This window comes from Trichomycterus rosablanca, chromosome 16 (genome assembly GCF_030014385.1).
Source record: "Trichomycterus rosablanca isolate fTriRos1 chromosome 16, fTriRos1.hap1, whole genome shotgun sequence".
Lineage (NCBI taxonomy): Eukaryota > Metazoa > Chordata > Actinopteri > Siluriformes > Trichomycteridae > Trichomycterus > Trichomycterus rosablanca.
In genome coordinates, this window is record NC_086003.1 from 7,735,558 (window position 1) to 7,807,646 (window position 72,089).

Here is a 72,089-nt window from a genome sequence, read left to right on the forward strand (position 1 = left end):
AAACCTCAGGATCTAGAGTGGATTTTTTGAGAAGTGGTCTGATAATGGCAGTCTTAAGAGCAAAAGGAACATGTCCAGCCTGGAGAGAGTGGTTTATTACGGTGGTGATCAGAGGACTTATGGCAGAAATATTTGCTTTGACTAATTGTGTAGGAAAGGGATCTGAGGCACAGGTAGACGGTTTCATCCTCCTAATGATGTCTTCGACTTCTTGCTGTGAGGCTTCTGGAAAACAGTTAAGGGGCTGAGAGACCTCAAACTGTAAATGATTAGTCTGCATGGACAGAGGGGAGGAGCCAGGAAGGACAGAATGAATTGACTCTGTTTTCGTTCTGAAAAAGGTCATAAATTTATTACAGTGCTCTTCTATCATTTTACATATATATATACATATATATATACATATATATACTTAAAAAAAATTGTTACACATGACTAATGTTGCTGACTTTTGTTGCCCACAAGTCAATTTTCGCGAGTCACGAGTCGAGTCCGAGTCATTTGAAACGACTCCGAGTCGAGTCTGAAGTCTCTGTGTGCGAGTTGCGGACTCGAGTCGAGTCCCCGTCTCTGCTGTATTTATTGCGCCCAGTTACTCCAGGGAAGCCGGACCCACTGGGACCCTGACTAGGATACAGTAGTAGTAAACCATTAAAATGAATGAATTAATGATTAAAAATGTAGGGAGTAAACAAGCAGGCTGTTTAATACGGTGTATGAGCAAGGCTGTACAGAAGTAACTGACCAAACTAACAACAAATAAAATCACAAAAAAACTATATATAATTAGTATAGTTTGACAGAATGCATAAATATAACTTGAAATATTTTAGTGTATTATACAAAACTCGCTAGATCAGGTTGTGCTCGAAATTTAGCACACTTGTAGGCTGTTATTTGGAACAAGACAGATCTCTATCTATGCTTATATATTAAGTGAACGTGATGCGCCTTATCCATTTTATGACTATTGTTATCCGAGAGTCTAATTATTCTTATTTTTAATATTATAATTTTATACTCCAGCCGTTTGGTCAGGCTTCAAGCGGATCCAATGGTTTGTATAGCTTGTGTGTGTCTGGTCTACCTGTGTTAACAGCACCACCTGGTGGTGAAAGTTGATGCAACACTATGTATTTGGACACCTGACCATGAGCTTATTTGACATCCCATTTCAAACACGTGTGACCTCTATTAAGTAGCGTGTGAGATCTATTAAGCTATAACAGCCACCTCTCGAAGAAGGCTTCTCACAAGATTTGAAGTGTGTCTATAAGCATTTGATGAGTTTGATCCAAGAGAAGGGTCAAAACACATACACAATGTATGACAACTGTATCAGGTAGGTAGATAGACAGATCTCAGTAGCAAGTTACATAGATCAAAAGTAATAGTACACACTATAAAGATTCACAGCATACAGACAAGTACCTACATCATCACAACACACTACAACAACAGGGCCTATATGAGGGAACATATGAAGGTGTTATTTCAGTATACATCGTAAGGCTGGTCGATTGTACAGTATCAACAGTAAAGTATAAATGATAAAGTGGATGTAGGGTGTCCATACGTCTGGTTTTAGGGCGGATGGACCGGTTTCTCATTTGTCTGTCCATAGTCCGGCTCAATGCCCGAACAGACACGTTTGTCCTCCTTTGGAAGCTAACCGGATGCTTGTAACACTCATGATTAATTTGCCTGTCATCTGGTTACGAACACATCAAAAGAAATGACTTGTATTCTGTGAGGACATCCACCACTTTCACTAGCATTTCAGGACTGGATGTTCCTTGATAATTACAAAGCCCTTACCAACATCAACCACTAGGCTACAATTCTGCAATCTGTTCAAGTTCATCCAAAAGGTGGTTAAGGTACTGGACTAGTAATCAAAAGGTTGCTGGTTCAAGCCCCACCACTGCCAGGTTGCCACTATTGGGCCATTAACCCTCAATTGCTTAGACAATATACTGCCACAGTACTGTAAGTTTGGATAAAAGCATCTGCTAAATGCAGAAAATGAATGAAAATGAAAGTGGAAGCTGTTACAGATGCAGGAGAGGGGCACTTAATGCACGTACATAACAATTTAACAATCAGGTGTAGTGTAGCACCCTGAAACATTAGAAAAGCAAACGTTCGTTGTTATAAACTAACCAAATTTTAACAAAACCATGTGAGTGCAGTTAAAACAAAACCCAAATACAGGAATCAGTTCACTTGTTTATTAGAAACAGTTTACGAGGAGCTGGATGCAGCCACTGCTGCCCGTCTGGGTTTGGGGACAGTTCCCTCACGGAATCCATTCCTGAAAGAGACGCACACTGTGGTCAGCACATCATGTACACAATAATTCAAGTCCCCTGTCCAGACATTAAACATAATTGCTAGGCAGCAAAGATTACAAGTTCATTTTACCACATTTAGCTCTCAGTCCTCAGTTTAAACAGCAAAGCAACAGCTCAGATGAGGTTTATTTATTAGGTTTGTCATGTCACTGGTTACACAAGATTCATCAGTTTAAATCTTAGTCAAAAACAGTCATGGACAATCTCGCATCTCTAATTCACCTCACTTGCATGTCTTTAGACTGTGGGAGGAAACCCACTCAGACACGTGGAGAACGTGCAAACCACACAGAAAGGACCCAGACTGCTCCACCTGGCAATCGAACCCAGAACATTATTGCCACGAGGCAACAGTGCTAACCACCGAGCCGCCGGCAATTGAGATATTGAGAGCAAATTTCAAATCTGAGTCAGAAGTATTCAGCAGTAGGGATGTAACGATAGACTTCCCACGATGCATTGCAATTCACGATACTGGGTTCATGGTACGACTTTTTCTAAACTGAAATTGAAGACAAATTAAGTTTTCTTTATTATTTCTCTTAAAAAAAGAAAAGTAAATACTGTATGTGTGATCTTTTATTTATCTAAATAATGAATGCCCTTTTATTAATGAGGTAGGTACAAACTACGCAAAATAATTTTTAATCAAGCCTAATTTGGCTGAAAAACCCCGAATTTGGCAACCAGGCGTATAGCGCCAGTGACGTCAGCAGGGCGAGGTGAATAGCGCCAGTGCCCTCTGCTGTTTAAAGTGAATATCGGTTCATTTTTTATGTCAAATCGATTTGAATCGGTTATTAACTGTATTGTTAAGAATCGTTACATCCCCAGTCAGCAGACACAGACCTGCCAACCTTGAAAGAATTTTATGAGTACTATGCCTTGTCAGAAATAAAAGTAAACTGAAGACATTCTTTGTAAGTAAATAAATAAATAAGTTTTCTATGTACAAACAACAAAAGAACATTCAAATTTATCATGCATAATGTTTAGACAGTTGCATTTGTTAACTTGTTAAAGGTTGCAGATTTGGCTTTTTTAAGTAGAGGGTCACTGAAAGTCTCTGTGTAACAAACTCATATTGAATAGATGAACCTTGTAACCTTGACGAGTGGTTAACAACACCGTCGGGTTAATATTGGGCTAACTCGACGTCTTAATTTTACCGTTTCAATGTTATCGGCTCAACGGGCGAAAGGGGATTACCATATGAACAACATATTTTACATCGTTGATAAAATCTGATAAAAACCTCATGAACGGTTTGTAGCGTCTTTCACAATAATGCACAAAAAACGTGATTTTTCAGCTTGTTATGGCTACCGCACCTGCGCACAACTCCACAGCGAGAGGGGGTTCGCCACTAGCGCGCTGAACCCCCTCCGCTCTCGGCACAAGCAGCAAGCCGATTGGCTCTTTTTGTTGAAGGGCGGGACTTCATCCCTGAACGGACGCCATGATTCGCGTTGCGAGAAATCCCATTCGTACTGCAGTCAGTGGCGGGGCTTATCATTAATACGGTCTCGGACAGAAGCGCGAAGCTAGGCGAGGCGGGGCGGTCGGGTGAAAATGAAGCGCTCCGATTGGCCGAAAGCACACAGATCTCTGTGGCTCAGCGGCAACTTTAGTGACAACTTGACAAACTGGTGAAACAAGCGTACTAGGAGGTCAAAATACGTGCCCGTTACGCAAAATGCGTACATGTTGGCAGGTCTGCAGACATGAACCATCTGATCATGGGACACTTAAGTCACATTCTGCACTTGTGCTGGCAAATTCACCTGCCTTTGTTAGAGCACACTTCAAATCCAGGTCAAACTAGTTTTAACCATAAACTGAGAATCTATTAATCACCATAATTACCTGGTATACTTGATAGCTGTGACCCTGTGCATTCTAAAAGCAAAACTAGCTTCAATGATTTTCATGGCCCTGGTCTACATTACTGCAATGATTACACCGTTTTTCCTCTAATTAAGTCTGACAATAAAAAGAAATACTATTTAGTTGGGTCACATTATGGCCAACAGTCTACAAGTTACTAAATAAAAATTGGGGAATATATGCATCCCTGTTTTAATTAAGAGAATGAAAATGCTCAATGTAAACAAAGCTATTATATTTAAGTGTTAGGAACAAAATTGTCATTAACCAAGAGTGCTACAGCAGAAAAACAATACTGTACCAATCTGCACCTGAACTACAACGAGCAAGCCTAAACACGTTAAGCTTTATAATTATACCAGGCCTTTAAAGTGCACAATTCAGGCCAATTAAAAATTATCCAAAAAGAATTTAACAACGTCAATATTGATTGATTAATCAGTTTTAGCGCCGTACCGACATGGTGGGGTCATTTATACAGCGGTACTCAAGTTGCTTCTTCACTTTGTGTCATTTAAAACGAATTATAAAAGATGTTTTAGATTGAAATATGTTAAATTAATTATTTTCCCTGGTGCTGTAGATTTAAGCACATTTCGTGTCTCGTTTTCATTAAAAATAAACCTCAGAGTTTAGTGTTTTGCAGTCTATCAGTATGTGTTTAATTGTTAGTTGGAGCATCTTCCCTAGTGAGGAGATGCTTGCGTGTAAGCTTAGTGTGTCCGATTCTGCATCTTCTGAGGATGGTTTGATTTAGTCACAATGTCAGTATAATCCACTATTGCTAAAATAGGGGAAGCAGGGAAACTGCATATACAGCACTGACTCGATAAAAGAAATAATGCACGGGTGCAGGCAACTCACCTGAATCTGCGGAACACGACCTTCATGTGCCTCATACGGCCGGTTCCAGTGGTGTTGCGCCTCTTGGCCTTAGCGCTCCAGTTGTCTAAAGACACAAAACAGAAAGTCAGTAAGGACACTCCCATTATCTGCACATTCAAACTTATTATAAACACAGTAAGAAACAGACCAACCTTAAATCAACAACCATATCAAGCCATGGATTAAGTAGTGGAGTTGAAAGGTTAGTCAAGATGAAAAGGAATGCACTCGGAAGCATTCCTTTAAGTGCACTTTGACAATTGTTTGTTCCTAGGCCCAGTTTGTTACACAGGCATGTATAAAAGCAAACCTGTCTACATTCAACCAAGTCCACCCTGAACTGGTTGGATATTACACACAATGGTGGTGTCATTTACTGATTAAAAAGTACAACAAACGACAAATATTACAGGGCAATGCCATTTCACAGGTGCAGGTATTAGTGGCAAATAAACTAATGTTGATGGCATCATGAAATACATCAGTAACTGCATTTCTATGCATCATGAACAAATGGCATAATATCAAAATACCTAATTGATACGTTTCCATATTCCAGACAGTCAGGTAATTAGCTGATGACTTAAAATACAAAATAAATTATACAAGGTTCACTATGATGCTACAGAAATTAGCATGTCATTTCGAAAATTGCCTCTCTCGCATCCTGTAGTCATAAAAAATGTTCCAGAGCTGTTACGTTTTGTTTTATGGAGATTCTTCTGTCTATTATTACTGGATCCTCTGAATTATGAAGTCGTTAAGAGTCAAAATATGAATATTGCTACATGTAAGCTAATGCTACTGCGCACTGAATTGACATCACTAGACTGGAAGCCTCTTAAATAACCGCACGAAGCAGCGCGATTCACCAGTGTAACAGTGGAGTGATATTCACAAGTTTTAGTTTAGATTTTTAGTAGCTAGCTAAGTAGAAAGCAATACTCACCGCTTGCTTTAACAAGCCCTACAAGATGACCTGCACTGAGGCTACACTGCTCAACATGACCTGACAAAGTGGTTTGCACCTCTTTTAATACTTTTGTAATCATCCTTGGAAAAAGGAGGACAAACCACAAAGCGATACGACCACCATAGTACGCCTTGCTTTGGTGTAGTTCAGTGACGTCTAATTAATGCGCAGTAGCGTTAGCTTTCATGTAGCAATATTAGTATTACGACCCTTTAACCTCATAATTCAGAGGATCCAGTGATGTACAGGAGAAAAATTTACACAGGACAAAACGTAGAGCGTTCTGAACATGTTTATTTAGCACAGGATGCGTTAAGAGTCGATTTTTTGAAAACCCCGTTTATTTATGCATAAATGTTGGATTTTCCCAAACACTAATATTACAATAAACTAAATTTATAACGATGTTTAAACTAACAAAAAAACTTGCAGTAGTGTTAGTTATTTCACTCAATGGTTCTTGTTTAAATGCTTCATGTGGAACTACCATGGACATTTAACATTCATTAAAGCATTTCCCTCTTCCAAGAAGAAACATTTAATAACTCGAAAATCACGATAAGGCAGTGAGCATTGTTTAAAACGTCTAAACACAATATATGCTTTTAAAGACATAAATAAAGCTCCATGTCTAACACTTTTAGGGGTGGGAAAACATCAGTCTTTAACACTGTCGTTTAATTTGGATCACAAAATACCTTTACAGAAACTAACTTTATAGGATTTTAACGTCATGTTTTACACTTTAGTTACATTCGTGACGGAACAGGTAGTTACAGGTTACATGTGATTCATCCGTTCAATGTCAATCATCACGGGCAATCTTCTAACTCCAATTCACCTAACTTGTAGGTCTTACAGGTAGGAGTGTAGTGAGAAAACCCACGCAGACAAGGTAAGAGCATGCAAACTACACACAAAAAGGACTTGCACCACTCCACCTGGGAATTAAACCCAAGATTGTCTTGCTGTGAGGTGACAGTGCTACCAAGCGAGCCACCCCAACCTCTATGTCCAATGTAGCTCCAGTGCTTTAGAGTACAGAGAGGAAAAAGTCCCACACATTTGTCACTGAATATTGTACATACATACAGGGGTTGGACAATGAAACTGAAACACCTGGTTTTAGACCACAATAATTTATTAGTATGGTGTAGGGCCTCCTTTTGCGGCCAATACAGCGTCAATTCGTCTTGGAAATGACATATACAAGTCCTGCACAGTGGTCAGAGGGATTTTAAGCCATTCTTCTTGCAGGATAGTGGCCAGGTCACTACGTGATGCTGGTGGAGGAAAACGTTTCCTGACTCACTTCTCCAAAACACCCCAAAGTGGCTCAATAATATTTAGATCTGGTGACTGTGCAGGCCATGGGAGATGTTCAACTTCACTTTCATGTTCATCAAACCAATCTTGCTGTGTGTATTGGTGCATTGTCATCCTGATACACGGCACCGCCATTGGATGCACATGGTCCTCCAGAATGGTTCGGTAGTCCTTGGCAGTGACGTGCCCATCTAGCACAAGTATTGGGCCAAGGGAATGCCATGATATGGCAGCCCAAACCATCACTGATCCACCCCCATGCTTCACTCTGTGCATGCAACAGTCTGGGTGGTACGCTTCTTTGGGGCTTCTCCACACCGTAACTCTCCCGGATGTGGGGAAAACAGTAAAGGTGGACTCATCAGAGAACAATACATGTTTCACATTGTCCACAGCCCAAGATTTGCGCTCCTTGCATTATTGAAACCGACGTTTGGCATTGGCACGAGTGACCAAAGGTTTGGCTATAGCAGCCCGGCCGTGTATATCGACCCTGTGGAGCTCCCGACGGACAGTTCTGGTGGAAACAGGAGAGTTGAGGTGCACATTTAATTCTGCCGTGATTTGGGCAGCCGTGGTTTTATGTTTTTTGGATACAATCCGGGTTAGCACCCGAACATCCCTTTCAGACAGCTTCCTCTTGCGTCCACAGTTAATCCTGTTGGATGTGGTTTGTCCTTCTTGGTGGTATGCTGACATTACCCTGGATACCGTGGCTCTTGATACATCACAAAGACTTGCTGTCTTGGTCACAGATGCGCCAGCAAGACGTGCACCAACAATTTGTCCTCTTTTGAACTCTGGTATGTCACCCATAATGTTGTGGGCATTGCAATATTTTGAGCAAAACTGTGCTCTTACCCTGCTAATTGAACCTTCACACTCTGCTCTTACTGGTGCAATGTGCAATTAATGAAGATTGGCCACCAGACTGGTCCAATTTAGCCATGAAACCTCCCACACTAAAATGACAGGTGTTTCAGTTTCATTGTCCAACCCCTGTACATAGAATGCACATGTCCATACATTTTCTATATATTGCCTGTATACAGTTTTATAGTTTGTATATTTGTGTTTAACGTTCTCTTGCATTGCTTGTATACTGGATTTATACTAGAGATACCATCAGCCAGAGCCAAATTCCTTGTGTATCCACATACTTGTGCCAATAAATCAGATTCTGAAAATAGCTGTTTTCTCAAGATTACCCGTTGAAGTGCAATTGATTTAACACATCCACAACCACCTGACATGTACCATGCTATACATTAAAGAATGGACATGAGACTCACACTTTCTCTTGCGCTTGGCAGGGTATCCACACTTGCCGCATGTAGATTTCTGCAGGTGGTAGGCTTTTGAGCCACAGCGGCGGCACAGAGTGTGCGTCTTGTTGCGACGCTTTCCAAAAGATGACGTACCCTTCGTCTAAGAAAAACACAAACAAACAGGTGATGATTAAAAAAACATGCAGCAAAATCCTAAAGTTAAATAAGGTCATCTGGACACCAAGCTTCATGTGATGTGTACCTGGATTTTTGAGTGTGCATTAAGATACAGGGGTTGGACAATGAAACTGAAACACCTGTCATTTTAGTGTGGGAAGTTTCATGGCTAAATTGGACCAGTCTGGTGGCCAATCTTCATTAATTGCACATTGCACCAGTAAGAGCAGAGTCTGAAGGTTCAATTAGCAGGGTAAGAGCACAGTTTTGCTCAAAATATTGCAATGCACACAACATTATGGGTGACATTCCAGAGCTCAAGAGGACAAATTGTTGGTGCACGTCTTGCTGGCGCATCTGTGACCAAGACAGCAAGTCTTTGTGATGTATCAAGAGCCACGGTATCCAGGGTAATGTCAGCATACCACCAAGAAGGACAAACCACATCCAACAGGATTAACTGTGGACGCAAGAGGAAGCTGTCTGAAAGGGATGTTCGGGTGCTAACCCGGATTGTATCCAAAAAACATAAAACCACGGCTGCCCAAATCACGGCAGAATTAAATGTGCACCTCAACTCTCCTGTTTCCACCAGAACTGTCCGTCGGGAGCTCCACAGGGTCGATATACACGGCCGGGCTGCTATAGCCAAACCTTTGGTCACTCGTGCCAATGACAAACGTCGGTTTCAATGGTGCAAGGAGCGCAAATCTTGGGCTGTGGACAATGTGAAACATGTATTGTTCTCTGATGAGTCCACCTTTACTGTTTTCCCCACATCCGGGAGAGTTACGGTGTGGAGAAGCCCCAAAGAAGCGTACCACCCAGACTGTTGCATGCCCAGAGTGAAGCATGGGGGTGGATCAGTGATGGTTTGGGCTGCCATATCATGGCATTCCCTTGGCCCAATACTTGTGCTAGATGGGCGCGTCACTGCCAAGGACTACCGAACCATTCTGGAGGACCATGTGCATCCAATGGCGGTGCCGTGTATCAGGATGACAATGCACCAACACACACAGCAAGCTGGTGAAAGATTGGTTTGATGAACATGAAAGTGAAGTTGAACATCTCCCATGGCCTGCACAGTCACCAGATCTAAATATTATTGAGCCACTTTGGGGTGTTTTGGAGAAGCGAGTCAGGAAACGTTTTCCTCCACCAGCATCACGTAGTGACCTGGCCACTATCCTGCAAGAAGAATGGCTTAAAATCCCTCTGACCACTGTGCAGGACTTGTATATGTCATTTCCAAGACGAATTGACGCTGTATTGGCCGCAAAAGGAGGCCCTACACCATACTAATAAATTATTGTGGTCTAAAACCAGGTGTTTCAGTTTCATTGTCCAACCCCTGTATATTACCCAATAGAGCTGATGGGGCTGAACAAGTAGGCGACTTCATGGTATAGTAATCGTGTCCAGGCACTATAAAGCAGCGCTTCCCAACCTTTTTAGCACCACGGACCGGTTTCATATAAGATATAATTTCACAGACCAGCAGGGGCAGGAGGATTTAAAATAGAATAACTATACTGCTCACAAATTAGCTTTTTTCGCTGCAACAAGACGCAGCTTCCAACTGGGGGTGATATGAGACGATAAACACCCATGTGTTGGAAATGAAGTAGTATTTTCACTGCTGATGTAGCGATCTTTAATAATTTATTCTTTCTGTGCGGCCTGGTAATAAATGAGCCATGGACCGGTACAGGTCCTCTGCCCGGTGGTTGGGGACCACTGCTTTAAGGTACAGTCAACCCTTGAGTTACGAACAGTTTACCATATGAACATTTCGGGTTACGAACGATCTGTTTCAACTTAAGGTAGGAACAAAATTCGGATTACAAACAAGAATAAAACATGCAACGTCACGAACAAGTGGACTCTCTCTCTCTCTCTCTGTATATATATATTTAAACAGTGAGCGAACGTATGAATAGCGGACAGTGTTTTCTTCATACGGTATTTTGTTAAATTCACTATCAAAGGAAATGACAGTCAACATCGGAAAAAAAAAAAAAAAATGAAACCTAGTGAGCCTGAAGCAGGTCCTAGTGGTTTGCACACTCAACCATGGAAAGAAACAACACCAGACTTGACTCCTGATGTTCTTTTGGAAGGGGGCAATAATCCCCTTCAATTCTTCCTCCCCCTCTTCCCTCCCTGCAAGCCAAAGATGTCAACCTAAATGTTGAGTACAGTATGAAAGTTAGTTGTTTCTGGTAGATACATTTTATTAAAAAAAAGAAGGAAATGTATTATGGTGTATGGTACAGCACACGTACTGTACTGAAATGTGATGTTTTTTTATGTACAGTACTACTGTGTATTGTTGTTTAGTACAGGAATGTCTTCTATAATTTAAGATTTATGGGAAAATATACTTGTATTTATAACAAAAAAGACCATTTAAGATATTAGAAAGGTTAGGTAAGGAGGTGGTTTGGGAGGTCTGGCACGGATTAATTATATTTACATTATTTCTTATGGGGAAAATAGGTTTAACTTAAGAGCATTTTGACTTAGGAACAGCCCTTCGGAATCAATTAAGTTCGTAAGTCAAGGGTCTACTGTATGTTATTTGCTCACCACTTGAGAAATCAAGCTAATTTACAGCAAATAATGTAAAGACAAACATTGGGGCAATTGTTTGTTCAGCCATCAATAAGAAAAACATCATATAAGACATTGAAGATTACAAGATATTGTGTGGCTTCTATTACAGCCTACCAGTCTTCCCCATACAACAAGTCATGCATTTGACTTATTAATAAAACAAATAAGAACTTGAATCGCAATAAGTCGATTAATCGAGATGCTGCGTCGTCTATCATTAATAATTAAAAATAAACTGTACGGAACGCCGTGACACGTACGAAAACTTAAAGCAAGACAATAAGCGCAACTCATTTGGGTTAAATAACATTTGCTTTTTGTCAAATGCCTTAAACAAGCATAAATCCGAGAAAACAATTTAAAACCTTAGTAATTGAATTAGAATAAAAACCCACGTCTATATAACAGTTTAAATCTTTGCGCCATGCTGCTAAATGCTAACTCAACCAGCGCTACAGTTAGCATTATTCGGCTAATCGCTAGCTTACACCAAAACATTTAAAAAACTGATTATTAACGCTCACGTCCTCACAATATAAACATTAATAGAGTGGAAATAAGATTCTCATGTTGAATCCTGAGTAAACACGATGATATAAAGTTAAATAACGCAGATGGTAAACGATTTTAGGAATGAGACGAGTTCAAACTCACCATCTTTCCTCCGATTAGAGTCCAAAGAGGCCGGAAAAGAAGTTGGTGCGGCACTAAAAGGGATCCGGGTTCGTCTCGGTGTAACACTAAAATTGACCCCCGTCGAAGTACAAATAAACTCGACGATCATGGAATAATTGACTAAACTATTAAATGTTTTTAAAGAACACATATATTATCTATTTATTACATATTACATATACAATTATTTGTGAAATGCGTTTTACATTTGACCAATACATTGCTTTAAGGTAAGGAAAGAAAAGGCTCACTAAACATTATATATATATATTAACACACACTATAACGACAGCCCTAGTATGTACAGGGGTTGGACAAAATAACTGAAACACCTGTCATTTTAGTGTGGGAGGTTTCATGGCTAAATTGGACCAGTCTGGTGGCCAATCTTCATTAATTGCACATTGCACCAGTAAGAGCAGAGTGTGAAGGTTCAATTAGCAGGGTAAGAGCACAGTTTTGCTCAAAATATTGCAATGCACACAACATTATGGGTGACATACCAGAGTTCAAAAGAGGACAAATTGTTGGTGCACGTCTTGCTGGCGCATCTGTGACCAAGACAGCAAGTCTTTGTGATGTATCAAGAGCCACGGTATCCAGGGTAATGTCAGCATACCACCAAGAAGGACAAACCACATCCAACAGGATTAACTGTGGACGCAAGAGGAGGCTGTCTGAAAGGGATGTTCGGGTGCTAACCCGGATTGTATCCAAAAAACATAAAACCACGGCTGCCCAAATCACGGCAGAATTAAATGTGCACCTCAACTCTCCTGTTTCCACCAGAACTGTCCGTCGGGAGCTCCACAGGGTCAATATACACGGCCGGGCTGCTATAGCCAAACCTTTGGTCACTCGTGCCAATGCCAAACGTCGGTTTCAATGGTGCAAGGAGCGCAAATCTTGGGCTGTGGACAATGTGAAACATGTATTGTTCTCTGATGAGTCCACCTTTACTGTTTTCCCCACATCCGGGAGAGTTACGGTGTGGAGAAGCCCCAAAGAAGCGTACCACCCAGACTGTTGCATGCCCAGAGTGAAGCATGGGGGTGGATCAGTGATGGTTTGGGCTGCCATATCATGGCATTCCCATGGCCCAATACTTGTGCTAGATGGGCGCATCACTGCCAAGGACTACCGAACCATTCTGGAGGACCATGTGCATCCAATGGCGGTGCCGTGTATCAGGATGACAATGCACCAATACACACAGCAAGACTGGTGAAAGATTGGTTTGATGAACATGAAAGTGAAGTTGAACATCTCCCATGGCCTGCACAGTCACCAGATCGAAATATTATTGAGCCACTTTGGGGTGTTTTGGAGAAGCGAGTCAGGAAACGTTTTCCTCCACCAGCATCACGTAGTGACCTGGCCACTATCCTGCAAGAAGAATGGCATAAAATCCCTCTGACCACTGTGCAGGACTTGTATATGTCATTTCCAAGACGAATTGACGCTGTATTGGCCGCAAAAGGAGGCCCTACACCATACTAATAAATTATTGTGGTCTAAAAGCAGGTGTTTCAGTTATTTTGTCCAACCCCTGTATATATACAGTATATACAGTGTATCACAAAAGTGAGTACACCCCTCACATTTCTGCAGATATTTAAGTATATCTTTTCATGGGACAACACTGACAAAATGACACTTTGACACAATGAAAAGTAGTCTGTGTGCAGCTTATATAACAGTGTAAATTTATTCCTCCCTCAAAATAACTCAATATACAGCCATTAATGTCTAAACCACCGGCAACAAAAGTGAGTACACCCCTTAGTGAAAGTTCCTGAAGTGTCAATATTTTGTGTGGCCACCATTATTTCCCAGAACTGCCTTAACTCTCCTGGGCATGGAGTGTACCAGAGCTTCACAGGTTGCCACTGGAATGCTTTTCCACTCCTCCATAACGACATCACGGAGCTGGCGGATATTCAAGACTTTGCGCTCCTCCACCTTCCGCTTGAGGATGCCCCAAAGATGTTCTATTGTGTTTAGGTCTGGAGACATGCTTGGCCAGTCCATCACCTTTACCCTCAGCCTCTTCAATAAAGCAGTGGTCGTCTTAGAGGTGTGTTTGGGGTCATTATCATGCTGGAACACTGCCCTGCGACCCAGTTTCCGGAGGGAGGGGATCATGCTCTGCTTCAGTATTTCACAGTACATATTGGAGTTCATGTGTCCCTCAATGAAATGTAACTCCCCAACACCTGCTGCACTCATGCAGCCCCAGACCATGGCATTCCCACCACCATGCTTGACTGTAGGCATGACACACTTATCTTTGTACTCCTCACCTGATTGCTGCCACACATGCTTGAGACCATCTGAACCAAACAAATTAATCTTGGTCTCATCAGACCATAGGACATGGTTCCAGTAATCCATGTCCTTTGTTGACATGTCTTCAGCAAACTGTTTGTGGGCTTTCTTGTGTAGAGACTTCAGAAGAGGCTTCCTTCTGGGGTGACAGCCATGCAGACCGATTTGATGTAGTGTGCGGCGTATGGTCTGAGCACTGACAGGCTGACCCCCCACCTTTTCAATCTCTGCAGCAATGCTGACAGCACTCCTGCGCCTATCTTTCAAAGACAGCAGTTGGCTGTGACGCTGAGCACGTGCACTCAGCTTCTTTGGACGACCAACGCGAGGTCTGTTCTGAGTGGACCCTGCTCTTTTAAAACGCTGGATGATCTTGGCCACTGTGCTGCAGCTCAGTTTCAGGGTGTTGGCAATCTTCTTGTAGCCTTGGCCATCTTCATGTAGCGCAACAATTCGTCTTTTAAGATCCTCAGAGAGTTCTTTGCCATGAGGTGCCATGTTGGAACTTTCAGTGACCAGTATGAGAGAGTGTGAGAGCTGTACTACTAATTTGAACACACCTGCTCCCTATGCACACCTGAGACCTAGTAACACTAACAAATCACATGACATTTTGGAGGGAAAATGACAAGCAGTGCTCAATTTGGACATTTAGGGGTGTAGTCTCTTAGGGGTGTACTCACTTTTGTTGCCGGTGGTTTAGACATTAATGGCTGTATATCGAGTTATTTTGAGGGAAGAATAAATTTACACTGTTATATAAGCTGCACACAGACTACTTTTCATTGTGTCAAAGTGTCATTTTGTCAGTGTTGTCCCATGAAAAGATATACTTAAATATCTGCAGAAATGTGAGGGGTGTACTCACTTTTGTGATACACTGTATATATATATATATATATATATATATATATATATATTATATATATATACAGTATATATATATATATATATAGTATAGTGCGAGAGAGAGAGGGATAAATATATAATAATATAATAATATAATATATATATACTGTATATATATATATATATATATATATAGAGAGAGAGAGAGAGAGAGAGAGAGATGAATATATAATAATATAATAATAATATAATATATATATATATATATATATATATAGAGAGAGAGAGAGAGATGAATATATAATAATAATATAATAATAATATATATATATATATATATATATATATATATATATAGAGAGAGAGAGAGAGAGAGAGAGAGAGATAAATATATAATAATAATATAATACATATATATATATATATATATATAGAGAGAGAGAGAGAGAGAGAGAGAGAGAGAGAGAGCGAGACAGAGAGCTAGATAAATATATAATATAATAATATATATATATATATATATATTTATATATATATATATATATATATATAGAGAGAGAGAGAGAGAGAGAGAGAGAGAGAGAGAGCTAGATAAATATATAATATAATAATATATATATATATATAGAGAGAGAGAGAGAGTGAGAGAGAGAGAGAGAGAGAGAGAGAGAGAGAGAGAGAAATATATAATAATATATATATATATATATATATATATATATATATATAGAGAGAGAGAGAGAGAGAGAGAGAGAGAGAGAGAGAGAGAAATATATAATAATATAATATATTATTATATGCCCCCCATGTAGTTACACCCCTGGTGAAACCCTCAGAATCGTACAAAAAATACCGTGATACAAATTTTTGGTCATATCGCCCAGCCCTGTTGGCACTGTTTTAAACATTATGTTTCTCAAATATTTTCACCACATGGGCAAAAATACGATACATTTGAACCATTTCACCTTTAAGAATACCTTAAGACCTTTATTTTCTCCCGATATCATATTGCACTCAGACTGTTTTGGTTTATCAGTCCAGATAAACATGATATGAAGGGAACCATCTCCATGTTTATTGAGATACTCGGATACATTTCCCTCAGGTGCGAGGAGCGATCACAGTCACGCGCGTGCACGAGCCTGCAGCGCTTCCACGGCGCGCGCGCGCGCTCCACTCGTCCGACAAACGCCCGTGCACGCCGCTCGCCTTCAAAGCGCAAAGCGCAGATTCCAAACACAGGTCCGGTTTACTACTATTCCGAATTTAAAAAATCGACAGATGGAAGATGGGGCAGATGGGAAAACAAAAAGAAGCGCTTAAATAATTCACAAGGGGGGTGAAAATGACGCGGTTTATCGGGCGCAGCAAGAAAGCTGCATCGTGCGCGCGTTAGGATTGACTGACTGACTGACACAATTACCGTTATACCGTGATATTGATATAACACCGCGTAAAAAAGATGGGATACGCGGACCCTACGGCTAGTCGAGATCTGCTGGGGAACAGATCCTTGTGCTTTATTTTCATCTGCGCTTTCGGTGTGGTCACACTGCTGCAGCAGATCCTCTATGGCAAGAATTACATCAAGAGGTAAACACCGGTTTATTCAAGCGTCATACCAGATATGATGTCACTCCTTGTTTAATACCAATGCTATAATGCAGAATCATCAATGGTTGATGGTCAGACTTGTTTTGTTGTGATGGAGGAGAAATAAAAGCATGCAGATGACCGTTGTGTTCCAACGGATGCCAGTATCATAGTTGGAGAATATTGATTTGGAGGCGCAAGCTCCATGACACCACTCCCCAAATAAATGCCATACACAGTCCCACTGGCTGACTGTCTATGCTGCTCGATTCTTTGGGTCCTTCTTTGGGTTTGTATCGTTCTCGTTCTCTTTGATTTCAACGTATTGCTTTATTTTATCTCTAGATCATACATCTTTACATAAAAAACCCAACATAAATGCCACTGCATTGTGAAAAAAACCCCTAATCTAATCTAATCACCCACCCATGATGTCTTCGAACGGATGGGAGAGGACTGTGGTGTAGCCTGAATTCTGCTCCAGCAATGAATTCATGCATTTCAAATCACACCTGAGCTTTGAGTATTTTTTTCCCCACAAAGGTTTGATTCCAAAGCGTCCATCTTAAAGATCTCTGGAGTTCATAGATGAAGCCAGTGTCTCGTTGGTGTGCCAATGCGAAATGGCGTCTCCATGGTGCGATGGAGGGCCCTGATGCATCATGGCTTCTGCCCACTAGCATATGTTCATATGCTGCGTTTAAAGTCGTGTCCGCTCACACCTTCCCTTCTAACTGTCGGAATCTTAACAGTGCACTGCAGAGAAACAATGTATGTCTATGTGCATTAAGGTTCAACCTAAAAATCATAAGGAATTCTAAAAAGAAACAAGTTAAAAAGGTTAAAAAGGAGGATTGTGGGCATTATTGTAAATAGGCTTTGGGTGGCTGTCAGCCAAACCAGTCCAAATACAGCTGGTCTGGTTATTTTATAATAATTATTATTGCCTTTTATTAGGGAAATATTACATAAAAGCAATTATGTGTACTTGACTGATGCCAGTAACATTCATTTAGACTTGAATATGTAAATACAGATGACACACTAGTGTAAAATCCACATCACGATTGAACATTGTCATCCAAGATTGATTTTAGTACTTAAAATATGTTAGATCTGCATAGTACTTAGTACCTACACTGATCAGCCATAACATTAAAACCACCTCCTTGTTTCTACACTCACATTTTATCAGCCCCACTTACCATATAAAGATGTAAATGTGAAAATGTAAAATGTACCATATAGAAACACTTTGTAGTTCTACAATTACTGACTGTAGTCCACCTGTTTCTCTACATACTTTTTTTTAGCCTGCTTTCACCCTGTTCTTTAATGGTCAGGACCTCCACAGAGCAGGTATTATTTAAATGGTGGATCATTCTCAGCACTGCAGTGACACTGACATGGTGGTGGTGTGTTAGTGTGTGTTGTGCTGGTATGACTGGATCAGACACAGCAGCGCTGCTGGAGTTTTTAAATACCGTGTCCACTCACTGTCCACTCTGTTAGACACTCCTACCTAGTTGGTCCCCCTTGTAGATGTAAAGTCAGAGACGATCGCTCATCTATTGCTGCTGTTTGAGTTGGTCATCTTCTAGACCTTCATCAGTGGATATATTTTTGGTTGGTGGACTATTCTCAGTCCAGCAGTGACAGTGAGGTGTTTAAAAACTCCAGCAGCATTGCTGTGTCTTATCCACTCATACCAGCAGTATCAGTGTCACTGCAGTGCTGAGAATGATCCACCACCCAAATAATTCCTGCTCTGTAGTGGTCCTGTGGAGGTCCTGACCATTGAAGAACAGCATGAAAGGGGGCTAACAAAGCATGCAGAGAAACAGATGGACTACAGTCAGTAATTGTAGAACTTCAAAGTGCTTCTATATGGTAAGTGGAGCTGATAAAATGGACAGTAAGTGTAGAAACAAGGAGGTGGTTTTAATGTTATTGCTGATCAGTTTATTTTGCTTCCATTTACTTTAAAAAAATAGGCAACCAAAGGTGGACAGAGCTTTACTATAGTAGTGTACTTCTTAATTATTAAGTGCTGCAGAATTTTATTCTTTTGTACTAAATAACTCTTTTATTACAGTTTTATATTATCCTAAAACCAGGGGTAGGAATAATTCCTATATTGTAGATTGTACATTGCGAATTTACATTGGCAAGTGTCCTCACCCAGTGCCCAGCTTAAAATCTGATTTACAAGACAAGATCCTTATCAAAATTAATACAGCTTTTAATTTACCTGTACAGTGTGGCTTTTCGATCCATTACAGAGAAATACAGTATGTCCTGTAATCAAATCAAATCAAATAAAGATAAAGCGGATTAGAGCACTTTGGTGGCGATGTGGTAAATTGCACTTGCTCACTACCACAAGGATCCAAATCCCCAATGGTGCTATCGACCGGCTGTGCGTCTATTTACAGACATGAATGTGTCTCTCTTGGTGGGGGGAAAGGGGGGGTATTTTTCTGTGGTGTCCGGGGTGTGAAAAGCCGGACCCACCGCACCCCGACCAGGATAAAGTGGTGGTAAAACATGAACATTAATTAACTGGTCAAAGAAGAATGGTGAGAATGGTGTACAATTAACATATAATGAGCAAAAGCAAGTATTTAACCACTTTTGTTGAATGTCCTTCCAGTCTTTTGACTTCGTACTTATAAATCGAAACAAAGTATGTACTTATTGGCCGCTCAGGTGGCGCAGCGGTAAAAACACACGCTGAACACCAGAGCTGGGGTCTCGAATACATCGTATCGAACAGCCACATGAACAACGATTGGCCTGTTGTTCAGATAGAGGTGGGATATTAAAGCCGGATAGGGTCTCTCTCTCATAACTAATGCAATTACGACCTCTGCTGGCTGATTGATGGCGAAATAAGTGCTGTCAGGGTGTGTCTCTCCGTACACAGTGCTGATCCGCATTGCACTCGTCAAAGTGTAGGCGACAAAATGCATACGGCTGCTGCCCACGTGTCGGAGGGGGCGTGGGATAGCTTCGTTCTCCTCAATCAGAGCGGGGATCGGCATTGGTGGAGAGGAAGCATGATGCAATCGGGCAATTGGACGTGCTAAAAGGAAGAAAAAGGGAGAATGCATGAACAAAATATAAAAAAGTATGTACTCATTAGCAAATAAATATGTTTAAAATGGAAAATAGATGGAAGTATTCAAATATAACAAAAAAAATACACCAGTACTTTGCTGGAAAGCTTACAATTATCAATTGTAATTAGCTATTATCCATCGAAAATGCAAGTTCCTTTACCTTCCTTTTTAGAAACCACTCGAGTTGTTTTGGCTGCATGTTTGGGGTTGTTGTTCTTCTTGAAAAGTTGAGCATCTTTACGAAATATTTACTTGGCCGACGATCAAATTCCTCTCTAATATGTCCTGGTTCATTGCTTCATTCATTTTTCATTTAATGAATACATGTAATGCTCTAGTATTGTTTGCAGTAGCGCACCAAAATATGATGCTCACACCTCTCTACTTCACTGGGGGTATGGTGTTCAACCCTAGTGTGTTTCAAGTGCTTTGCAAGTGATTACTGGCTTCCTCTTACCTTCCTTATCATTAATATGAGAGCATGTTGTTTCTCCCAATGTTAAAAGTTCAGTTTTATGTGGACACCCATCCTAATAATTGGGTTCAGGTGTTTCAGCCACGCCTACTGCTAACAGATGTACACTGATCAGCCATAACATTAAAACCACCTCCTTGTTTCTACACTTACTGTCCATTTTATCAGCTCCACTTTCCATATAGGAGCACTTTGTAGTTCTACAATTACTGACTGTAGTCCATCTGTTTCTCTACATACGTTTTTAACCTGCTTTTACTCTGTTCTTCAATGATCAGGACCCCCACAGATCCAATACAGAGCAGGTATTATTTAGGTGGTGGGTCATTCTCAGCACTGCAGTGACACTGACATGGTGGTGGTGTGTTAGTGTGTGTTGTGCTGGGATGAGTGGATCAGACACAAAGCGCTGGAGTTTTAAAATACTGTGTCCATGCACAACACACACTAACACACCACCACCATGTCAGTGTCACTGCAGTGCTGAGAATGATCCACCACCCAAATAATAATCGGGGCAAGCCATAGCCTAGTGGTTAGGGTACTGGACTAGTAATCAAAAGGTCGCTGGTTCAAGCCTCACCACTGCCAGGTTGCTGCTGTTGGACCCTTGAGCAAGGCCCTTAACCCTTAAATTGCTCAGATTGTACACTGTAACTGTACTGTAAGTCACTTTGGATAAAGGCATCTGCTAAATGTTGAAACTGTAAATGTAATACTTGTAATACTAATGTAATGCTCTGTGGTGGTCCTGGAAGAGTCCTGACCATTGAAGAACAGCATGAAAGGGGGCTAACAAAGCATGCAGAGAAACAGATGGACTACAGTCAGTAATTGTAGAACTACAAAGTGCTTCTATATGGTAAGTGGAGCTGATAAAATGGACAGTAAGTGTAAAAACAAGGAGGTGGTTTTAATGTTGTGGTTGGCATATTGATTGTCAAAGGGAGGGTGCAATTCCACATTAACGTCCTTGGTTTTGCAATGGTATGTCCAACAAACGTTTGGTCAAGTGTCCACATAGTTTTGGTTCATGTAATCACCTTTTGACAAAACAGGTGCACAGCCCTGCGTTATCTTTAATCCATTGCAAAGGTCTGTATTAGAGACTAGGACACCTAGGATAGGATATCTTGACCACATTTGTATCGATCCAGTCTTCTGCTGGCTTTCAGCTCCTGAGGTCAAGTTTCACATCCTGTCCAATATCAGTGATTAAGGTCACATGCATTATGTTTGAGTTCTCTGCTGACTTACTGGAAAATGCCCAAAAAACTCACAAAAACACCTTGAGTGGCTATTTTATACCATAAAATTCACTGATCAGCCATAACATTAAAACCACCTCCTTGTTTCTACACTGTCAATTTTATCAGCACCACTTACCATATAGAAGCACTTTGTAGTTCTACAATTACTGACTGCAGTCCATCTATTTCTCTGCATGCTTTGTCAGCCCCCTTTCATGCTGTTCTTCAATGGTCAGGACTCTCCCAGGATCATTCTCAGCACTGCAGTGACACTACGTGGCTAGAAACCAGCAAATATATTATTGGGTGGTGGTGTGTTAGTGTGTGTTGTGCTGGTATGAGTGGATAAGACACATCAATGCTGATGGAGTTTTTAAACACCTCACTGTCACTGCTTGACTCAGAATAGTCCACCAACCTAAAATATCCAGCCAACAGCGCCCCATGGGCAGCGTCCTGTGACCACTGATGAAGGTCTAGAACAGAGGACCCAGAAGCTGTCCCATACGGACCCGGACCTACAGCCAAAACAGAAAGTTATTATTTGAAACCTGACGGAGCGCTTCTATTTTAACCGGCGCAGCTTTTGTAGTCTTTACGGTAGCGGTTTAGCGGATGAGAAAACGCACAGACCAATCACGTGACACCACTTAGCCAATCAAGTCTGTGCATTCCAGCCGGTAAACACTGCGACTCTACAGTGCAGACAGATGAGAGAGTTAGAGGCGAGTTACATGTGGAAAGATGGTGAAAAGAAAAAGAAAGATAGCGAACGTAGAAAAAACGAAGGGAGAGATACAGACGACTGTGCAGGAGAAAGTTGAGAAAAAGACGAGTGAGACAGGAGACAAATGGCGCTCTCCAAAAAAGAAACGTGTACAGCAAAAATACAGCATTTAATTCGTGATGGAGAGACTCATTTCTGTTCTTACTTCCCACTGGAGCACAATTTATTTTTATTTTCTCTTAATTTGATAAGAGAAAGGTTTGATAAGGTGGGGCGGTCCGGGTCCTCTCTGTGTGGAGTTTGCATGTTCTCCCCGTGTCCGCGTGGGTTTCCTCCAGGTGCTCCGGTTTCCTCCCACAGTACAACGACGTGCAAGTGAGGTGAATTGGAGACACTAAATTGTCCATGACTGTGTTCAATATAACCTTGTGACCTGATGAGTCTTGTGTAATGAGTAACCACCGTTTCTGTCATGATGTAACCAAAGTGTAAAACATGATGTTAAAATCCTAATAAATAAACAGACATCTGATTTGACAGTCAGTTATTGATTACATGCAGATGTTGATACAACTACTAGGCTACTTATATATAATATATATCAATATATATGTTATATATATATATGTTATATATATGTTATAATATATATATATAGCAGTGATAGCTCAGTGGTTAATGTACTGGACTATTAAACAGAATAGTTCAAGCCCCGCCACCACCAAGTTGCCACTGTTGGGTCCCTGAGCAAGGTCCTTAACCCTCAGTTGCTCATCGTGTTCAGCTCATTGTGTAAGTCGCTTCGGATAAAAGCGTCTGCTGAAAATGTAAATATATATGTAAATATATATATATATATATATATATATATATATATATATATATGTATATACAGTATATACTGTATATACTGTATATATAACATTCCGGACCTTTGCTTCAAGAAATTTTCTCTAACTGGACCTCTTTAAATTTTAGTTGAATACCCCTGGTCTAGAAGATGACCAACTCAAACAGCAGCAATAGACGAGCGATCGTCTCTGACTTTACATCTACAAGGTGAACCAACTAGGTAGGAGTGTCTAATAGAGTGGACAGTGAGTGTACACGGTATTTAAAAACTCCAGCAGCGCTGCTGTGTCTGATCCACTCATACCAGCACAACACACACTAACACACCACCACCATGTCAGTGTCACTGCAGTGCTGAGAATGATCCACCACCTAAATAATACCTGCTTTGTGGAGGTCCTGACCATTGAAGAATAGCATGAAAGGGGGCTAACAAAGCATGTAGATAAATAAATGGACTACAGTTAGTATTTGTAGAACTACAAAGTGCGTTTTAATGTTATGGCTGAGAAGTGTATATGTTAGACTTGCTGAGGTCATGTCACATCTTGGTGAGCAAGTAGACGTACAATTCTGAGATTCTGGACAAGAGTCCCAAAAATACATTTATACTGTCAGCATATATGTTATTTTTGGTTTGTAAGGTCATATACTCCATTGTCCTGTGTCCTGTGTATATCCCAATTTGGTTGCATAACTGGGTTTCAGGAGTTCCACTTTTAATCACACATCCCAGTAACCTACTTTTTGATATGAAGGGTAATTTAGGGCAGGTTATTCTGGATAAAAGTGGCAATTCCAAGGCTAATCACCAGGACATCTGTATAAAATTAAAGTCAGCCATTTGTACTCGTTTCCCCCCAATAATATATTTGCTGGTTTCTAGCCACGTAGTTGGAAAGTTAGGATTAGCACGTGGTTTCTCCTAGAGATGTTATGCCCAACAAGATTTATAGCTGTTAATTTCCCTACCAATTTACCCTTCATACAGAGAGTTTAAGGAGCAGAACATAAGATACTAACTATTGTGATAACCATACACTATTTGGCTGTGTAAATATCATTAATACATCAAGATGCTAAAATGTGTCATGAATCTGTAAGGTTCACCAGGATTATTTATTACCACATTTAATGTACCTGTCACATACACTGTTGAGTCACATTATTATGACCACCAGCTTACTGTACATCCAGAGTAACCGCCGTGTGCAGCATAGACCTTAACTAGACGGGCTGGGAGGGACTCAATATGGTCCTGGTAGGTTGTCACAGGTATCTGGAGCCATGCTGACCGCAGTGCATCCCACAGCTGCTGCAGGGGGCGTGGGGGAGGATCCATAGAGCGAACACAATGATCAAGGTGGTCCCACAGATGCTCGATTGGGTTGAAGTCTGGGGAATTAGGATTAGGGGGCCAGGGTAGTACTAGGGAGTCTTGGTCATGCTCTTCCAACCAATGTCGGACATTTCTTGTCGTGACATGTCGCATTGTCTTGCTAGAAGGTTCCATCCACCCCAAGGAAGACAATCAGCATGTATGGGTGTATTTGATCTGCAAGGATGGATTTATACCAAAATCTGTTAAAAGTGCCTTTCACATGGATGCACGGACCTAGAGAATGCCATGCACCTTCATAGCTGATGTTCACCTCTCACATCAATGGCACGTGGTGCTCGGCAGTGTCAGAGTTTCAGAAGTACTAACACCCTTAAATTAAGTTAATTTTCATCCTTTTTTGCAACTCGCCCATTTTACCCATGACAGCAACGAGGGATATGTGCACTGACAGCCTATAGCACACCTTACTTAAATACCCAAAAAGCCAGCTCACAAAACATGGCTTCCTTCATGAGCTACGCGCTGCCACCGTCGAAAGTGGGAAGTGGTCATAATAATGTGACCCAACTGTGTATATTCTCATAAAATTAGCTTTGTAATTATAACCCTAAATAAGGCTAAAGAAAATATATTAAAAAACATGAATTATTAGGGTTAAAGGGTAATTACAGTTTGAAGGTGGTTACAAATTTGGTTGCGAGGATCCTTCTGATGGAACTTCAAAATACTGCCCATGCAAGCAGCTTCACATTTTTAATTTAAAAGCCAGTCTTTTTTGTTTATATACTGTATATATATAATATATTTTTGCCCCCCAATTTTTATCCCCAGTCTAGTCGTGTCCAATTACCCTGATTGCGTCCTCTATACTGATTCGACCCTTCACCGCTGACTGAGGACACCTCTCAACTGACATACGCCCCCTCCGGTACACACAGTCAGTACAGACTGCATTTTTCACCTGCACGAGTCGAGTTCATACATTGACGGGCACTGTGTACGGAGGGCCACACCCCCATCAGCATTATTGCTCAGCCCCGTGCAGGCGCCATCAGTCAGCCAGCAGGGGCAGCAGTCGCACCAGTTATGAGGTGCGACCTATGATCCGACTTTCTAACCCTCTAACCCTGAACAACAGCCAATCGTTGTTCATGCAGCCGCCCAGCCCGGTCGGAAAGGCAGAGCTGAGATTCGATACGATGTATTCGAAACCCCAACTCTGGTGAGCTAGCGTACTTTACCGCTGCGCCACCTGAGCGGCTTTTAAAAGCCAGTCTTGAGTTATTCTGGCTTCCTCTTTGGGGTTGTTGTCACGTTTATTGGTTTCTACGAACAACACTGTAATCATATGCACATCTTTTCTTTTTCCAAATTTGAGCTTTCCAGAGTTCTTTTGGTTCATCTGGCTGTAAATCATTACTGATTACTGGGTAACTGCTGCTTTCAGGTCATCCTGCAATTTGTTTTTGTTTTGTTAATAACTGTGTTTCTGAGAAATGAAGGTAGCTCCTTTTCTTTTACCATAATTGGTACTTTTCAACCAATTGCAACATCTTTAATTCATAATAAAACCAAGTGCAGTTTGCACTGAAGGGGTTTTTATTTGCAGCATTAATATGTGCAACTTGATTAGTTTTTTTCATATTCATAAAGACAAAGTCAAAAGACATTATTTGTGAAAATATATTTAAGATGAAAACAAAGGTGGTTAAATACTTGTTTCCATTTAAATGCAGGCAGAATTTCAAATAAGTTCCTCTTTACGACATAAGTGCCCTATGTATAGTGTAATATATTGGTTCCTGCACCCTACATAGCCTTCATGTCTATTGTAGTATGACATACACTGATCAGACATAACATTATGACCACTGATAGGTGAAGTGAATAACACTGATTATCTCTTCATCACGGCACCTGTTAGTGGGTGGGATATATTAGGCAGCAAGTGACGAAGCAGGGAAAATGGGCATAATGGGCAAGCGTAAGGATTTGAGCGAGTTTGACAAGAACCGAATTGTGATGGCTAGACGACCGGGTCAGAGCATCTCCAAAACTGCAGCTCTTGTGGGGTGTTCCCGGTCTGCAGTGGTCCAAGAAAGGAACAGTGGTAAACCGGCGACAGGGTCATGGGCGGCCAAGGCTCATTGATGGCCAGTGCGGTCCGATCCAACAGACGAGCTACTGTAGCTCAGATTGCAGAAGAAGTTAATGCTGGTTCTGATAGAAAGGTGTCAGAATGCACAGTGCATCACAGTGTATGACCAGTCAGGATGCCCAATATTATGAAGGTGGTTATGATGTTTTGCCTGATTGCTGTAAGTTTCTGCCCTTGGTTAAGCTTCTTGCTTTGTTAAAAGTATCACTAACATTTTATTGCATGGCTAACTGCGTTTTTAGCTTGGGAACACTTTGGGGGAAATACAGTGACACATTTTACACAGATTACAATCATGCTGTAAAATAGTCACAGGTCTGTGTTTCACTTTTCAGAACTGCTTATAAATAAAAGTATTAAGTTCAGACTCCAAATGTTAGCCCATGTGATATTTAGGTAATATATAGACTAAAAGACATAAAGTGTTTAGTAAATATGCTGAGCAATAACTAGTACCAGAATAACTACAGCCATGTTTCATTAAAACAAAATACTCTCCAGTCAGTATATTGTGTTTTAAGATTGAATCAGAAAGCATTATCTTTAAACTGTATATGACCAAAAGTATGTGGACACCTGCCCATGAGCTTGTTGGGCTTTAGAACTACACCACCCATCCCCTTTCCTGTTTCCTGAACTTGTTCCAATTCAGTCAAGTGAGCATTGCTGACTATTGGGCAAGAAGGTTTGACTCAAGATTGATTTTCCAATTCATCTCAACATTGTCACTGGAGTTCCTCCAGATTAAATGTTGCCTTCAAGTTGGATGTATCGTTTGTAACTGATATTTTAGACCGCTTCGAAATGGATGTGGTGCAAACACTCAATGATTAGGGAATCGTCTACATACTTTTGGCCCTATAGTATATTTAGGGGCAATTTAAAAATGCCACTAATCTATTGCATCCTCTTAAAATTCCCTTATGGCCGCTCAGGTGGCGCAGCGGTAAAACATGCTAGCAAACCAGAGCTGGGATTTCGAATGCATCGTATCGAATCTCAGCTCTGCCATCCGGCTGGGCGGCTACATGAACAACGATCGGCTTGTTGTTCATACAGGGAGGGAATGGCCGGATAGGGACCTCATAACTGATGCAATTACGACCCCTGCTGGCTGACTGATGGAGTCGAGGAATAATGCGTTGATCAGGGTGTGGCTCTCCGTACACAAAGCTGATCCGCATGTGAACTCGCCTTGTGCAGGTGAAAAGATGCAGTCGGGGACTGCTCGCGTGTCGGAGGTGGCGTGTGTCAGTTCGCTCTCCTCAATCGGGGTGGGGGTCAGCACCAGTAGAGAGGAAGCACCCACCGGAAATCGAACATCTACATAAAAAAACAGATCACGTGTTTAAAAATAATGCCTAAAAATCCATTGCAGATCTTCTACAGCTTCATCTATGCACCTTAATTTAAAATACACTTGTCAGACATCTTCTGAATGTGAGTCATACTGAGACAGTATGGTGCAGAGTCCCCGTCCCACACCCCCCGAATCAGTCTCACATGAGCGACACTGTTTATGTCATATTAATCAGCTCAGCTGTGATCGTCTCACATAAATAGTTGTTATTTCAATGTGTTTTCACTTTTAAATTTTAAATGCACTGCCTCGTTCTCTCACTAGCGCGCAACAGTTAACCCGCCTCAAAGGAGAGGAGGTGGGCAACTGGAGTGGCCTGGTTAGGTATCTTGATGATGGAGGGATGAAGCAGCCTGCCAGAATTGTGAGGAAAAGGTACAATGCAGCACCGCAACCATCCAACCCAAATGTAGAGAGACAGAGTGTGAAAGGGAACAGACACGAATGCCCCTCATTGCATGTTATGGACATAAAAGCTACAAAAGGCAGTTAACTAGTTTGCTAATTCCAGGTCGGGGGGGGGGGGTTATTTGGAATTATTATTTGGTATTAGGTATTATTTGGAATACGTTTGCAGAAAGGGGGTCCAGGAAAACATAGAGGATACAGGATGAAAGAGAGAGAGAGGGAGGGAGAGAAAAGGAAAGGCATGAGGTGATATTTAACCCTGCTGTTCTGTTGACGTAAAATTTTATGCATTTAGGCTAATTTGGCTTTTTGTGCACATAAATAATATGTAAATGTATGTAAAATAAACTTTTAGGTGTAAGATTTAGAAGCCAGGGGTGGAAACTGCTGCTGAATGTGATGGGATTACTTCAGAAAATCATTGTCACTTAACACCGTTTGCCGCTGCATCAAGAAATGTAACCTGTGCACAGAAACTCTGAGTTTTTTGGGCCTACAGTCATCTCAAATGGACCGAAAGTGGTCACACGAGTCTACGCTTCAGCCTGTTTTTGTTATCGAATTCTATGTGCTAAAGATGAAAAAGACAGAGATGGAGATACACTATATTGCCAAAAGTATTCGCTCGTCTGCCTTCACACGCATATGAACTGGAGTGACGCCCCATTCTTAATCCATAGGGTTTAATATGATGTCGGCCCACCCTCCCTTTGCTGCTATAACAGCTTTAACTCTTCTGGGAAGGCTTTCCACAAGGTTTAGGAGTGTGTTAATGGGAATTTTTGACCATTCTTCCGGAAGCGCATTTGTGAGGTCAGACACTGATGTTGGACGAGAAGGCCTGGCTCGCAGTCTCCGCTCTAATTCATCCCAAAGGTGATGGACTCTGTGCAGGCCAGTCAAGTTTTTCCACACCAAATTCGCTCATCCACGTCTTTATGGACCTTGCTTTGTGCACTGGTGCGCAGTCATGTTGGAACAGGAAGGGGCCATCCCCAAACTGTTCCCACAAATTCTCTTGGTATGCTGAAGCATTAAGAGTTCCTTTCACTGGAACTAAGGGGCCGAACCCGACTCCTGAAAAACAACCCCACACCATAATCCCCCCTCCACCAAACTTTACACTTGGCACAGTGCAGTCAGACAAGTACCGTTCTCCTGGCAACCGCCAAACCCAGACTCGTCCATTGGATTGCCAGACGGAGAAGCGTGATTCGTCACTCCAGAGAACACGTCTCCACCGCTCTAGAGTCCAGAGGCGGCGTGCTTTACACCACTGCATCCGAGGCTTTGCATTGCGCTTGGTGATGTAAGGCTCGGATGCAGCTGCTCGGCCATGGAAATCCATTCCATGAAGCTCTCTACACACTGTTCTTGAGCTAATCTGAAGGCTACATGAAGTTTGGAGGTCTGTAGCGATTGACTCTGCAGAAAGTTGGCAACCTCTGCGCAATATGCGCCTCAGCATCCGCTGACCCCCGCTCTGTCATTTTACGTGGCTACCACTTCGTGGCGGAGTTGCTGTCGTTCCCAATCGCTTCCACTTTGTTATAATAGCACTGACAGTTGACTGTGGAATATTTAGTAGCGAGGAAATTTCACGACTGGACTTGTTGCACAGGTGGCATCCTATCACGGTACCACGCTGGAATTCACTGAGCTTCTGAGAGCGACCCATTCTTGGAACACCCGAATTCAATGATTTGGATGGGTGAGTGAATATTTTTGTCAATATAGTGTATTTACAGAAGTCAAGACGGCATCTGTTTCAGCAGGACAATGCCAGGCCTTGTTCTGCATGAGTTACAACAGTGAAAAAAAATACTGTATTTGTGCTTATCTTTTATTTATCTAAATAATGAATGCCCTTCTATTTCTGAGGTAGGTACAAACTATGCCAAATAATGCTTACTGTGTAAAAAAATAATAAGAAACAAATAAAGTACAAATAAAGAAAGTATCCTCATATAAGTACATTTGGCCGGAAAATTCCGAACCTGGCAACTCTGTAGTGACGTCAACCAGGCGAGGTGATTAGCGCCAGCGCCCTCTGCTGTTCAAAGTGAATATTGATTCATCTTAAATGAATAACCGATTCGAATCGTGGCACATGTGCACCGATTTTTAACTGTCTTGTGGTGCATCGTTACATCCCTAGACAAGTGTGACCACAGACTGTTGGGGAAATCAGAAAATAATCAATAAATAATTCTGTATGTATTCTACACTGGGTTTAATGCAGTCTTATCTTTTGGTAGGAGTGTAAATACTTTATTTGACCTCATACTGACATTATTATTGGCAGAACACGAGGGTTAAATTCGCTTGCTACATAATGCAGTAAGATCTTGCTGCAGCTCTGCAGATTCATAATGTAAAGCCAATTGCACCACTATTGGCACAAATCCTCAGCTAGTAATATATTAATATTACTATATGGTAAAACACCTGATGTAATAAATGTTTATTGAAGTATACACTGATCAGCCATAACAATAAAACCACCTCCTTGTTTCTACACTCACTTTCCATTTTATCAGCTCCACCATATAGAAGCACTTTAGTCCATCTATTTCTCTACATACCTTTTTAACCTGCTTTCAGAGAACCTGTGGTACTCTCCCAGGACCACCACAGAGTAGGTATTATTTAGGTGGTGGGTCATTCTCAGCACTGCAGTGACACTGACATGGTGGTGGTGTGTTAGTGTGTGTTGTGCTGGTATGAGTGGATCAGACACAGCAGCGCTGCTGGAGTTTTTAAAATACCATGTCCACTCACTGTTCATTGTATTAGACACTCCTACCTAGTTGGTCCACCTTGTAGATGTGAAGTCAGAGACGATCGCTCATCTATTGCTTGCTGTTTGGTTGCTGGACTATTCTCAGTCCAGCAGTGACATTGAGGTGTTTAAAAGCTCCATCAGCACTGCTGTGTCTGATCCACTTATACCAGTACAACACACACTAACCCACCACCACCATGTCAGTGTCACTGCAGTGCTAAGAATCATCCACCCAAATAATACTTGATCTGCAGTGGTCCTGTGGGGGTCCTGACCATTGAAGAACAGCATGAAAGAGGGCTAACAAAGCATGCAGAGAAACAGATGGACTACAGTCAGTTGTAGAACTACAAAGTGCTCCTATATGGTAAGTGGAGCTGATAAAATGGACAGTGAGTGTAGAAACAAAGAGCTGATCAGTGTATATGAACTTATCCTTTAATTATTTACACAGCATTTATCAACCTTGGAACTTAAACGCAAGCTGAGGTTTTGTCCAACTTGGGTCTTGGTCTGAGGGGCTGCAGCGAGATGTCACTCATCCAATAACGCTAACCGCCACCTGTCTGCATGTTGACAGATGTGTCCGTCAGCACTCAGAGAACTCCATAGTTTATGCGCCCTGCCTAGCCGATATTAAGAAGAAAAAAAGAGAAAAGAGAAGGTAGGCCATTGATTATGATGGCGTCTGCAATCAGTTTCTCTCTTTCTTGCCAAACACCCCCCCCCCCAACCCCCTTCCCTTTTCCACTTTTTTTGGGAATGAAGTCTTTTATCCATCTGGTATGAGAGGATGCATTTATTCATTGCTCTCGACTACCTCCTGGGTCTGCTTGTGCATGCTGTCTGAAACCCTTCCCCTTTGACCTGTAATTCTCTGACTCCATCTCCTGCACATCACCCCTCCCCACCGCGAGGCTGGAGGTCCTCACTGTGTTCCCCTCAGTGTTCCGACTCCCTGTATTTCTGTCTCCCATAAGCCCTTGTTTCCCATCTCCTAAACCCGACCAATGTATGGGTTGCGAACACAGAGCACTTGTCTTGAGTATGTATGCATTCTTGTCACTGCTGCCTAAAGTCTTCTCCTGTGTCATTTTGTCTTTATTCTTGTTTTTGTTTCTCAATGATCTTTACTATGAACAAACATCTGCCATATGTCTGCCATAGGGTCATGGGCATACACATCCAGACATTATTGATTGTATACCTCTATAGGCTACAGCACAGTCACATGTTCATGTCCTCACAAAAGTCAAAGATGTATGGAATTGTTCATTTGTGTTTTGTGTGTTTTGCTTCAGCATTTTTTGGGTTTCTTTATTTCTTTGCAGTCATAATATTCTTGCTTTTGTTCTGCTTTCCAATATTTCAATTTCTCATCTGTCTATCATGAGAGGTTGACCACATTGTTGGCTAGAATTTAGTACACAAACACATTTTTGTTAAACTAATAACCCAAATAACCTTTTGTGCTTTATTGAACACAGTGATTAATCATGTGAAGTCCCAGCCTGGAAAACACGTTTGTTTAAACACATTTGCATGAAGATGCTACCAAACCTTAAAAGGAACTTCCAAATGATTGCTATATTCCTTGCTACTCTCCTTAATTTCTAGAGCTTGCTGAGGTCTCTGAAAGTATACACTGATCTGCCATAACATTAAAACCACCACTTTGAAGTTCTACAATTACTGCCTCTAGTCCATCTGTTTCTCTACATACCTTTGAATCATGCTTTCATCCTGTTCTTTCAATGGTCAGGACCCCCACAGGACCAACACAAAGCACTCACTGTCCACTCTGTTAGACACTCCTCAGAGTCAGAGACGATCGCTCATCTATTGCTGCTGTTTGAGTCGGTCATCTTCTACATCGTCATCAGTGGTCACAGGATGCTGCTTATCACGGGGCGCTGTTGTCTGGATGTTTTTGGTTGGTGGACTAATCTCAGTCCAGCAGTGACAGTGTGGTGACTCCATCAGCGCTGCTGTGTCTTATCCACTCATTCCAGCACAACACACACTAACGCACCACCACCATGTCAGTGTCACTGCAGTGCTGAGAATGACCAACCACCCACATAATACCTGCTCTGTGGTGGTCCTGGGAGAGTCCTGACCATTGAAGAACAGCATGAAAGGGGGCTAACAAAGCATGCAGAGAAACAGATGGATTACAGTCAGTTGTAGAACTATACGGTAAGTGGAGCTGATAAAATGGACAGTTTTATTGTTATGGCTGATCGGTGTATGTGTTTAATATTGGGCTAAATTCAACTTAGTAATTTCAAATTGACATAATATGTATGTATTTAAAGGTGGAAAGGTACAATGAATGTTCAAGATCATGTTTAATTTGTGACCGAGAGGAACGATAACACATAAATGACAATGTATTAGCCATAGATTATGGACATCTTACACCCAGTAAAGCCAGCACATGTTGATCACATTCTAAACTGTTTAAAATGACTTATTTAAAGTTTTGCTTGCCAGTCCTCACCACCAACCCTCACAGAAAGACTGAGTCAGCAATGGACTCAACAGAGTTGGATAGAGTTAAGGGAGTCCTTAAGACTCGATTTAAGGACCTATTAGGTTCATTTTCATTTTTGAACATGAATCCCCCTTATTTATGTGTTTTCCGAGCTGCTGGTTAGTTCTGATGCTTAGTTGCTGGTCAGTGTTGAATCTATTCCAGTCCCAGATGGTGGAATTATTTTTGTCACATACATTTTGTGTGACAGTTCTTTGGTTTCCCACTTTCTGATTCTGTTTAGCCCCATGCACTTGGGTCCAGAATCAGCTCAGAGGTGAATCTACCTGTTTGCCAGTCCTCATCGCCAACCCTTACAGAAAGAGTCAGTCAGCAATGGTCTCAACAGAGCTGGACCTTCCTGGGGCAGAACAAACAACTGCTTGAGAAAATCCTGGGCCAATTGCAGAACTTGACCACAGCCAAGATAGCTGTAATCCCGTAATCCCGAGCACCATCCTCCTACCACCGAGTAGCCTTCCAAAACCCGTCTCCCAGCTCCCAAAGGTTATGCTAGGGAACCAGGCTGTTGCAGCGGGTTTTTATTACAATGCTCACCGCGATTTGAGTACCACCCTTCACACTTCCCCACTGAGTGGCTGAAGGTCACCCACATCGTAGCTTTGCTCTCTGGATGGGCCCTCGTTTGTGAGTCACGTTTGGCAGATTGTGCCATAGAGAGAGCAGGTGGAATTTAAAGGCATTGATCAGCATGTTTCACGATGGGTTGCTGAAGCAGATGAGGGATGAGTTGCCAACCTGAGATCCGCCAGCATCCTGCCCCAGGGAGTGTGAACTGCTTGAGTGTGAGTTGCTGGGCCAAGACCTGAAGGGTTGTATCTGACCCTAGCCCTTCCAGACAGCTGAGGTGGAGGATGATCTCATGCAATACCTGTCTCTCTAATACCAACCCAGAACTCGGTGCTCAGAGAAGCCAATATGGTAGGAAGGAACATTCATGACCACACCATCTGGAGTCCCGATTTAAAAGGCAGAGTCCGTCCCAGGGGAGGGGGACCTGTGATAGGCCAGAGGCCTGCCCCCTAGACCCATGGTTCTTTTAAGGGTGCCTATCAATAGAAAAACTTAAAGGTCTTTTTAACTGCAGAGGAGCTGGAAGTTCTGCTGCTCTGGTCAAGGCCCTAGGTATACCCTCCATGCCCGTGGAGGTTCTGTTGCCAATCCTTACCATTAACGGTTAAATATTGGCATCCGGAGTGGTTGCCCAGCAGATCCACTCTGTTACTTTATGGTTGGATCACCATAGAGAAAAGATTTAACCTCCCCTGAACCATGCTTCAGATTTGCCACTCATTTGGGGGGGTTCTGTGGATTACACATTACAACACCATCGTTGATTGGTGCACTTGTTCACTTTCCCCCTGGGTTTTTGCACCCCACCCCCTGTATGATTGAGCAATCAACCTGCTTCCAGGCACCACACCACCCCAGGGAAAGCTGTTCACCCGGTCCAACCCTAAGCAGGCTGCCATGGATAAGTACACCCAAGATACCTAATCTCCTGGGCACATCTGTTCCCCCTCATCACCTGGGTGGGTCTTTTCTTTGTGGAGAAGAGAGACGAGTCTCTGCATCCTGGGATTGACTACCAAGGGCTAAATAAAATTACTGTCAAGGACTGCCACACCCTCTTGTCTAAACCTCCTCAATCCATAATGGTAGCTGGGTCCCTGGTTTACATGTTCAGCCAGACACATCCTGGAGCCAGATCTGATTTGGGGGTTGTGGCAGGAGTGGGAACGTTCCTCACCTGAAGCTACATATAAGCTGGATGATACAACAACTCAATGACATCAAAGTAATGAAATTAAGTAAATCTGATCAGCAGCTACATGATCACACATCATTGCTATTGCTCTAAGTGTTATTAAATAGTTCCAATAATGCAACGGTTCACACGTTTTCCAGCCTGGGCAGTGAACGATTAAGCAGTGTGTCCAGTAATGACATGAAAGTACAGTTGTTTGTGTGTTATTAGTTTACATGGCTTGTATTTTTATGTTCTTAAAAGCTGGACGATCAGAAATCGATCCAGCAACTATACAATCTCTTTAATTCTTTAAAGCAGTGGTTCTTAAACTGTAGTACCAGTCTGGGTTTTGGTACCCCAGCCAACAATCGGCGCAGCGGTAAAAACACACGCTGGAACCAGAGCTGGGATCTCGAATACATCGTATCGAATCCTAGCTCTGCCTGCCGGCTGAGGCTGAGCGGCCACATGCGTTGTTCAGATGGGCGGGACTAAGCCGGATGGGGTCTCTCTCTCTCATGACTGGTGCAATTACGACCTCTGCTGGCTGAGATGAGAAAAGAGTGCTCTCAGGGTGTGTCTCTCCGTACACAACACTGAGCTGCACTGCACTCGTCAAAGTGTAGGTGATAAGATGCATACGGCGTGCTGCCCACGTGTCGGAGGGGGCGTGGGTTAGCTTCGTTCTTCTCAGTCAGAACAGGGATCGGCATTGGTGGAGAGGAAGCATGATGCAATCGGACGCTCTTAAAAAGGGAGAAAAAGGGGAGAAAATGCATAAAGAAAAATACATCTAAAAAAAAAGAAAGAATCCTCTCTACTTAGGCAGCTGCCCAGGTAGGCAGTGGGCAGCAAGGCAGCTCCAAAGCTTCTCAGACCTTTCTGAATTTGTACAATTTACCATGCACTATTAAGATGTGGGCGAGATGCCCCCTGCTTTTCCAGTTCCGTAAGTTGTATCGCTGCAACTTTAAGGACAATAACTCCAGTTTTCGTTTGAAAGCGTTCACAGAGCTGATCATGTCCACCACACGTTTGTCTTTGATCGATGTATTAGGCAACCCTGCTGTAAGGGGATTTACCAGTGGAACCTCTGCTTTAAAGCTAAATGTGTTCACAAATGGCACAAGCGCTACAACACAGATGGAATCACAATCATTTATCATTATTTAAGTGCACTAGTCTTTCCATTACTGTCCATTACATAACAGTTTCACCCAGCTGCCATCTTGGCTCAGAAAAGACATAATGATGGATGCCATTTTGGCTCTGGACTAGAACAGTGAGTGCATAATGTGTTGCAGTGGATCTAAAAGGAATCACTGTTGAAACAGGAAAGTGTGTGTGTGAGAGAGAGAGAGAATATAGTGCAGTTATTAATGCTAGTATTCTTGTACGCCATATAGCCAACAGGTCGGTCTGAACACCTAGTGCGCTGCCTTGCTGCCTACTGCCTACCTAGCCTGCTGCCTAAGCAGAGAGGGATCTACTAAGACATTAAAGTTATAAGGCGGATTATTTAGATGAACTACTAAGCTAACACAGTTAGTCTCAGGCTATTCAAACCGATGGGCTGAGGTGGCACAACCCAGTAGCATGCCAACTAACATCTCCCTCCGTGTACCGAAAGTTGTGCCGCAGTGAATGCTGGGATTGTCCTCACTGCTAAGGAAGCATTGGATGCTCCCTTGTTATTCAGTCAGCTTATAGCTTTGAATTAAGGCACCTTAGTAGGCAGCATTTTAAGGTATCTAAGAATTTAGACACGCTTCTTCTATACTATGGGCGCCCATGTGGCGCAGCGGGATATTGCGCTAGCGCACCAGCGCCGAGATTGCCACCGGTCGGCTGGACGCCATCTAGCGGGCATAATTGGCAGTGCCTGCAGCAGACACGTTTCTGCTAGGGTGGGATGACCGGACTATGTGGGTGGGGTCTTCAAACCCTGTGTAAGGACCCTGATTAGCAGGGAGAGCTCACTCAGTGTTCAGACAGACCCTATGATATGAGAAATGGCATGCTTTAAACTATGTGGCAACTATGTGGCAGCAGCACTGTGCCCATGTACACCATAAATAAGTAGTTAGTAGGGAGGCAACACCATATAAATGCATGTCACCATTAAGCTTGGCATATGAATGTGTGTATGTATGTACAGTGTATCACAAAAGTGAGTACACCCCTCACATTTCTGCAAATATTTTATTATGTCTTTTCATGGGACAACACTATAGAAATAAAACTTGGATATAAGTTAGAGTAGTCAGTGTACAACTTGTATAGCAGTGTAGATTTACTGTCTTCTGAAAATAACTCAACACACAGCCATTAATGTCTAAATGGCTGGCAACATAAGTGAGTACACCCCACAGTGAACATGTCCAAATTGTGCCCAAAGTGTCAATATTTTGTGTGACCACCATTATTATCCAGCACTGCCTTAACCCTCCTGGGCATGGAATTCACCAGAGCTGCACAGGTTGCTACTGGAATCCTCTTCCACTCCTCCATGATGACATCACGGAGCTGGTGGATGTTAGACACCTTGAACTCCTCCACCTTCCACTTGAGGATGTGCCACAGGTGCTCAATTGGGTTTAGTCCATCACCTTTACCTTCAGCTTCCTCAGCAAGGCAGTTGTCATCTTGGAGGTTGTGTTTGGGGTCGTTATCCTGTTGGAAAACTGCCATGAGGCCCAGTTTTCGAAGGGAGGGGATCATGCTCTGTTTCAGAATGTCACAGTACATGTTGGAATTCATGTTTCCCTCAATGAACTGCAGCTCCCCAGTGCCAGCAACACTCATGCAGCCCAAGACCATGATGCTACCACCACCATGCTTGACTGTAGGCAAGATACAGTTGTCTTGGTACTTCTCACCAGGGCGCCGCCACACATGCTGGACACCATCTGAGCCAAACAAGTTTATCTTGGTCTCGTCAGACCACAGGGCATTCCAGTAATCCATGTTCTTGGACTGCTTGTCTTCAGCAAACTGTTTGCGGGCTTTCTTGTGCGTCAGCTTCCTTCTGGGATGACGACCATGCAGACCGAGTTGATGCAGTGTGCGGCGTATGGTCTGAGCACTGACAGGCTGACCTCCCACGTCTTCAACCTCTGCAGCAATGCTGGCAGCACTCATGTGTCTATTTTTTAAAGCCAACCTCTGGATATGACGCCGAACACGTGGACTCAACTTCTTTGGTCGACCCTGGCGAAGCCTGTTCCGAGTGGAACCTGTCCTGGAAAACCGCTGTATGACCTTGGCCACCATGCTGTAGCTCAGTTTCAGGGTGTTAGCAATCTTCTTATAGCCCAGGCCATCTTTGTGGAGAGCAACAATTCTATTTCTCACATCCTCAGAGAGTTCTTTGCCATGAGGTGCCATGTTGAATATCCAGTGGCCAGTATGAGAGAATTGTATCCAAAACACCAAATTTAACAGCCCTGCTCCCCATTTACACCTGGGACCTTGACACATGACACCAGGGAGGGACAACGACACATTTGGGCCCAATTTGGACATGTTCATTTTATATCCAAGTTTCATGTCTATAGTGTTGTCCCATGAAAAGATATAATGAAATATTTGCAGAAATGTGAGGGGTGTACTCACTTTTGTGATACACTGTATATGTGTGTGTCTCTCCTTTACCCAGACGGCAGTTAAATACTACACATTACCGCAGGGTCTCAAACTCTCTCTGTGTGTATTCATGCATATACAGTGTATCACAGAAGTGAGTACACCCCTCACATTTCTGCAAATATTTCATTATATCTTTTCATGGGACAACACTATAGACATGAAACTTGGATATAACTTAGAGTAGTCAGTGTACAACTTGTATAGCAGTGTAGATTTACTGTCTTCTGAAAATAACTCAACACACAGCCATTAATGTCTAAATAGCTGGCAACATAAGTGAGTACACCCCACAGTGAACATGTCCAAATTGTGCCCAAAGTGTCAATATTTTGTGTGACCACCATTATTATCCAGCACTGCCTTAACCCTCCTGGGCATGGAATTCACCAGAGCTGCACAGGTTGCTACTGGAATCCTCTTCCATGATGACATCACGGAGCTGGTGGATGTTAGACACCTTGAACTCCTCCACCTTCCACTTGAGGATGCGCCACAGGTGCTCAATTGGGTTTAGTCCATCACCTTTACCTTCAGCTTCCTCAGCAAGGCAGTTGTCATCTTGGAGGTTGTGTTTGGGGTCGTTATCCTGTTGGAAAACTACCATGAGGCCCAGTTTTTGAAGGGAGGGGATCATGCTCTGTTTCAGAATGTCACAGTACATGTTGGAATTCATGTTTCCCTCAGTGAACTGCAGCTCCCCAGTGCCAGCAACACTCATGCAGCCCAAGACCATGATGCTACCACCACCATGCTTGACTGTAGGCAAGATACAGTTGTCTTGGTACTTCTCACCAGGGCGCCGCCACACATGCTGGACACCATCTGAGCCAAACAAGTTTATCTTGGTCTCGTCAGACCACAGGGCATTCCAGTAATCCATGTTCTTGGACTGCTTGTTTTCAGCAAACTGTTTGCTGGCTTTCTTGTGCGTCAGCTTCCTTCTGGGATGACGACCATGCAGACCGAGTTGATGCAGTGTGCGGCGTATGGTCTGAGCACTGACAGGCTGACCTCCCACGTCTTCAACCTCTGCAGCAATGCTGGCAGCACTCATGAGTCTATTTTTTAAAGCCAACCTCTGGATATGACGCCGAACACGTGGACTCAACTTCTTTGGTCGACCCTGGCGAAGCCTGTTCCGAGTGGAACCTGTCCTGGAAAACCGCTGTATGACCTTGGCCACCATGCTGTAGCTCAGTTTCAGGGTGTTAGCAATCTTCTTATAGCCCAGGCCATCTTTGTGGAGAGCAACAATTCTATTTCTCACATCCTCAGAGAGTTCTTTGCCATGAGGTGCCATGTTGAATATCCAGTGGCCAGTATGAGAGAATTGTACCCAAAACACCAAATTTAACAGCCCTGCTCCCCATTTACACCTGGGACCTTGACACATGACACCATGGAGGGACAACGACACATTTGGGCACAATTTGGACATGTTCACTGTGGGGTGTACTCACTTATGTTGCCAGCTATTTAGAAATTAATGGCTGTGTGTTGAGTTATTTTCAGAAGACAGTAAATCTACTCTGCTATACAAGTTGTACACTGACTACTCTAAGTTATATCCAAGTTTCATGTCTATAGTGTTGTCCCATGAAAAGATATAATGAAATATTTGCAGAAATGTGAGGGGTGTACTCACTTTTGTGATACACTGTATGTGTGTTTGGGATCAGTTGATAGTGTAGTTTAGTGTAGCCGCTGTATGACTGTGTGTATCCTGAACAGGTATCTAGAGACCTCTAACGGACCCCTACAGTATAACTCCACCACCTGCAAGGAACTGCGCCAGGAAATCGCTGAAATCAAAGTGCTGTCCATGTAAGTGTCACACACACACACACACACACACACACACACACACACACACACACACACACAGAAGGCACATTGTATCAATGATTTCAAAACCTTTGAGGAACAAATATGTAATCTGATAGCTCAGTGGTTAAGGTACTTGACCAGTAATCAGAAGGTTGTGAGTGTAAGCCCTGAGCTAGGCTCTTAACCCTCAATTGCTCAAATTGTATTCAGTCAAAATTGTAAGTCACTTGTGTCTGCTAAATTCCATAAATGTAAAATGTTGGGTTCATACTGTCTGCAAGGATATATTTGGATTTTCCATACTGTCCCAACTTTTTCTGATTTGGGGTTGTAGAAACCTGTTATGCCTAGTTCACACCACACGATTTTTGCCCTGATTTTTGCTCGCCGTCTGGTGGCAGCTAGATGTAGCAGCTAGATCCTAGCGGCTCGGCGAGCGATCGGCGACTGAAGAAAAATATCTACCATGTTAAATATCTGGACCTGTCAGCGACTCAAAATCATGTAGTGTGAAAGGCGTTGCGAGCAGTTTGCGAGTGGCAGAGAGTGCTATGTCGAACTACAGCCAATGAGAACGCAGGATACGGGGTGAGGGGAAACCCGGGGGAGGAGTGTAAAAACGTGGGACGGGACATAATACAGTTTCTATCAGAATACATCAGCACACACAAGCTTTAAAGTATTTGTGACTTATCGTCCACGCCAAACCATCAAAAATATTTATTAACCTCCAACTCACTGCAGAACAGACGATCCCTGCTGGTCACGTTGCCAAATCCACCCGGATTCATTTATTTTTCCTACTTGCTTTTACCTACTTACATCAGCGCACAAACAACTTTGATCGCTCGCTTCTTGTTGGTGTCCATTTGTGGACGTGGTATCATTAAAGTCGTGTAGTGTGAACTTGGCATTAAATGACCACAGATCATTAATAAAACACAATGTACACATTTCACATTTATCTGTGTGTGTGTGTGTTTTAGGGTAAAAACATCTGAGCTCTTTGAAAGATGGAAGAATCTGCAGGTCTGTACATGGGAACAGAACAAGGAGGAAACCACCAACTTTAAGTGAGTACGCACACATAGACACACTCTTCGTCTGTACACTCTTCCTCACACATATAGCACAGAACTAAGTACTGGTTGTCACAACCAGATAAGGAGAAAACATAGGGAACCCTAAACTACCTGGGGACGGCACAATAAGGGACGGCGTAATACTTCACACCTTCAACTGACTATTATACACTGATCATCCATGACATTAAAACCACCTCCTTGTTTCTACACTCACTGTCCATTTTATCAGCTCCACTTACCATATAAAAGCACTTTGTAGTTCTACAATTACTGACTGTAGTCCATCTGTTTCTCTGCATGCTTTGTTAGCCCCCTTTCATGCTGTGTTGTACTTCAATAGTCAGGACTCTCCCACGACCACCCAGAGCAGGTATTATTTAGGTGGTGGATCATTCTCAGTACTGCAGTGACAATGACATGGTGGTGGTGTGTTAGTGTGTGTTGTGCTGGTACGAGTGGGTCAGACACAGCAGCGCTGCTGGAGTTTTTAAATACCGTGTCCACTCACTGTCCACTCTATCAGACACTCCTACCTAGTTGGTCCACCTTGTAGATGTAAAGTCAGAGACGATCGCTCATCTATTGCTGCTGTTTGAGTTGGTCATCTTCTAGACCTTCATCAGTGGTCACAGGATGCGCTGTTGGCTGGATGTTTTTGGTTGGTGGACTATTCTCAGTCCAGCAGTGACAGTGAGGTGTTTAAAAACTCCAGCAGCACTGCTGTGTCTGATCCACTCATGCCAGCACAACACACACTAACACACCACCACCATGTCAGTGTCACTGCAGTGCTGAGAATGATCCACCACCCAAATAATACCTGCTCTGTAGTGGTCCTGTGGGGGTCCTGACCATTGAAGAACAGCATGAAAGAGGGCTAACAAAGCATGCAGAGAAACAGATGGACTACAGTCAGCAATTGTAGAATTACAAAGTGCTTCTATATGGTAAGTAGAGCTGATAAAAGGGACATTGAGTGTAGAAACAAGGAGGTGGTTTTAATGTTATGGCTGATCGATGTATATACCAATATAATGTTATTGCAGTATGGTAAAAAGAATCATTCATTCATTGTCTGTTTTACCTCCACTTTATCCTACTCAGGCTGCAGTGGGTACAATTCACCAAGAGAAAGACAAGAAACACTGTCTAGACAGGTTGCCAGTCCATCACAGGGCAAACGTATGAGAGGCCGTGTAGGCCATAATTCTGAGTTGAATTCTCTCACACACACTATCATACTCTCTCACACATACCATCATTCTCTCTCACACATGCCATCATTCTCTCTCACACACACCATCATACTCTCACACATACCATCATTCTCTCTCACACACACCATCATACTCTCTCACACACACTATCATACTCTCTCACACACACCATCATACTCTCTCACACACACTGTCATACTCTCTCACACACACCATCATACTCTCTCACACACACTATCATTCTCTCTCACACACACCATCTTACTCTCTCACACACACCATCTTACTCTCTCACACACACCATCATACTCTCTCACACACACTATCATACTCTCTCACACACACCATCATACTCTCTCACACACACCATCATACTCTCTCACACACACTATCATACTCTCTTACACACACCATCATACTCTCTCTCACACACTATCATACTCTCTCACACACACCATCATACTCTCTTACACACACTGTCATACTCTCTCACACACACCATCATACTCTCTCGCACACCATCAAGGTGTTTGAAGGAGGACAGGAAGTCAGATTACCTGATTGATATACAGCTGTAAGAACAGAGCCTGCACATAAATTGGTCTACAAAAAACATTTCAATCTGGCAGCAGACCTTTTAACAATGAATTTACACTTTTGTTTAGCTTTGTTGAGCTAGCCATGATATTTTTACTTTCTACCTTTTTTTTTTTACAAGGTCACTTTGGTTTGTGGAAATAAATGGTAATGAGGAGGACGTTTTACTATTTTTGTCCATCACAATGAGATGCATTTAGAACATTGAAAGGAAAACTGACAGCATGGGACATACCAGCATGATTCTGGAAATATTATTTTGTGAGCTTAATGGATAAACACTGACAACTTTTTACTTTCTTTTAATTAGCCAGCAGTTAGAAGGAGGTGACAGTCAATGAAGTCTGGGTGCACTGGAGGCACTTTATGCATGTTTTTGTTCCCTAAAAAATTCATAGGAAAACTCAAGATCAGTAGAAATTACACACAGGGATATATTTACTCCAAGAGTCCCTCTAACAATCAGAACTGGTCATCCTGGTTGCCATCAGTACAATATACTACATAAACAAATTACCTTTGGTTTGTCTCTTGAAATTCGTTGCTTGGTTCCGTTAGAATCATCGGGAGGAAATTATACAGGCACAGACAGCAACTTCAAATTGGTTAACTGACGTGTGTGTGTGTGAGAGAGAGTATACAGCAATGTCTGATGCAGCTTTGGCTGACATTGTTAATAAGATTCTTCAAACCACCCCAAATGCAGATGAAAGGTACGTGCTAGGAGGACTACAGTCTTACAACATCAGAAAACAGCACTGGCATGCGCTGCAAGTGCTTGACCCAAATGGACATGCCTTCCGTCACGGGCGTGCAACTGGCCAAAGAATTTACAATGTTCAAATTCCCAATTAGTTATGGTTATTAGAGTTATTTGTGATAGTAATTAAAACTTCATAAAGTATTTCTGATAAATGAAACAATGCAGTAATGTAAAAAAATGAGGACACCCAATATAATATTTAGATATTTATTATTAAGTTATGGACAGGTCAGGAAATCACTATTAGACTGGTTAACAAAGATCTTGTCCCAAGCAAACAAATGTTTCTTATTTATTGTTGCATGCAGAAACCAAATATTTTAGAACAGTCTCAACAGCAAATAATCTGTCACTCAGGTGGATTAAGGTATCCTTAGCCCTTGTAGTCATACAATGACTGGTGTGGTACTTCTGTGGTCACTAGATGCTGTTGTCGTGTCAACCTCCACACCACTGTCCTCTAAATCTGTGGTGACAAAAAACAAAAAAACACACAATGCATTTAGAAAATGTTGGGGGGGGGGGGGGGGGGGGGCTACAAATTACTTATTATTATTAATATACAATATAAACATACTGCTTACATTATTTTTAAATAACTTACCGTAAATGTGTAATGGTCTACTGTACACTGCCTTTGATGTAAATGTATTGTGAATCATGAAGCCATTTAGTTTCTGGCCCTCGTGCAACTTTGGTGAAACCAGTTTGTTTCCACATGCCATCAAAAGTTCAATACTGAAAACACAAAAATTTAATTTAGTTTCAAAACCAGTCTATAGCAATTCACCCAATACAATCAAATATTTAGAGAACAGTTACTGAAAAGAGCTTGGTCTCAACTTATAATGAATTACATAACTTTTCTGTAATAAAAGAAATATAACAAACTTTAACAGTACAAGTTAGAATGAGCACTGAGACAGATTTTGAAATGTTAGACTGTAAGTCTGTAGCTTTCCATGTGCAGCAGTATTGACACATTAATGTAACTATAGCCATTAAAATGATAAAGTAATTTTATTTATTGTTCTTTAAGAAAGCTTCCAAGACAGAGTTTCTTATAAATGTGCTTTATGAGAACTCACTTACTTAGTTTGGCATTACTAGAACGTTTAAAACGTGTAATTTGCAGACGGTCCCTTACAAAGACGAATATTTATAAAATATCCCAATCTAAACCCGAATCTATCAGAAGCTAAATGAGTTGAATCATGTTTAGTGAACTCACCTGTCCCCTGACTCTGGAGCCTCTGTTCTCTGAGGTTGAGTCTGATATGGAGATCGCATCACTGATGATTCGGATATAAAGCTTCACCGCATTTCTTCCTCCGCGGCCGCGTTTAGACTCCTGTCGGGCTGTCGGGTTTAAATCCACATTTCTGACATGGATGTGGCAGCGGTGGAAAAGTTTAAAATGTTGTTAACAGGCCGATGCTCCATTGATTCACTCTCGGTCCACTATCCTCTCCTATCAGTAATAATGAGGAAGGCGGGACGTGTGTGAAATCCCGCGTCTTCTACCAATCAGGTACTGAGAATTTAATATTACTTCCGTTTCAATCAAACTCGTTTCCGTTTCAATCAAACTCTCTCACACATACCATCATTCTCTCACACACACTATCATACTCTCTCACACACACACTATCATACTCTCTCACACACACTGTCATACTCACTCTTACACACTATCATACTCATACATGGATTACTATGCTCTTTCACATATACTACAATGATGAGTATGAGAGAGTATGATGGTGTGTGTAAGAGAGTATGATGGTGTGTGTGAGAGAGTATGATGGTGTGTGTGAGAGAGTATGATAGTGTGTGTGAGAGAGTATGATGGTGTGTGTGAGAGAGTATGACAGTGTGTGTAAGAGAGTATGATGGTGTGTGTGAGAGAGTATGATGGTGTGTGTGAGAGAGTATGATAGTGTGTGTGAGAGAGTATGATGGTGTGTGTGAGAGAATGATGGTGTGTGTGAGAGAATTCATCTCAGAATTATGGCCTACACGGCCTCTCATACAAACGCACACACACACACACACACACCTAGGGCAATTTTAGTACCTCCACTTAACCACACTGCATGTCTTTGGACCGTGGGAGGAAACCAGAGCACCTGGTTCCACACAGAAGGCATTGCTCCACCTGGGAATCGAACCCAGGACGTTCTTGCTGTGAGGTGACAGTGCTACCCACCGAGCCACCTTCCCACCCAACCGGAATAACGAATAGGATACTTACTAACCTTTAACTTCTTTGTTCTTCTTTCTCTCTGTCTGATAGGATGTCTCTATCGCGGAGTTGTAATGCACCAGCCTTCCTGTTTACGACGCGGAGAAACACACCACCCGGAACGAAACTGCGCTATGAGGTCGACACCAGCGGCATCTTACCCATCATCCCAGAAATATTCAAAATGTTTCCTGAGGTTTGAACACACACACACACACACATAATACACAACAGTTTTCTAGCATCTTCTTCATAGTAACCATTACCTTACAATATCCTCATACTGAAATGATGTCATGACAACAAGATTGCATAAGTGATATACACCGATCAGCCACCTCCTTGTTTCTAAACACATTGTCCATTTTATCGGCTTCACTTATCACATAGGAGCACTTTATAGTTCTACAATTACTGACTGTAGTCCATCTGTTTCTCTGTATGCTGTGTTAGCCCCCTTTCATGATGTTTTTCAGTGGTCAGGACCACTACAGAGTAGGTATTATTTGGGTGGTGGGTCATTCTCAGCACTGCAGTGACACTGACATGGTGGTGGTGTGTTAGTGTGTGTTGTGCTGGTATGAGTGGATGACACCTTACTGTCCCTGCTGGACTGAGAATACTCCACCGACCAAGAATATATCCAGCCAACAGCGCCCCGTAGGCAGCGTCTTGTGAACACTGATGAAGGTCTAGAAGATGACCAACTCAAACAGTAGGAGTGACTAATAGAGTGGACAGTGAGTGGACACGGATTTAAAAAACTCATACCAGCACAACACACACTTACACACCACCACCATGTCAGTGTCACTGCAGTGCTGAGAATGATCCACCTCCTAAATAATACCTGCTCTGTGGTGGTCCTGTCCATTGAAGAACAGGGTGAAAGCAGGCTAAAATAGTATGTAGAGAAATAGATGGACTACAGTCAGTAATTGTAGAACTACAAAGTGCTTCTATGTGGTAAGTGGAGTGAGTGTAGAAACAAGTAGGTGATCTTAATGTTATGGCTGATCTGTTCTATGTTTTGGTCATGCAGGACATGCCTTACTCTAAATCACAGTTTAAGAGGTGTGCTGTCATTGGAAATGGAGGAATCATTAAAAACAGCAAATGTGGGAAAGAGATTGACATGTCTGACTTTGTCTTCCGGTAAGTCGTTTTATCATTCTTGTCTTCATTAATGAATCAGAAAGCCTTCTTGGATTTTTCTCTACAAGCTTTGCACACCTACATTTGGGCAGTTTATCCCGATCTTCATGGCAGATCCTGTCAAGCTCCTTCAGATTAGATGGGTAGTATACACTGATCAGCCATAACATTAAAACCACCTCCTTGTTTCTACACTCACTGTCCATTGGATCAGCTCCACTTACCATATAGAAGCACTTCGTAGTTCTACAATTACTGACTGTCGTCCATCTGTTTCTCTGCATGCTTTTTTTTAGCCTCCTTTCATTCTGTTATTCAATGGTCAGGACCCCCACAGGACCACTACAGAGTAGGTATTATTTGGGTGGTGGATCATTCCAAGCACTGCAGTGACACTGACATAATGGTGGTGTGCTGATGGAATTTAAACACCTCACTGTCCCTGCTGGACTGAGAATAGTCCACCAACCAAAAACATCCAGCCAACAGCGCCCTGTGGGCAGCGTCCTGTGACCACTGATGAAGTGGTCTCAAACAGTGAACTCAAACAGCAGCAATAGATGAGCGATCATCTCTGACTTTACATCTACAAGGTGGACCAACTAGATAGGAGTAGGAGTTTCTAATAGAGTGGACAGTGAGTGGACACGGGACCATACCAGCACAACACACACTAACACACCACCACCTAAATAATACCTGCTCTGTAGTGGTCCTGTGGGGGTCCTGACCATTGAAGAACAGGGTGAAAGCAGGCTAAAAAGGTATGTAGAGAAATAGATGGACTACAGTCAGTAATTGTAGAACTACAAGCTGGAGCTGATAAAATGGACAGTGAGTGTAGAAACAAGGAGGTGGTTTTAATGTTATGGCTGATCAGTATATGAACTGCCATCTTCTGGTCTGAGTTTGTAACTGTATGGCTGCTTTTATCCATCCGTCAATTGTTATCAGCTTCCCTGTCCCTGCTGCTGAGAAACACTTCTTCAGCATGATGCTGCCACCACCATGTTTCACAGTAAGGATGGTATTAGCGAGGTGATGGCAGTGCTTCTTTTTGTCATACATAGTGCTTGTTGTTCTGCCCAAATAATTCTTTTTTTGTCTAGTCAGCCTAGAGAATCTGTTACATCAGGTTGCCAAAGCTGTTCTTCAAGCATGTTTATTACTGAATAGTTGATATCATTTTGCCACTGCCATACAGGCTTAATGGAGTGCCCATCTTTGCACAGGACTGTATATTAACAGTACCCAGTGGTACCTCAATGACCTCTCTGTCCCCTTCTTACCTGGAGGGCCAATTCTAATGGATTTTATTTTGCTTTACATAATTTTAGTAACAAGAGAAAGGCAACATCTCTTAAAATGAACAATAAATTAATAAGTAGAATAACATGGTTGAAATTGTGTACCTACTTTTGTACACCATGACAGTGCACCTGTGCTTCACACCATATACACTAACACTGAATCTTCTCCACATGAGCACATATTGTAGTTTTTTAATACCTCAGCTACTTAATTTCATATTTTATTGTGAATATAACACATCAGTTTGAATTAGATGAAAATATTTACATGTAAACGTAGTCAGTTACCCATTCTTAAAAATTCCCATTCTGCCAATGCTTCACAAGGGGGAGCCATTAGCCAAGTAGCTGCTGTGTAACTCACACAAGATGGCACCGAACTTAGCATGCAGCATTAAACTGGCTAGCTAAGTGTGGTTTTATATATTGGCAACACCATTGTCCTGATTAATTTAACATTTACAATTTATAGTATGTTAAGATTATTTAAGTGATAATGTGGTCTCAATGTGTTTTTCTTATCCTACTTCTTTACCTGTAAAACATGTCTTATTTTGCCGTTGACTACTAGTGCTTCAATAAAATCTATCTGTCTGTCTATCTGTCTGTCTGTCTATCTATCTATGTCTGTCTATCTCTGTCTGTCTGTCTGTCTGTCTGTCTGTCTGTATCTAATAGTTGGTCAATTTTTATAACTTGTATTTAGATCTAACATTTTATGACTATGTAATGTACAGTGTATCACAAAAGTGAGTACACCCCTCACATTTCTGCACATATTTTATTATATCTTTTCATGGGACAACACTATAGAAATAAAACTTGGATATAAGTTAGAGTAGTCAGTGTACAACTTGTATAGCAGTGTAGATTTACTGTCTTCTGAAAATAACTCAACACACAGCCATTAATGTCTAAATGGCTGGCAACATAAGTGAGTACACCCCACAGTGAACATGTCCAAATTGTGCCCAAAGTGTCAATATTTTGTGTGACCACCATTATTATCCAGCACTGCCTTAACCCTCCTGGGCATGGAATTCACCAGAGCTGCACAGGTTGCTACTGGAATCCTCTTCCACTCCTCCATGATGACATCACGGAGCTGGTGGATGTTAGACACCTTGAACTCCTCCACCTTCCACTTGAGGATGCGCCACAGGTGCTCAATTGGGTTTAGTCCATCACCTTTACCTTCAGCTTCCTCAGCAAGGCAGTTGTCATCTTGGAGGTTGTGTTTGGGGTCGTTATCCTGTTGGAAAACTGCCATGAGGCCCAGTTTTCGAAGGGAGGGGATCATGCTCTGTTTCAGAATGTCACAGTACATGTTGGAATTCATGTTTCCCTCAGTGAACTGCAGCTCCCCAGTGCCAGCAACACTCATGCAGCCCAAGACCATGATGCTACCACCACCATGCTTGACTGTAGGCAAGATACAGTTGTCTTGGTACTTCTCACCAGGGCGCCGCCAAACATGCTGGACACCATCTGAGCCAAACAAGTTTATCTTGGTCTCGTCAGACCACAGGGCATTCCAGTAATCCATGTTCTTGGACTGCTTGTCTTCAGCAAACTGTTTGTGGGCTTTCTTGTGCGTCAGCTTCCTTCTGGGATGACGACCATGCAGACCGAGTTGATGCAGTGTGCGGCGTATGGTCTGAGCACTGACAGGCTGACCTCCCACGTCTTCAACCTCTGCAGCAATGCTGGCAGCACTCATGTGTCTATTTTTTAAAGCCAACCTCTGGATATGACGCCGAACACGTGGACTCAACTTCTTTGGTCGACCCTGGCGAAGCCTGTTCCGAGTGGAACCTGTCCTGGAAAACCGCTGTATGACCTTGGCCACCATGCTGTAGCTCAGTTTCAGGGTGTTAGCAATCTTCTTATAGCCCAGGCCATCTTTGTGGAGAGCAACAATTCTATTTCTCACATCCTCAGAGAGTTCTTTGCCATGAGGTGCCATGTTGAATATCCAGTGGCCAGTATGAGAGAATTGTATCCAAAACACCAAATTTAACAGCCCTGCTCCCCATTTACACCTGGGACCTTGACACATGACACCAGGGAGGGACAACGACACATTTGGGCACAATTTGGACATGTTCACTGTGGGGTGTACTCACTTATGTTGCCAGCTATTTAGACATTAATGGCTGTGTGTTGAGTTATTTTCAGAAGACAGTAAATCTACACTGCTATACAAGCTGTACACTGACTACTCTAAGTTATATCCAAGTTTCATGTCTATAGTGTTGTCCCATGAAAAGATATAATGAAATATTTGCAGAAATGTGAGGGGTGTACTCACTTTTGTGATACACTGTATAATGAATAATATTGCTAGCTAACAATGTGGTTTTATATATTGGCAACACCACTGATTAGTCTATCTATCTATCTATCTATCTATCTATCTATCTATCTATCTATCTATCTATCTATCTATCTATCTATCTATCTATCTATCTATCTTTTTCTCTATCTATCTATCTATCTATCTATCTATCTATCTATCTATCTATCTATCTATCTATCTATCTATCTATCTATCTATCTAATCTATCTATCTATCTATCTATCTATCTATATTTTTCTCTGTCTGTCTGTCTGTCTGTCTGTCTGTCTGTCTGTCTGTTTGTCTGTATCTAATAGTTGGTCAATTTTTATAACTTGTATTTAGATCTAACATTTTATGACTAATGTATAATGTATAATATTGCTAGCTAACAGTGTGGTTTTATATATTGGCAACACCATTGATTAGTCTATCTGTCTGTCTGTCTGTCTATCTGTCTATCTATCTATCTATCTAGGGTTATCTGGTCTATATTGATGATTTTCTCGCCAATTTATTCACCCAATCTTTTTTTTAGTAACAGTAATACTTGACTAGCTTACTAGTTTTCACTGTAAATTATTAATCAGTGTATTCAATAAAAACAAAATGCTTGTGAGTTAATAGATTAAAAAAATTGGTTGGTCAATTTTATAACTTGGATTTAGATCAAAAATTGTATGAGTATGTAATGTATAAATCAATGTAATTCCATATGAGTAACCACCAAAGTCTACTGGGAGGAGAAATGTAATTAGCATTTTGTCTCTTTCTTTCAGGTGTAATATTCCCCCAATTTCAGGAAAATATGCAGCTGATGTAGGTACCAAGACTGGTCTTGTAACTATTAACCCGAGCATCATCACAGAGAGGTACGTACACACACACGCACGCGCACGCACGCACGCACACGCACGCACGCACACACACACACGCACACGCACGCACGCACACACACGCACGCACACACACACACACACACACACACACACACACACACACACACAGTATAAAACACTAGTAAAAATGCCAGCAAAGCCACCTCGACTAAAGCTTTATTTTAAGAAAATAGAAAATGCCAAATTTAGCCAAAGATTTAAAAACTCTAAGCAGTCGTCCATTTCAGTCTTCCATTTCTTTCTGTTTTACTAGGGCGTTAATATAAGGTGAGACAGACGACCAGTTTTCTTAGACATATTTCAGCATGGTAGAGATTAAAGACACAAACAAAATTAGACAAAAATGTGCTACCCTTCATAAATCTGACAATAAGTATAAAAATAGCTCCAAACCCAAAAACCTCTGCTCCAGTTCACAGTAAGTCATACGCACGCCCCCTCCGACACGTGTGCAGTAGCCGACTGCATCTTTTCACCTGCACGAGGCGAGTTCATATGCGGATCAGCTTTGTGTACGGAGAGCCACACCCTGATCAACGCATTATTCATCGACTCTGTGCAGGTGCCATCAATCAGCCAGCAAAGGTCGTAATTGCATCAGTTATGAGGTCCCGGCTCCGGCTCTCACCCTGTATGAACAACAGCCAATCGTTGTTTGTGTAGCCGCCCAACCCAGCTAGATGGTAGAGCTGAGCTTCGAACCGACGAGTTTGAGCTGAATAGACATTTATACAAGACAAAATGTGGCAGCATTCAGTCTTTTTCAGTAGGAGTTGGGTAAAGCATATATATACAGTGGTGTTCCAAAAAAATAGCAGTCCAACACCATTAACCTGATAAATCACTGTTTTTAGTAGAAGTGAAAAATTCACTTGAAAGTGTAGTAGAGTAATGAAAACAAAACAAACCCAACAATTAGGACATGCATCCCACTCATTCTGAGTAATCGAAGCATTTATTGAAAGTGGGTTGTTCAAAATAATAGCAGTGAGGAGTTCAATTGGTGAAGTCATTCATTCTGCAGAAGAACGGGTGTCAATTTTGGCCCTTATTTAATGTAGGAGGGTGGCAAATGTTGCACAGGTTGGTCATAGCTCATTTCCTTTTGAAATACTGGGTAAAATGGGTTGTTCCAGACATTGTTCTGATGAACAGCGTACTTTGATTAAAAAGTTGATTGTAGAGGGAAAAAACATACAGAGAAGTGCAGCAAATTATTGGCTGCTCAGCTAAAATGCCTTAAAGTGACCTGAAAAACCTGAAAGACGCAGAAGGAAGCGTGGAACTACTGTTCGAATGGATCAGAGAATAGCCAGAATGGCAAAGGCTCAGCCAATGATCACCACCAGAAAGATCAAGGAACATCTGAAGTTACCAGTAAGTACAGAAGATGATTAAGTGAAGCCAATTTACCAGCAAGAACTCCTGCACAGTCCCGTTGTTAAGAAAATGATGTGTCCTGAATGGGTTCAAATTTGCCAAAGAACACATTGACTGGTCCAAAGAGAAATGGCTCAACATTTGTGGACTGATGAAAGCAAAATTGTTCTTTTTGGGTCTAGTGGCCGTAGACAGTATGTCAGACGACCCTCGAGCACTGAATTCAAGCCACAGTACACTGTGAAGACAGTAAAGCATGGTGGTACAAAATGATGATATGGGGATGTTTTTCATACCATGGTGTTACGCCTATTTATGGCATACGAGGGATCATGGATCAATTTAAATATATCAGAATACTTGAGATGATGTTGCCCTATGTCGAAGAAGAAATGTCCTTAAAATGGGTGTTTCAACATGACAATGACCCAAAACATCTTGGTTACAGACAAACAAGATTGAGGTAATAGAGTGACCAGCCCAATCCCCTGACTTCAGTCCCATAGAGAACTTGTGGGCTGACGTCTGAAACACGTTTTTTTGAGGTAAAACCCAAAATTGCAGAAGAACTGTGGAATGTCGTCTAATCATCCTGGACTGGAATACCTGTTCAGAGGTGCCAGAAGTTGGTCGACTCCATGCAACACAGATCTCGGAAACAATTGTTATGCCACTAAATATTAGTTCAGTAATTTAAAGTAAAGTGAAACCTCAAACATTTTTTCATGTTATAGATAAATTTTTTTAGTTTTTAAAGAAAAATGCTGGCACTGCTATTTTTTTGAACAGCCTAATATTTTCTTAACTTTCTGTAAAGGATTAACACAAACTGGCTACATTTAGTTAATGTTTTGATTTAGAATTGAAAGTGTAGTATTTTCAGTGCATTTGCATTTATGGAAATAAAAGTTATTATAATGATTTTGTGCTTTATTCACTTTTTTAAAGTCACTGCTATTTTTTTGAACACTACTATACATGGCACATCTTGACTTGCCAATTTTTTGCCCACTCTTCCTTGCAAAAGTGCTTCAAATCTGTCAGACTGGAATCAGGTCTGTGCTCTTCCAAAACCTTGATCTTTTTCTGGTGAAGCCATTCTTTTGTTGATATGGAGGTATGCTTCGGGTCATTATCATGGTCAAAGATGAAATTCCTCTTTATCTTCAGCTTTTAAGCAGAGGCCTAAAGGTTCTGAGTCAAAAATGAAATTTGGAACTGTTTAGAATTCTCTCCACCCTGACTAAAGCCCCAGTTCCAGGTGAGAAAAAACATACCAAAAGCATAATGCTGCCACCACCGTGCTTCACTGTAGGTATGGAACATTTTTTGGCAAACTTTTTTTTTTGGAAGCCTATTCCAGCTTTTCAATGGGCGCAAGGCACACAGTAACACCCTGGATGGGGCGCCAGTCCATCGCAGGGCAGACACACACACATACACTCACTCATTGACCTATAGGGCAATTCAGTAGCTCCAATTAACCTGACTGCATGTTTTTGGACTGTGGGAGGAAAACGGAGCTCCCGGAGGAAACCCACGCAGACACGGGGAGAACTTGCAAACTTGCAAACAAAAAGGACCCGGACCTCCCCGCCTGGGGATCGAACCCAGAACCTTCTTGCTGAGGCGACAGTGCTACCCAACAAACCACCATGCCAATTATGTGACCAAAAATGCAAATATTCAATGCATATTTCCCCCTTTAGGTTCCAGAAACTGGAGAAGTGGCGGCGTCCGTTCTACGATGTGCTGGCGAGCTACGAGAACGCCTCCGTGGTGCTGCCAGCCTTCTACAACTCGCGCAATACCGACGTGTCATTCCGTGTCAAGTACGTCCTGGACGACTTCGCCAGACCCACCGGGCGTGGTGTCTACTTCTTTCACCCACAGTATCTACTGGGTGCGCAGCGCTTCTGGGCATCCCTGGGCGTTCGAGCCAAGCGCCTGAGCAGCGGGCTCATGCTGGCCACGGCGGCGCTCGAGCTGTGCCAGGAGGTACACCTCTATGGCTTCTGGGCCTTCCCGATGAACCAAGATGGCATTTTCGTCAGCCACCACTACTATGACAATGTCAAACCTCGGCCTGGTTTTCACGCCATGCCGCACGAGCTCTTCAGCTTCATGCACATGCACACCCGGGGCATCCTGCACGTCCACACGGGGACATGCAGGTGATGCCGCTCTGTGGTTAAGGTACTGATTTATGGATCGTTCATTTTCTTAATGATAGGAGCTTCCAGTCATAAGGCAGCGAGAAGAAACTCATTATGAGATCTGGAGTGTGTGTGTGTGTGTGGAAAGGACAATACATTTTCCACCAAGACCTCTAATACAGCTGCGAGGACTCAAACCTGGAGCCAGGGGTTGTGCACACTTTATATCGCTGCCTTTATGTTTTCGATATGTGGCATTGCTACATGGTGCTTGTTTTGTGCAAGGTATTATCGTGGCATCATTATTTTGTATGAGGGGCCAACTGTGATATATAAGCATCACTGTAGAGCTATTAGAACTGTACAATCTTATTTAATCTTCCTCAACAGTCTTTAATATGTTGTCATATTTCTTCACTTAATAAAGTGACCCCTTAAAATTCTTGACCCCACCACAACCTCATTCCTTGACCTGTAGGTGATATTGATATCCAGTGCTTGAGCCGTTAATATTGTTCAGGTTGCTGACCTTGACAGAAGCGCCAATTTGAATACACCGACCAGGCATAACAGTATGACCACAGACAGGTGAAGTGAATAACACTGATTATCTCTTCATCACGGCACCTGGTAGTGGGTGGGATATATTAGGCAGTAAGAGTTTGACTGGGTCAGAGAATCTCCAAAACTGCAGCTCTTGTGGGGTGTTCCCAGTCTGCAGTGGTCAGTATCTATCAAAAGTGGTCCAACAGGGTGACAGGGTCATGGGCGGCCAAGGCTCATTGATGCACGTGGGGAGCGAAAGATCCAACAGACGAGCCACTGTAGCTCAAATTGCTGAAGAAGTTAATGCTGGTTCTGATAGAAAGGTGTCAGAATACACAGTGCATCGCAGTCAGGGTGCCCATGCTGACCCCCAGTCCACCGCCGAAAGCGCCAACAATGCACGTGAGCATCGGAACTGGACCACAAAGCAATAGAAGAAGGTGGCCTGGTCTGATGAATCACGTTTTCTTTTACATCACGTGGATGGCCGGGTGCGTGTGGGCAATGTTCTGCTGGGAAACCTTGGGTCCTGCCATCCATGTAGATGTTACTTTGACACGTACCACCTACCTAAGCATTGTTGCAGACCATGTACACCCTTTCATGAAACCGGTATTTCCTGATGGTTCAGGAGCACAACACTGAGTTTGACGTGTTGACTTGGCCTCCAAATTCCCCAGATCTCAATCCAATCGAGCATCTGTGGGATGTGCTGGACAAACAGGTCAGATCCATGGAGGCCCCACCTCACAACTTACAGGAGTTAAAGGATCTGCTGCTAACATCTTGGTGCCAGATACCACAGCACACCTTCGGGGGTCTAGTGGAGTCCATGCCTCGACGGGTCAGAGCTGTTTTGGCAGCAACACAATATTAGGAAGGTGGTCATAATGTTATGCCTCATCGGTGTAAATCGCCCAGTCTTAGGCGCGCTTGCTCTGCACGTGTACAGCATGTAGCTCTTGGCGCTGTCTTACATGTTAATAATTATAAATGAAATATAACCAATAAACTTTAGCAAATGTGGGGTAATGGCCTTGCTCAGGGGCCCAATGGTGGGGCTTGAGCTGGCAACCTTCTGAAGACTAGTTCCCTACCTAACCAGCTGACCTGACACTGCCCTTGAGCTACCACTGCCCTTACATAGATTCACAATCACCGCTGTATTATTTATCCACAGATACCAACAAACATTTCAGCAGTTTGTTGCCTTGACAACAGTCTCATTTTCTACTTGGCAACTTACATAATTTATAAATATTTATAAACAATGAATAAATGTACATATGCAGAATTTATGCAATCTTTTCGCTAGTCTACCAAGAGGATTTATCCGATAAGGCTGTTTTGAGCCTCCTGGACTGCTATAGGAGTCATTCTATATCAAACACACATTTCTACTGTGAGAGCAGTTTGTTATTACAGATTCTGTCGTTCAACAGCAAGAGCAACAAGGATCACAAACTCCATACGAGAACTAAGGTAAGTTCAGGGTTTTATGGCACATAAAGGTTAAAAGTTGAAGGAATTATCTGTAATAACCAAAACATTAGTTTACCATCCATTGATCCTTTGGCATCGTAAATTTGGTTGAGGGTTGTGGTGGGTCTGGAGCCTACCTGGAAACATTGATCCCATCTTGGAGCATCAAACATGCCACTCACACTTACTGGCAAGGCTTGGTATGTGAAAGGGTTAGGACCACAGTACCCAGAGAAAACCCACATGGTGTGTGGGAAACACTAGGGCACAAGGAAGGAAAAAACCATGGTAAATTTTGTTGAGGGTTGTGATGGGTCTGGAGCCTACCTGAAAACACTAGGACGCAGGGCAGGAATGAAGCATTGATCCTAACTCAACTCAGACTTGCAAGGATTGATGTGTGAAAGGGTTAGGACCACAGTACCCAGAGGAAACCCAAATGGTTTGTGGGAAACACTAGGACATGAGGCAGGAATAAACACTTGATCCTATCTTGGAGCATCAAACACTCAACTCACACTTACTGGCAGGGATTGAAATGGGAAAGGGTTAGGACCACAGTACCCAGAGAAAACCCAGCTGGTTTGTGGGAAACACTAGGATGCAAGGCAGGAATAAACCCTTGATCCCATCTTGGAGCATCAAACACTCAACTCAGACTTACTGGCAAGACTTGGTATGGGAAAGGGTTAGGACCACAGTACCCAGAGAAAACCCAAATGGTATGTGGGAAACACTAGGGCACAAGGCAGGAATAAAGCATTGTAAATTTGGTTGAGGGTTGTGGTGGGTCTGGAGCCTACCTGGAAACACTAGGGCACAAGGCAGGAATAAACCATTGATCCCATCTTGGAGCAACAAACACTCAACTCAGACTTACTGGCAAGGCTTGGTATGTGAAAGGGTTAGGACCACAGTACCCAGAGAAAACCCAACTGGTTTGTGGGAAACACTAGAGGGCAAGGCAGGAATAAACCATTGTAAACTTGGTTGAGCGTTGTGATGGGTCTGGAGCCAACCTGGAAACCCTAGGATGCAAGGCAGGAATAAACCCTTGATCCCATCTTGGAGCATCAAACACTCAACTAGCACTTACTGGCAAGACCTGGTATGGGAAAGGGTTAGGACCACAGTACCCAGAGAAAACCCTCATGGCTTGTGGGAAACACTAGAGGGCAAGGCAGGAATAAACCATTGTAAACTTGGTTGAGGGTTGTGATGGGTCTGGAGCCTACCTGGAAACACTAGGGCATGAGGCAGGAATGAAGCATTGATCCTAACTCAACTCAGACTTACTGGTATGGGAAAGGGTTAGGACCACAGTACCTAGAGAAAACCCAAATGGTTTGTGGGAAACACTAGGGCACAAGGCATGAAGCTTTGATCCTATCTTGGAGCATTAAACACTCAACTCACACTTACTGGCAAGGCTTGGTATGTGAAATGGTTAGGACCACAGTACCCAGAGAAAACCCCAATGGTTTGTGGGAAACACTAGGGCACAAGGCAGGAATACAGCATTGATCCTATCTTGGAGCAACAAACACTCAACTCAGACTTACTGGCAAGGCTTGGTATGTGAAAGGGTTAGGACCACAGTACCCAGAGAAAACCCAACTGGTTTGTGTTTCATCATCATTTATAATATAGAAATGGGCATTTGCCATTGGTATATCATAATGCCATAGCCATCTGTGGCTGGGAGGCCAAGGAAACATTACTGGCACTGCTCGATTAAAGCAATACAAGTCATTGTATGTTGAAGGAAGCACGTGCTAGCCCTCATTTTTCCAGACGGGCAGCTGTGGGTGTTTTACTTAATGTGTACCACAGCCCATTGACTTATAGGTGGCATCACTTTGGACTGCATGTGTCACTTTTTTGATGCCTTTATATGTACACTGGTCGAAAGTATGTAGATACCTGTTCTAATTATTACATACAAGCGTTTCAGCCACACCCACTGGTGACAGGTGTGTAAAATCAATCAATTGGGGTAGGGCAATTGGTCTTACAAGCTTATGGTCAGGTGTCTACATACTTTTATGTACACATTTAATCTGTAAATAAAGAGAAAACAAGAGACTGAATGATATAAAGATGACTTAAATGGTTGCTTCACTTTGTTGTGTGCAATATTTATTGTCTATGAAATTTGTAAATAAATGACTGGAATTTGTGTTCTGTCTTTTTGTCTAATCTATTATACCATACACTGATGAGCCAAAACATTAGAACCACCTTCCTTAATATTGTGTTGGTCCCCCTTTTGCTGCCAAAACAGCCCTGACCCATCGAGGTATACAGTGTATCACAAAAGTGAGTACACCCCTCACATTTCTGCAAATATTTCATTATATCTTTTCATGGGACAACACTATAGACATGAAACTTGGATATAACTTAGAGTAGTCAGTGTACAGCTTGTATAGCAGTGTAGATTTACTGTCTTCTGAAAATAACTCAACACACAGCCATTAATGTCTAAATAGCTGGCAACATAAGTGAGTACACCCCACAGTGAACATGTCCAAATTGTGCCCAAATGTGTCGTTGTCCCTCCCTGGTGTCATGTGTCAAGGTCCCAGGTGTAAATGGGGAGCAGGGCTGTTAAATTTGGTGTTTTGGGTACAATTCTCTCATACTGGCCACTGGATATTCAACATGGCACCTCATGGCAAAGAACTCTCTGAGGATGTGAGAAATAGAATTGTTGCTCTCCACAAAGATGGCCTGGGCTATAAGAAGATTGCTAACACCCTGAAACTGAGCTACAGCATGGTGGCCAAGGTCATACAGCGGTTTTCCAGGACAGGTTCCACTCGGAACAGGCTTCGCCAGGGTCGACCAAAGAAGTCGAGTCCACGTGTTCGGCGTGATATCCAGAGTTTGGCTTTAAAAAATAGACACATGAGTGCTGCCAGCATTGCTGCAGAGGTTGAAGACGTGGGAGGTCAGCCTGTCAGTGCTCAGACCATACGCCGCACACTGCATCAACTCGGTCTGCATGGTCGTCATCCCAGAAGGAAGCTGACGCACAAGAAAGCCCGCAAACAGTTTGCTGAAGACAAGCAGTCCAAGAACATGGATTACTGGAATGCCCTGTGGTCTGACGAGACCAAGATAAACTTGTTTGGCTCAGATGGTGTCTAGCATGTGTGGCGGCGCCCTGGTGAGAAGTACCAAGACAACTGTATCTTGCCTACAGTCAAGGATGGTGGTGGTAGCATCATGGTCTTGGGCTGCATGAGTGTTGCTGGCACTGGGGAGCTGCAGTTCATTGAGGGAAACATGAATTCCAACATGTACTGTGACATTCTGAAACAGAGCATGATCCCCTCCCTTCGAAAACTGGGCCTCATGGCAGTTTTCCAACAGGATAACGACCCCAAACACAACCTCCAAGATGACAACTGCCTTGCTAAGGAAGCTGAAGGTAAAGGTGATGGACTAAACCCAATTGAGCACCTGTGGGGCATCCTCAAGTGGAAGGTGGAGGAGTTCAAGGTGTCTAACATCCACCAGCTCCGTGATGTCATCATGGAGGAGTGGAAGAGGATTCCAGTAGCAACCTGTGCAGCTCTGGTGAATTCCATGCCCAGGAGGGTTAAGGCAGTGCTGGATAATAATGGTGGTCACACAAAATATTGACACTTTGGGCACAATTTGGACATGTTCACTGTGGGGTGTACTCACTTATGTTGCCAGCCATTTAGACATTAATGGCTGTGTGTTGAGTTATTTTTAGAAGACAGTAAATCTACACTGCTATACAAGTTGTACACTGACTACTCTAAGTTATATCCAAGTTTCATGTCTATAGTGTTGTCCCATGAAAAGATATAATGAAATATTTGCAGAAATGTGAGGGGTGTACTCACTTTTGTGATACACTGTATACTGCACTAGACCCCTGAAGGTGTGCTGTGGTATCTGGCACCAAGATGTTAGCAGCAGATCCTTTAACTCCTCTAAGTTGAGAGGTGGGGCCTCCATGGATTGGACCTGTTTGTCCAGCACATCCCACAGATGCTCGATTGGATTGAGATCTGAGGAATTTGGAGGCCAAGTCAACACCTCAAACTGGCTGTTGTGCTCCTCAAACCATTCCTGAAGCATTTTTGCTTTGTGGCAGGGTGCATTATCCTGCAGCCATCAGGGAATATCGTTTCTGGGTATACATGGTCTGCAACAATGCTTAGGTAGGTGGTACGTGTCAAAGTAACATCCACATGGATGGCAGGACCCAAGGTTTCCCAGCAGAACATTGCCCAAAGCATCACACTGCCTCCTCATAGTGCATCATGGTGCCATGTGTTCCCCAGGTAGGTGACGCACACGCACCCGGCCATCCGCGTGATGTAGAAGAAAACGTGATTCATCAGACCAGGCCGCCACCTTCCATTGCTCCGTGGTCCAGTTCCGATGCTCACGTGCCCATTGTTGGCGCTTTCGGCGGTGGACAGGGATCAGCTCGGGCACCCTGACTGGTCTGCAGCTATGCAGCCCCATACGCAACAAACCGGGATGCACTGTGTATTCTGACACCTTTCTATCAGAACCAGCATTAACTTCTTCAGTAGTTTGAGCTACAGTAGCTCATCTGTTGGATCTGACTACAGCTCTTGTGGATTGTTCCCGGTCTGCAGTGGTCAGTATCAATCAAAAGTGGTCCAAGGAAGGAACAGTGGTAAACCGGCGACAGGGTCATGGGCGGCCTTCAAATTCCCCAGATCTTAATCCAATCGAGCATCTGTGGGATGTGCTGGACAAACAAGTCTGATCCATGGAGGCCCCACCTCACAACTTAGAGGAGTTAAACGATCTGCTGCTAACATCTTGGTGCCAGATACCACAGCACACCTTCAGGGGTCTAGTAAAGTCCATGTAAAAGGGGGCCCAACACAATAGTAGGTCATAATGTAATGCTTCATCGGTGTATGTTATTATTATTTTAAAAATATTATTGATATTATATTGTTATTATTGCCAATACAGCATCATTGAGAGAAACTTGGAACCAATCCATGTACTCAGTGCTCATATTACTTTCTTTATTCTCTCTGACAAATTGGAAATCTAAAAATACTGCCTACAAATTGCAAGAGGATTTTTTCACTTGATCGTTCAGGTGTCATTTGCAAACGTGATACTTCACAAGCTTTTCACTACGTAGTAAAGGAACACATATGCCGACTGAAAGACTAGAGGGTCGGATGTCACCGTTTTATTTGATGAGCTGATTTTCAAACTGTCTGTTTTATTCTGCTCCTTAAGACAAACATGAAATATTTAACAAAGCATGTGTGGTGCCTATCATGTAGCTTCTTGGGGGTGCGGTCCTAGACAAAGACACACACCTAAGTTGCTTCTCTTTAGAATGTACTTATGTTCACTGAGCACTTTATTAGGTACACCTATCTGTTACATGCATTTATTAATTCATTTATAAGCTACACCTAACACACAGACAAATTTGTGGGTACACAATTACTGACTGTAGCCCAACTGTTGCTCTGGACATTGGGCCAACCTCCTGTACATCCTTCATATTACCTCTACTGTCTAAATCTTACTTGGGTACTGGACCATTCTCAGCACAGTGACACTATTATGGTAATAACATGGTAGTGTGTTGTACTGGTATGAATGTATCAAGTGTTGTTGGTATTTTTTAAACAGCTTGATATCAATACTTGGAGGAGAACAGTGCTCCAAGCAAACGTATAAAGCCAAAGAACTAGAGGAGGATTAAGACTTACAGTATTAGAGGGAAGTAAAATGTTGCACCAGATACAACATACAGTACACTACCATTCTCATGTTGGTGTCAAAGTGTACAGAGCAACAAACGGGCCACATTTAGTAATTGTATAACTTCATCTTTATGGAAGGTGTAGCTTAGAAAATAATTAATAAATGTACAAACCAGATAGGTGCTCCTAATAAAGTGATCACTTCCATGGCCACAGGTGTATAAAACCAAGCACCCAGGCATACAGACTGCTTCTGCAAACATTAGTGAAAGAATGGGTCGCTCTCAGGAGCTCAGTGAATTCCAGCGTGGTACCGTGATAAGATGCCACCTGTGCAACAAGTCCAGTCGTGAAATTTCCTCGCTGCTGAATATTTCACAGTCAACTGTCAGTGGTATTATAACAAAGTGGAAGCGATTGGGAACGACATCAACTCGGCCACGAAGTGGTAGACCATGTAAAATGAGTGCGCAGAGGTCGCCAACTTTCTGCAGAGTCAATCGCTACAGACCTCCAAACTTCATGTGGCCTTCAGATTAGCTCGAGAACAGTGTGTAGAGAGCTTCATGGAATGGGTTTCCATAGTCGAGCAGCTGCATCCAAGCCTTACATCACCAAGCGCAATGCAAAGCGTCGGATGCAGTGGTGTAAAGCACACCGCCACTGGACTCTAGAGCAGTGGAGACGTGTTCTCTGGAGTGACTAATCACGCTTCTCCGTCTGGCGATTCGATGGACGAGTCTGGGTTTGGCGGTTGCCAGGAAAACGGTACTTGTCTGACTGCATTGTGCCAAGTGTAAAGTTTGGTGGAGAGGGGATTATGGTGTGGGGTCGTTCTTCAGGAGTCGGGCTCGGCCTCTTAGTTCCAGTGAAAGGAACTCTTAATGCTTCAGCATACCAAGAGACTTTGGACAATTTCATGCGCCCAACTTTGTGGGAACAGTTTGGGGATGGCCCCTTCCTGTTCCAACATGACTGCGCACCAGTGCACAAAGCAAGGTCCATAAAGACATGGATGAGCGAGCTTGTCAATGATCTCAAGGGAGCTGGGAGCAGAGAAATGCTGGATATGACCCCAAGAACACCATCCCCACCGGGCATTTCTCTGCCTCCAAACACGGCGAGTGGAGTTGATGCCAAAGAGCTCAATTTTGGTCTCATCTGACCATATCACATTCTCCCAAGCTTTCTCTGAATCATTCAGGTGTTCATTGGCAAACTTCAGACGGGCCTGTACATGAGCCTTCTTAAGCAAAGGGACTTTGCGGGCACTGCAGGATCGCAATCCATTACGGCGAAGTGTGTTACTAATGGTTTTCTTGGTGACTGTGCTCCCAGCTCCCTTGAGATCATTGACAAGCTCCTCCCGTGTAATTCTGGACTGACCTCACCTTTCTCAGAATCATTCTTACCCCACCAGGTGAGATCTTGCATGGAGCTCCAGAGTGAGGGTGATTGATTGTGATCTTGTATTTCTTCCATTTTCGAATGATCGTACCAACAGTGGTCTCTTTCTCACCAAACTTCTTGCTGATGGTCTTGTAGCCCATTCCAGCCTTGTGCAGGTCTACAATCTTGTCCCTGACGTCCTTTGATAGCTCTTTGGTCTTGCCCATGGTGGTCGAGAGATTTGAACGGAAGAAACTGATTCTGTGACAGGAGTCTTTTATACAGGGACAGGACTAATTTGTGTGCCTTTTGTGCACATAACCGGTCTGTGGGGGTCAGAATTCTTGCTGGTTGGTAGGGGATCAAAAACGTATTTCCCTTAATTAAATACAAATTAATTTATAACTTTAATTTATAATTAATTTATAATTTTTTCTGGATTTTTTGTTGATATTCTGTCTCTCTCTGTTAAAATAAACCTTCCATAAAAATTATAGACTGTTCAAGTCTTTGTAAGGGGGTAAACTTACAAAATCAGCAGGGGATCAAATACTTATTTCCCCCACTGTATAGGTGGTGTTTAATTTTAGATTTTGGGAATGGGTGGCCACCTTCTTCTGCAATCTTTGACCATGATCCTACCTTACTTACTGTGCACTTAGACCAAAATACACTTGTGTCCTCTTTGGGGTCTAGCTAATTTTATAGCCATTGCTATGACTGACTGATAAAGGTCATCGAAAGCCTTGAACTTTTGTTCTATATCTCTTTAGTGCTATTGTCGTGGTATCTCTGTGTTAAATCGTTTGGCCATGTTAATGTGATCACATCGACTTGAAATCTGCCTTAATTATTTATCGGAGGTAGTTAAGCACCTTTAATTATCACTGCTCGGCCGATCTCTCCCTCTCTCTGTCTGTCTCTTTCTCTCTCTGTCTTTTGTTCATCAGGTGTCCTCTTTCTCTCTGTGTCTCCTGTCTTTCTGGCTCCAGACATCTCTCTACCTGTATGTATTTCAATGCTGCTAATTAAGGGCCACATACTGCATATAGAAGATCAAAGCATCCCAATGTGGATTCATCAATTTCCTATACATCTGGCACCTCTGCCACTTGCATGACACCCAGGGGCCACAGGCTACACATCAGGGAATACCGTTTCCATAAACATGGTCTGCAACAGTGCTTAGGTAGGTGGTACGTGTCAAAGTAACATTCACATGGATGGCAGGACCCAAGGTTTCCCAGCAGGACATTGCCCAAAGCATCACACTGCCTCTGCCGGCTTGCCTTCTTCCCCCAGGTAAGCGACGCACACACACCCGGCCATCCACGTGATGTAAAAGAAAAAGTGATTCATCAGACCAGGCCATCTTCTTCCATTGCTCCGTGGTCCAGTTCCGAGTGCTCACGTGCCCACTGTTGGCGCTTTCGGCGGTGGGCACCCTGACTGGTCTGCGGCTATGCAGCCCCATACGCGACAAACTGTGATGCACTGTGTATTCTGACGCCTGTCTATCAGAACCAGCATTAACTTCTTCAGCAATTTGAGCTACAGTAGCTCGTCTGTTGGATCGGACCACACGGGCCAGCCTTCCCTCCTCACGCGCATCAATGAGCCCTGGCCGCCCATGACCCTGTCGCCGGTTTACCACTGTTCCCTCCTTGGACCACTTTTAATTGATACTGACCACTGCAGACCGGGAACACCCCACACAAGAGCTGCAGTTTTGGAGATGCTCTGACCCAGTCGTCTAGCCATCACAATTTGGCCCTTGTCAAACTCGCTCAAATCCTTACGCTTGCCCATTTTTCCTGCTTCTAACACATCAACTTTGAGGATAAAATGTTCACTTGCTGCTTAATATATCCCACCAACTAACAGGTGCCGTGATGAAGAGATAATCAGTGTTATTTACTTCACCTGTCAGTGGTCATAATGTTATGCCTGGTTGGTGTATATATATATATATATACTGATTTTATCAGCTCTACTTACCATATAGAAGCAGTTTGCAGTTCTACAATGACCAACTGTAGTCCATCTATTTCTCTACATACTTTTTAGCCTCCTTTCACCCTGTTCTTCAATGGTCAGAACCAAGCAGTCCTTGCTGCACATGTTGCAAAAGACAACTGTGACAATTGTAAAATGTAAATGCACACCTACCGGTCTAATGTGCTAGCCCACCACTGCTTTCAAGTACAAATCTCAGCTGGGTGCCTACACAGACACTGGCTACGTCCAAGAGGTATGTCCTCACCAATCTGCGATTGCGACCCCTCCTGTCTGGTTGTAGGTACCTGCACATAGACGGAGAATAATGGACATTAGTGCATGACTCTTGGTACACAATACTGCTCTCTGTGTGAACCCACTTTGTAATAGTGGTTGGCTGTTACAAATGTGTTGTAGCAGAGATGTTCACAAGTCACAAAACACGAGTCCGAGTTAAGTCACGAGTCTTTAGGCTAGAGTCCGAGTTAAGTCACGAGTCTTTAGGCTAGAGTCCGAGTCAAGTCACGAGTCAATATAACATACACAAAACATATATTGGAAATCTAGCGTAGAAATAAACAAATAATATGTAAGTTCAGATAAAAAAACAACAACAGATTAGCTGTATTTTGCCGTTTTACTTAGTGCCTTTACTTTCCTAGGTACCAGTTAAAAGCTTATTTTGTTTTCGTTGCAAATCACGGCACAGCGGCCAAAATCCAAAACACAGCAAAAAATCCATAACCACTGCTTACCTTAGCTTATGTTGTTCCAGATGCTATTACATTTATAATCGTGTGTCCCATTAGGAATAGAATTCGTTATTTTGTAAATGTGTAATTAAAAACCTCCAAACTTTTTTTAGTTGTGAAGTAAAACATGAACTCGTTAGAAAGCCAATCAAGCGTTTCATTGACATCATCTGTGTGACGCTGATTGGTTCAGAAAGCGGTTCTTACAATCATTAGCGCCAATTCTGTAGGAACGTTCCACTCACATTATCCGTTACTGTGAAGTGCACTACGTAGGGTATTCCACCATTTTAAGTAGGGAGCGACGCTTCATCACTACGCCGGAAGCTGGCTGGAACATTTACCCATTGCGTGCATTGCAGTTTAAAACGGCCGGAGCGTTATTAGAGAGCAGACAATGACACAATCAGAATGATGTCGGATCATATATTTTATGCAACTCATTTTATGCGAGTCACGAGTCAAGTCTGAGTCATTTGAAACGAGTCCGAGTCAAGTCTGAAGTCGCCGTGTGTGCGACTCGGACTCGAGTTCCCATCTCTGTGTTAGAGGGGGTGTCTCGGCCTCAGTCCGGATAGGCATCTGTGGTGGTAAGTAGTGATATTTTGGGCATTTGGATATGACTAGGTTGGGAGAAAAGGGAAGTTGCATAAACAGAATAAATAAAAATGGATCCTGACTGATTTAATGCTTAGGCCTAGAGACACTGACATTAAGCAGTAGATCACATGGAAGATGGATATTGCAACAAGCAGTTGACTAAACATATCAATTCAATACCTCTGGTTGTTCATTCAAGATATCGGTTATAAAAATCAAGACAGATTAGATCCCATCTAAGTAATAATTGCGAAACAATGCATTCCTATACTTTTCTTGCAGGTGTGTGTGTGCATGTGTTTGGTAAAGCTATCCGTGCTTTATGAATAATGAAGGTTCTAAAGCCCATCCCTTCTCCTCTCCTTACACTCTCTCTTCTCACAAGCTTCTCCATTTTCACCCCCCCCCTCCACTCAGGTTGTAGCGGTTTTACCTGGAAATAGCTGCTGTTAAGATGTTGCGATAATTAAACCGAGTCGTGTATACATGACAAGAATCTTCCTTTATTAGCTACAGTCCTGTCCACTTACCATATAGAAGCACTTTATAGTTCTACAACTACTGACTGTAGTCCATCTGTTTCTCTGCATGCTTTGTTATCCCCCTTTCATGCTGTTCTTCAATGGTCAGGACTCTCCCAGAACCACTACAGAGCAGGTATTATTTAGATGGTGGATCATTCTCAGCACTGCAGTGACACTGACATGGTGGTCGTGTGTTAATGTGTGTTGTGCTGGTATGAGTGGATTTTTAAACACCTCACTGTCACTGCTGGACTGAGAATAGTCCACCAACCAAAAATATCTAGCCAACAGCGCCCCATGGGCAGCGTCCTGTGACCACTGATGAAGGTCTAGAAGATGACCAAGTCAAACAGCAGCAATAGATAAGCGATCGTCTCTGACTTCACATCTACAAGGTGGACCAACTAGGTAGGAGTGTCTAATAGAGTGGACAGTGAGTGGACACGATATTTAAAAACCAGCACTGATCCAGCACAACACACACCAACACACAACCACCATGTCATTGTCAATGCAGTGCTGAGAATCATCCACCACCTAAATAATACCTGCTCTGTGGTGGTCCTGTGGGGGTCCTGACCATTGAAGAACAGGGTGAAACAGGCTAAAAAAGTATGCAGAGAAACAGATGGACTACAGTCAGTAATTGTAGAACTACAAAGTGCTTATATATGGTAAGTGGAGCTTGTAAAAACAAGGAGTAACCAGTTTGGCGTCTACATACACGATTGAAATGATTGGCTATATGGGCCAGTGGTAGCTCAGTGGTTAAGGTACTGGACGAGTACTCGAAAGTTTGCTGGTTCAAATCCCACTAATGCATTTACATTCACACTTTTATCCAAAGCGACTTACAGTACTGTGACAGTATTTTGTCTGAGCAATTGAGGGTTAAGGGCCTTGCTCAAGGGCCCAACCTGGAAGTATTGGGGCTTAAACCAGTGACCTTTTGATTACTAGTCCAGTACCTTAACTGCCCTGGCTACAACTGGATAGAATTTGGTCAAAATTGATTGGCCACTAATTTGTGATGGTATCTGAGAGCTGTAAAATAGCAAGTAAACACCAATGAGAGAGAGAGAGAGTGATGTAACAAATAGGAATAGGTTATGATAAAGGAGTGTCTGTAGGGCATGGCATATAATTTGATGTCTACCAGGTCACATGACCCACTCCCCCATGCAGTAATAATTCATGAGCTTCACACTGCATAGCAAGACCCATATCAAGCTGCACGCTGAGGCTCAGTTCCAGCTGCACCCTTGGACCCACGGTCAGGCGGCGCCACCCAACACCGCCGTAACAGACGAGGGAAACGCCGTGCCCTTCACCCGGATTAATAAAAGATGCCGGCGAGAGTGAAAAAAAGCCCAGAAACCGAAGAAAGAGATGACGGAAGCGAAGAGAAGAAGCCAAAAAGAAGAGGAAAGAAGGACTCCTTTGCCAGCCAAGACGCCAGCCAAGTCGCACCAGATGGTGAGAAGAAGAGGAAGAGTTCCAAGAGAACGGCTGATGAAGAGGGAGAGAAAGTAGAGAAAAAGAAAAGAGAAACAGAGGAGAAGGTAAAAAAGAAAAAGAACAAAAAGAAGGATGGTGAGCAGATAGATGGAGAAGAGGACAGCAATGAGCAGAACAACAATGAACCAGTCCAAAAGGAAAAGCGGAAAAAAGAGAGACCCCCGGCAGCAGAGGAACGTGAGGAGGTGAAAAAAACAAAAGAGAAGAAGAGAAAGAAAAAGAAGAAAGAAATTGAGAGTAAGGTGGAGGAAGCTGAAGAAGGATTAGAAGAGGAAGATATGGGAAAGAAGAGCAAAGCTGGGAAGAAGAACAAGAAGTCGGAGGATGCTGAGGAGGACGAGGAGGTCCAGGAGGAAGAGACGGAGGAGGAAGAAGATAAGAACAAGAAGAAAAAGAAAAAGAAGAAGGGGACGGATAGCGATGAAGAAAAGAAAGGGAAGAAAGGCAAGAAGTCTAAGGTCAAGCATGTGGACTATTCTGACCTCTACCAGCAGGAGCTCCTGAATTATAACACTGAGGAATCTGATGCATATGAGGAAGAATATTACAAAAAGAAAGGTAGACATCCAAACCCTGTCTTTATTTCTTTGACTTTTAGCTCTCTGGCTTCTATACACTGTCCCCCTATGTCCCATGAGCCAGGTACAGTGACACGATTGCATCATTTTACTATTTCTGTCCATTGCTTTCCAAACTCACTTAATTCCTGTAGACCTGTTAAACCTTTAAGACCTTTCTGGAAGAACCAATGCTGCCATATTGGCTTTCTTTAAACTCAATGTTCTTGGCTGAAACTTTCTTACATTTACTTTGATTTTTATTTGATTGCAGACAGGATGAACCTGAGATATTTCATGTTTTATCTGCTCAACTTCATTTCATTTATTAATAAACATCCATTCCTGCATTTCAGCCCTGCAACACATTCCAAAAAAAAAGTTGGGACAGTAAAGCATTTACATTTCGCATTTTTCATTTCAAAATTCTCCACACATTCTCTATTGGGGACAGGTCAGGACTGCAGGCAGGCCAGTCCAGTACCTGTTCCCTTTTCCTCCCGATTCCTTGAATTGTTTAATGATATTATGCACTGTAGAGGGAGAAAGCAGGCTAAAAAAGTATGTAGAGAAACAGATGGACTACAGTCAGTAATTGTAGAACTACAAAGTGCTTATAATATA

The 72,089-nt window shown here is 42.6% G+C and overlaps 3 protein-coding genes across 5 annotated transcripts in view; 2 read left to right on the forward strand and 1 right to left on the reverse strand.

The window, feature by feature from the left end:
• Nucleotides 1–2,217: 2,217 nt before the first annotated feature.
• On the reverse strand, nt 2,218–12,249 carry rpl37 (ribosomal protein L37). Its single transcript, XM_063012021.1, has 4 exons — nt 12,144–12,249; nt 8,718–8,853; nt 5,106–5,190; nt 2,218–2,314 (listed from the first exon to the last, which is right to left on the reverse strand). The coding sequence occupies exons 1-4, from the start codon at nt 12,144–12,146 to the stop codon at nt 2,245–2,247; spliced, it is 294 nt and encodes a 97-aa protein (XP_062868091.1). The 5' UTR covers nt 12,147–12,249; the 3' UTR covers nt 2,218–2,244.
• Nucleotides 12,250–16,798: 4,549 nt separating this feature from the next.
• On the forward strand, nt 16,799–56,783 carry st8sia5 (ST8 alpha-N-acetyl-neuraminide alpha-2,8-sialyltransferase 5). 3 transcript variants are annotated; one of them, XM_063012019.1, is made up of 9 exons: nt 16,799–16,937; nt 28,488–28,598; nt 31,997–32,080; nt 41,103–41,195; nt 42,185–42,271; nt 47,157–47,301; nt 48,148–48,260; nt 52,688–52,780; nt 55,897–56,783. In XM_063012019.1, exons 1-9 carry the CDS (start codon nt 16,807–16,809, stop codon nt 56,363–56,365), a joined length of 1,326 nt encoding a protein of 441 aa, XP_062868089.1. In that variant the 5' UTR covers nt 16,799–16,806; the 3' UTR covers nt 56,366–56,783. The 3 variants fall into 3 exon arrangements, with proteins under 3 accessions (XP_062868089.1, XP_062868090.1, XP_062868088.1); XM_063012020.1 differs by lacking the exon at nt 31,997–32,080; XM_063012018.1 differs by lacking the exons at nt 28,488–28,598; nt 31,997–32,080.
• Nucleotides 56,784–70,449: 13,666 nt separating this feature from the next.
• The window catches only part of LOC134330842 (transcriptional regulator ATRX homolog), a 1,946-nt gene continuing 306 nt past the window's right edge, over nt 70,450–72,089 (forward strand). Inside the window, exon 1 of the mRNA XM_063012111.1 lies at nt 70,450–71,550. Coding sequence (XP_062868181.1) covers nt 70,737–71,550 — 814 coding nt within the window. The 5' untranslated portion in view covers nt 70,450–70,736. The remainder of the gene's footprint in view (nt 71,551–72,089) is intronic.

What these genes read in the sequence shown, in the direction of transcription:
- st8sia5 (XM_063012019.1), top strand. Translation starts at nt 16,807, where the DNA reads ATGGGATACGCGGACCCTACGGCTAGTCGAGATCTGCTGGGGAACAGA. An exon ending in GGCAAGAATTACATCAAGAG is followed by an intron (nt 16,938 to 28,487) that starts GTAAACACCGGT and finishes TTCTCTCACTAG; the next exon opens with CGCGCAACAGTTAACCCGCC. An exon ending in GAGGAAACCACCAACTTTAA is followed by an intron (nt 42,272 to 47,156) that starts GTGAGTACGCAC and finishes TCTGTCTGATAG; the next exon opens with GATGTCTCTATCGCGGAGTT.
- rpl37 (XM_063012021.1), bottom strand. An exon ending in TGCCAAGCGCAAGAGAAAGT is followed by an intron (nt 5,191 to 8,717) that starts GTGAGTCTCATG and finishes TTGTGTCTTTAG; the next exon opens with ACAACTGGAGCGCTAAGGCC. An exon ending in GTCGTGTTCCGCAGATTCAG is followed by an intron (nt 2,315 to 5,105) that starts GTGAGTTGCCTG and finishes CGTCTCTTTCAG; the next exon opens with GAATGGATTCCGTGAGGGAA.